Source organism: Triticum dicoccoides, chromosome 6B (genome assembly GCF_002162155.2).
Source record: "Triticum dicoccoides isolate Atlit2015 ecotype Zavitan chromosome 6B, WEW_v2.0, whole genome shotgun sequence".
Taxonomy (NCBI): Eukaryota; Viridiplantae; Streptophyta; class Magnoliopsida; order Poales; family Poaceae; genus Triticum; species Triticum dicoccoides.
Window position 1 is genome coordinate 705,534,752 of NC_041391.1, and position 72,089 is coordinate 705,606,840.

General features: G+C 42.8%; 4 protein-coding genes and 1 long non-coding RNA gene across 5 annotated transcripts in view; 3 read left to right on the forward strand and 2 right to left on the reverse strand.

The window, feature by feature from the left end:
* LOC119321571 overlaps positions 1-1,888 on the reverse strand; it is a 5,000-nt gene extending 3,112 nt beyond the window's left edge. Inside the window, exons 1-3 of the mRNA XM_037595198.1 lie at positions 1,525-1,888; positions 512-867; positions 1-119 (exon numbers count right to left, since the gene is read on the reverse strand). The exon at positions 1-119 is cut by the window's left edge and continues 173 nt beyond it. Of these exons, the coding sequence (XP_037451095.1) occupies positions 1-119; positions 512-867; positions 1,525-1,888 (839 nt within the window). The remainder of the gene's footprint in view (positions 120-511; positions 868-1,524) is intronic.
* Positions 1,889-9,772: 7,884 nt separating this feature from the next.
* On the forward strand, positions 9,773-11,454 carry LOC119322392. The gene is made up of 4 exons (XR_005155581.1): positions 9,773-9,806; positions 10,226-10,440; positions 10,527-10,670; positions 11,352-11,454. It is a non-coding gene; the product is annotated as an uncharacterized LOC119322392 (long non-coding RNA).
* A 6,710-nt stretch (positions 11,455-18,164) lies between these two features.
* LOC119324826 (deoxyhypusine hydroxylase-B) lies at positions 18,165-21,103 on the reverse strand. The gene is made up of 7 exons (XM_037598594.1): positions 20,873-21,103; positions 19,687-19,820; positions 19,373-19,599; positions 19,150-19,288; positions 18,808-18,934; positions 18,595-18,713; positions 18,165-18,508 (listed from the first exon to the last, which is right to left on the reverse strand). The coding sequence occupies exons 1-7, from the start codon at positions 21,015-21,017 to the stop codon at positions 18,467-18,469; spliced, it is 933 nt and encodes a 310-aa protein (XP_037454491.1). The 5' UTR covers positions 21,018-21,103; the 3' UTR covers positions 18,165-18,466.
* A 202-nt stretch (positions 21,104-21,305) lies between these two features.
* LOC119324827 (bet1-like SNARE 1-1) lies at positions 21,306-25,043 on the forward strand. Its single transcript, XM_037598595.1, has 6 exons — positions 21,306-21,431; positions 21,540-21,590; positions 23,408-23,552; positions 24,372-24,428; positions 24,503-24,562; positions 24,646-25,043. The coding sequence occupies exons 2-6, from the start codon at positions 21,577-21,579 to the stop codon at positions 24,733-24,735; spliced, it is 366 nt and encodes a 121-aa protein (XP_037454492.1). The 5' UTR covers positions 21,306-21,431; positions 21,540-21,576; the 3' UTR covers positions 24,736-25,043.
* A 3,937-nt stretch (positions 25,044-28,980) lies between these two features.
* Positions 28,981-30,569, forward strand: LOC119321851 (AT-hook motif nuclear-localized protein 20-like). The gene is made up of 2 exons (XM_037595370.1): positions 28,981-29,129; positions 29,360-30,569. Exon 2 carries the CDS (start codon positions 29,365-29,367, stop codon positions 30,244-30,246), a length of 882 nt encoding a protein of 293 aa, XP_037451267.1. The 5' UTR covers positions 28,981-29,129; positions 29,360-29,364; the 3' UTR covers positions 30,247-30,569.
* Positions 30,570-72,089: the final 41,520 nt, after the last annotated feature.

The window sequence follows — 72,089 nt, forward strand, 5'->3', positions numbered from 1 at the left end:
AGGCAGCCCGCGCCGACCGACGGTGAGGCGAGCTCGTTGGGCAGAAGGATTCGGCGCTGCAGGCGCACAAATGTTTTTTTTAAGGACGCAGGCGTGCAAATGCTAAATATTGTTTTTTCCTTTTAAATTTAGGGGTTTGCTATTTCACATCTAGATGTGAGATATTATCTCACATCTAACTCCCTCATCCTTGATTTTTTTTTCTTTAAAGTCTCTCATTGATTTGTTTTGTCCCAAAAAATTCACGCATATGCTAATCTCGCGGTTGTCCTCGTTCGAGCTGGAGCTCAGCTTTTTTTTTTTGAGCAACAAAGCTAGGCATTTATTCAGGAGTTGGTATTGCTACCGGTATTACAGAGGTATCATGTGATTGCCCCAACCAAATGTGGCGGCCATGATCTAACTTAACAGCATGCCTAGCTAGTTTATGAGGCTCGAAGTTCGAGGCTCTAAATTCAAACTTAAAATAGCAAGAATTAAAAGAAGATTGCCATGAAATAATCTCTTTTACAACTGCACCATAATTTCCTCCCGACTTTTCTTTGATATGCTTCACCACCTCTTGGCAATCAGACGCGATCACAATTTTCTGGAGCCCCAGGTCTTCCGCTAGCGATAGTCCTTCTCTGCATGCCATTGCTTCCAAAGTAGCCGGATCGACCAACCCTCTAGTCACAAGCACCGATGACCCCAGATACTGGCCTGCATTATTCCTGCAAACTGCAGCAGCGGCACCAACTCCACGGAAAACAGCAGCGTCAACATTGATTTTAGCATGGTCCTCAATGGCCGGAATCCATCTTCTTGGTGCAGAGGTAACTGGGATGTTCATGCAGTGGTTTATTGGCTTCTTTTCCTCCTCCAACTCTGATAAGAAATGAGTGATGAACATGTAAGTGGATAAAGGGCTTTGATGCAACCCTTCATGGATCAGCTTCAGTCTCGCCCACCAAATTGCCCATAGGGTAACTGCTACCTTAATGAACTTGTCGTGTGATATTTGTTCGATTATTGTGAATAACCACTTCTTCGCGTCATTTTCAGTGTTACTTCGCAGAACATCAATAAGCTCCTGATCCACCAATGACCATACACACCGGGCAGCAGTACACTCAATCAAGCTATGCTTCCAAGAGTCTGTAGATCCGCAGATGGCACACGAGCTACTTGTGGTCATGTTCCTATGCATTCTGACATCTTCCGTTGGGATCGATTGACGTGCAAGTCTCCACAGAAAGACCCTGATTTTAGCAGGGACCATAGTTTCCCATAAACCCTTCCAAGACGACTTCTCCTCCTGTCGGTTAGACGCACCTGGCCGTGACTCCAGCCATTCCTCACGCCTCCTCTTGGTTTCAACAATCATACGATAACAGGACCGAACACTGAAAACACCAGATTTCTCAAACATCCAAGACCAATAGTCCTCCACATTCCTCTGACAGACCGGGATTTGAAAGATTGCTTGTGCATCAAAAGGGAGGAAAACCTATTTCACTAGCTCCAAATTCCAGCGTGCATTACCTGAGTCAATAAGTTCAGCAACTAGCTGCGGCGGATCAGGCACTCTGGCAACCAGAGGCCTCATAAGTTCAGGCCGAGGGATCCAGTTGGTATTCCATATCTCCGTCGTTGTACCATCACCGATTCTCCTGATTAGACCCTGTTTCATAATATCCCTTCCTTCCACTATGGATCTCCAAATCTGAGACGGATGACTTCCAATAGTGGCTTCTAGTATTGAGCAATTTGGGAAATACACAGCTTTTAAAATACGAGCACTAAGGGACTCTGGGGTGACCAAGATCCTCCATGATTGACGAGCCAGTAGAGCCAAATTAAACAGCTCGAAGTCACGGAACCCCAGCCCTCCCATATATCTCGGCATTGTCATACTGTCCCACGACACCCAATAGGGTTTCCTCTTCCCTTGCTCACTTCCCCACCAGAACGCACGTACGGCTGAGGTTAACTTTTCGCATAACCCTCTTGGCAATTTGAAGCATGACATTGAAAAAACCGGGATGGCCTGTGCTACGGACTTGATGAGCACATCCTTTCCCGCAGCCGATAGGGTTTTCTCCATCCAACCTCTTATTTTGTTCCATAACCGATCAATCAGGTACTTGAAAGCTCCGTTTTTGGATGAGCCCACATCCGTTGGAAGACCCAAGTATTTCGCGCTGAGCTGTTCATTGGGAACTTGCAAAATTTGTTTCACCTGTTCTCGAACCTGTTCTGGACATCCCTTGCTGAAAAAGCATGAAGATTTTTCACGGTTCACTCTTTGGCCCGAAGCCCTGACATAGGTTTCCAATAAGAGAGACACTTCTTCCGCCCCTTCCGAATTTGCTCGAAAAAACAGCAGGCTGTCATCTACAAACAACAAGTGGTTTATCGGCGGTGCCGTCGAAGCCACTTTGATTCCTCCTAGATTAGATGACTGAACTCGTGATTTTAACAGGCACGAAAGGCCCTCTGCTGCCAACAAAAACAAATAGGGTGAAATAGGATCCCCTTGGCGGATACCACGCGTAGGGTTGAACTCCTCTAATTTTTCTCCATTAAACATGACTGAGAAGGAAACAGATGATACCATCCCCATAACAATATCAACCCAGTTCCGACTGAACCCAAACTTCAACATGATAGCTCTCAGGTAGTCCCACTCAACACGGTCATATGCCTTCATCATATCCAATTTTAGTGCGCACGACCTGTGGATCTGAGCTTTATTTCTCTTCATAAAATGAAGGCATTCGTAAGCTGCAATGATATTGTCAGTGATCAATCTGCCCGGAACAAAGGCAGACTGCTCCTCAGAGATGATCTCCGGCAATATTAGCTTCAAACGATTGGCTGTCACCTTTGATGCAATCTTATACAGTACATCGTGGCAGCTTGGGCTGGCCCATGTGTGTGGCAGCGTGGGCTGTCTTTGTCTGTTTTTTCTTTCGTTTTTTGTCTATTTTCTAAACTGTCTCCGTTCGCTACATCCTTTGCATTTTCTGAGGCCTTTTATCTTTTCTTTATTTTTTTTGTTTTTTCTTCCACTGCGATGCTATGAATGCATATATGTCATATGTTGCGTGCATGCATCTCCTTTGTGCGTGTATATACCGTACAATCGTTGATGCATGTTTTTTTTTGTTTGGATTTTTGTGTTCATGTAAGTAAATCATGTATCGAATTGCTAAAACTCATATAGATGAGTTTCAACGATGTTTCATCTAAGTTCCAGTCCATTTGACCCGTCGCTATTAACTTCATGCAATTTTTTGATCAGGGTTGTCTAGTCCCGCGCATCCGGTGTCACTCGCCCATTGTCCATTTTGCGGCTCGTCACACCATGCATTTTTTTGTTGGGACATTCTTTGTGGTTTGTTTTTTCTGTGTTGTAGTTGAAAAGACAAGTTGTTTGTATAAGTCGAAGAGATGAGCTGGCCGCTAGCTCATCAGTTCTTCTCATCTCTCTCTCTCATTCTTCTTTGTCTTTGGAGCAGAGGTAACCCGAGGATGGATCTGCTTTTAAACTCTACGATGACAGGCAACAACCTTTTTTTTGGCAAGTCTAACCCTAATATGTAAGAAGCCCGATTTTTTCTTGTCCTACTTTGTGAGTGCACTGTTCATACGCAACTTGGCCTGGCCCATTTTTGTCTCAGTTGTAACTCCACCCTCAACACGTAACTGGGGACCCGACCACTTTTGTCCCGGTTGCAAGTCCACCCCTGACATGCAAGTCCACCCCTACAAGCCCATTTTTGACTCGTAACTGGGCACGTGTTTCGTCTTTCATCCCAACTGAAGTTGATAATTGACTTGCAATTGGGCTTGTAGTTTCGTAGTTATCCTAGTTGCAAGTCCATCTTCCATTCGCAACTGGGTTTATATTTCTCCCATTTGCAAGCCTACCCTCAACTTGCAACTAGACATGTTTTTGTTTTTCATCCCAGTTGCAAGTCTACCCCTGACTCGCAATTGGGCTCGATGTTTCGTAGTTGTCTTAATTTCAAGTCCATCTTCAACTCGCAACTGGGATCACTGTTTTGTTGTTGTCCTACTTGCAAGTCCACCCTTAACTTGTGAATGGGCCCATATTTTTGTTGTTGTCCTAGTTGCAAGTCCACCCTCGACTCGCAACTCGGCATGTGTTATGTTTTTCATCTCAGTTGCAAGTCCACCCGTGAGTCGAAACTGAGCTCGTAGTTTTTGTTATCCTAGTTACAAGTCCTACCTCGACTCGCAACTAGGCCCATAGTTTCTTTTTTCCCAGATGCAAGCCCACCCTTGACGTGCAACTGGGCTTGTGTTTGGTGTTTCATCCCAGTTGCAAGTCCATCTTTGACTCGCAACTGGACCGTAGTTTGTTTTATCCTAGTTGCAAGTCGACCATTGACTCGCAATTGGGCTCGTAGTTTGTAGTTGTCCCAGTTTTATGTGCATCCTTGAGTCGCAACTCAACTCATAGTTCTCTTAGTTGCAAGCGCGCCCTTGATTCGCAACAAGCCATGTCTATTGTTTTCCATCCAAGTTACAAGTCCACCTTTGACTCGCAACTGGGCTCATAGTTTGTTTCATCCCACCCTCAATTTGCAATTACTGGTCTTGTCCCCCACTACATTTAACGCCTTCAATGCTAATGCAACTCGGCGTGGCTGGGTTGGGTTGTGGAATTGACGTTCTCGGGGGTGATTGACCTTTTTCATAGCTGCAAGTCCACCATTGACTCGCAACTCGGGCTCGACCTTTTACTGTCCCAGTTGCAAGTCCACCCTCGACTCGCAACTGGGGCCCAACCTTTTTTGTCCCAATTGCGAGTCCACCCTCGACTCGCCACTAGGGGTCCGATCTTTTTTTGTCCTAGTTGCAAGTCCACCCCTCGACAGCGAAAAACCGCAGATGAGCCGGCCCAAGTAGCTAGGATACTTTTTCTATTTTGTTTTGTTTTTTCTTTATGATTTTTTATTTTTATATTTTATCATTTTTTTTCTTTCATTGGTTTTCCTCTTGTTTTAATCCCAGTTGCAAGTCCACCCTTGACTCGCAACTAGGACCATAGTTTGTTTCATCTCAGTTGCAAGTCAACCCTTGACTTGTAGTTTCATATTTGTCCCAGTTGCAAGTCCATCCCTCGACTCGCAACTGGGCACGTAGTTGTCCGAGTCCCAAGCCCACCCCAACTCACTATTGGAGCCTATGTTTTGTTTTTCGGGTTTACTGTTTCACATCTAGATGTGAAATAATACCTCAAATCTAAGTGCATTATTGTAGGATAACTCTTTGCTATAAGATTTTTGTTTTGTTTTCCCTTGTTTTTTTCCTCATTTGTTTTTAAACTTTTGTTTTTCTATTTTCTCTTTTTGGTCTTTTTAAATTCATATTTTTCAATAAATAAATAAATTCACCATTTATTTTATTTCCTATAATTTCCATGCAAGCGCTCTCTCTACCTTCCGCCTCGTTTGTTGCTTTTTGTTTATTAGATATCATGTTGTTGTCTAGGCCTGTTTGGCTTCGCTTTTGTTGGTCCTCGACTCACAACTGATGCCTGGCATTGTTTTGTCCCAGTTGCAAGTACATCCTCGACTTGCAACTGGAGCCCAAATTTTTTTGTCGGAGTTCCAAGTCCGCTCTAGTCTCGCAATTGGGACCCAGTATTTTTTCCCTAGTTGCAAGTCCATCATCGACTCGCAACTGGGGTTCGACTTTTTTTTCTAATTACAAGTGCACCCTCGACTCGCAATTGGGGTTCGAACTTTTTTCTCCCAGTTGCAAAACCCCCCTCTCGACTTGTAACTAGGACATGACTTTTTTCTCAGTTGCAAGTCCACCCTCAACTCGTAATTGGGGTCCGACCTTTTTTGCCCGATTTCCAAGTCCACTCTCGAGTCGCAACTGAGGCCTGACCTTTTTTTCCCTGTCGCAATTGCACTCTCAACTCACAACCGGGTCTCGACACTTATGGTCCTAATTGTAAGTCTGCCCTTGACTCGCGACGGGGCTCTCGCCTTTTTTGTCTCAGTTGAAAGTCCACCCTCAATTCTTAACTAGGCCTCAATCATTTTTGTCCTAGTTACAGGTTCACTCTCGACACAAAATGGGGTAGACTTTTTTTCGCAAGTTGCACAGCCACCCTCGACTCGCAACTGGGACCAACCTTTTTGGTCTGAGTTACAAGTTCACTCTTTACTCGCAACTAGGGCACAACCTTTTTTGTTCGAGCTGCAAGTCCACCCTCGACTCGCAACTAAGGTCCAACCTTTTGTGTCCGAGTTGCAAGTCCACCCTTTATTCGCAACTAGGGCCCCAACCTTTTTTTGTCCGAGTTGCAAGTCCACCCTCGACTCGCAACTGGGGCCAACCTTTTTTGTCTGACTTGTAAGTCCACCCTCGGCTCGCAAGTGGGGCCCCGCCTTTTTGAGTCCCAATTGCGAATGCACCCTCGATTCGCAACTGGGACCCGATCTTTTTCCCAGTTGCAATTCCACCGTCGACTCGATCTTTTCTTTTCCCAGTTGCAACTCCACCCCTCGACTCGCAAGTATGGCCCAACCTTTTTGGTCCCAGTTGCAAGTCCAAACTCAACTCGCAACTAGGGCCCGACCTTTTTCCTTCCTAGTTGAGAGTCCACCCTCGACTTCTAGTAGGGGTCCGACCTTTTTTTGTCCTAGCTGCAAGTCCACCCTCGTCAGCGAACAAACTGCAGAAGAGGCCGCCGAAGTAGCTAGGATACATTTTTTGTTTTGTTTTCTCCATGTTTTTTTATTTATCATTTTTTCATTGGTTTTTCTCTACTTTTATTTTTTCTATTTAAAAAATTGATCTCATTTCCTATGATTCTTTTTTCTTTTTTATAAATTCACAAGTTTCAATAAATGTTTCAAATATGTAAATTTGTTCATTTTTCTAAAATTGTTCGTGTTTATCTATTTTTTAAAGCAAATCAAAATGTGTTCATTTTTTGTTCTCTTCTTATTTATCTATTTTTTCTATTTGGGTTTCTCTTTCTTTTTTGTTTTCTCTTGTTTGCTTTTAGTACAATGTATATGAAAAAAGTTCGCTTTTAGTTCATCGTATATAATAAAGTTCATCATGTATCAAAAAAGAATGTTCACTGTATATTGCAAAAAAAAATGTGTGTATTCAGAAAATGATCATCATATATTAAAGGATTGTTCATCATATATTAGAATTTTTTTGGTATTCGCTAACATTTTTTATAATTTTAAAAGAATATGTAAATTCATGAACATGTTTTTTGAAATATGTTTTGACCAAACTTTGTTCCTTATAGAAAATTAATTATAAAATAATAAGAGTGAAAAACGCAAAAACCAAAAGACAAAAAGAAAAAAACATTGGTAGCCTACAAGCTAGCAATGAGAGATGTACTTGTAAATGTATAACGATCAGACGCAAAAGCTAACAAATCGACGTTTGGACTAGCGAGCAGTTTTTTCCGGAAAAAACTAGCGATCAGTTTTTTTACCGGTAGCTAGCAACCAGATTTTTTCAGGGAGCTAGTGACCAGATCTGACGCTAACTGAGTTATTAAGTGTTTGTGTTTATCATTATGCAAGAACAGCCCTTGGTTCTAGCGGCTATAAGTGAGTGTTTAAGAGTAGGAGGTAGGAAGTTCAACAACTGGTACGTGCGCCCTTGTTTCCTTTTTTTTTCCAGAAACTGAGCCGGATAAAAAAGAGCAAACAAACAATAAAACAGCAGGTTGGCTGGACGTTCTTTGCGTTTCTTTTTCCAGAAACTGAGCCGAATAAAAAAAAGCAAAAAATAAACAGTAGCTTGGCTGGACAATTAACAAAAAAGAATGACATCATATTAGATGTGAGTCTAGATGTGATATAGACAGACCCTTAAATTTAATTAGAAAAGTGACGTGGCCACATTAGCTTCTCCAAACATTGGCTTCTACTCTCTTCATCTCATAATGTAAAACGTTTTTTAATACTAGTTTATCTTTGATGATGACCGAATTGATACGTGTGGAGAGTAATAGCTGAGGATCCCATGTACGTGTGGATTTGATCCCGACACACAGCAGCAGCAGTTCCTCGTCCACCCTGAATATTGACTACACCATTTGCATTAATCTTTAGGCAGCCGAGCGGTGGAGGGGACAAAGGCAATCATATAGTCGCGCAGACGCTTGCAGCAGAATTCGGTTTTGGTTTCGGGGGTTAGCCAAGGTTACTAATGAAACTTCGGATGAACATATGGGTAGACATGGGCGGCTGGAAATGTGTTTATGAATCATCTTTCGTCGCGTTGTCCATATTGCCCATAATCTTTCCCTACTAATAATACTATACTAATACTAATACTATACTAATACTAATACTAATACTAATACTAATACTAATACTATACTAATACTATACTTACTAATACTATACTAATACTAATACTAATACTAATACTAATAAAGCACGGAGTGCTTCTGCCCGTCCGTCGTCGCTATCGATTTTGCATAAAAGTCCTTCAGTTTATTCGAATTCAACCCGCAGTCCCTGTTTAAGTGGATACTATGATATACGTCGTTCTTACAAAAAGGACCCTGCATTTTGTTATTCGGTTGCTAGCGAGCGAGACGAGGTGGAGATCAAGGTTGGCCGCGATGCAGACGATGCCCGGCGCGGCGGCTGCGATCTCCGGCCAGATCCGGTCGAGGAGGCGAGGCCGTGGCGATCTAGGAGGCGCGGGAGGAGCTCCAGCGGCGGAGCTTCAAGTCCAAGTACATGGCGGCGGCGTTCCTCGCCAGTTCCGAGCGAGATGGGGCTCCGATGCAGACGATGCCGGGCGCGGCGGCGGCAATCTCCGGCCAGATCCGGTCGAGGAGGCGAGGTAGGGGCCGGATCCTATTCCGGGGGCAACATGGAGGCGATCTACAAGGCGCGGGAGGAGGTCCAGCGGCGGGGCTTCAACTCCAGCGGGCCCCTTTTCGATGGACGGGACCGCCCACGTCGCCAGCAACTCCCCGAAGGCCGACAGGGCCTCCTCCTCTGCGTCCTCGACCGACTCGGCCTCCCGGCGCTCCCGGCCGCGGAAGGGGATTCACCTGCGGCGGCGCCGGTGACTATTGTCCGCTCAGAGAGGAGAGGGCAGCTAAGGCGACGACAAGGGCGCCGGTGAAGACGTGCAGGACCTCACACTGCCGCCGGGGATGTCCTTCGCGGCGATTCTCTCCCAGGTGAGCGTCCCACGCACACACATCCCGTATACTTGGTGTTAATTTCTTAGTTTGTCCACTGCAAGTTAAGATGTGAACAATTGCGAGTACTGTCAGTATGGAACGGTTGAAGTGCAGAACAAGTGGAAATCTGTTCATGTGTCTACGCTGCAGGTTTGGAAGGGGATCACTGATGGGGAGCTCGATGTGCTGGACACATTTGAAGAAGAAGAGTATGTGAGGGAAGTTGTTGGCATCTCACTGACCGTAAGTCCATTCGCCGGCCTACGTCTCTGCTTCAGCTCATGGTAGCCGGATTCATGTCGAGCTGCAAAATTCAGTGGAATGTTTAGTTCAAATCAGTTATCCTGACACCCCTTTTCATGATTGAGCCTTCTGTTTTGGAGCACACAGATAAAACTGCTATCAATTGGTTTTGTTCTATCATGAAAGACCACTTTTCGTTTGGCACTTAGAGAGCAATTCTTCACTAGACTGTTCCACGAAAAGAGGATTGAGTACTTCGGATTTGCAGGATTCGCGGGATACAGTGATCGACTATGCATACATATGGGGGAATGTAGATGATCCTGGCCTCTATAGTGAATGGGATTTTGATGTGAGTATTTCCCTTCATGCTAATCGTAAGCATATTTGGTATATTGATTGAAAGGCGGACAAACACTGCCACTATCTAACTAAGCAAAGATGTTGCTATGAGAAGCAAAGCTGTTGCAATGTATCTTTATTAGATTACATGTATAATGCTACTATTTGTTAAACAGTCTCCATTTTCTCAGCTGGCCCAATACTTTTGCTGATCAGAATTTTGGTACGAAGAATAACATCACTAATTTACTAGCTCTAAGAAAATCACATGCTTGATTTCCTGAATATGTCCCTATGTGCTGCCAACCCGTATATGTTGTTTGGTAATGTCTTATTTTCTTTGGATCCCATGGGCATATTTCAGTAGTATCCATTCAAGCACTGACCTGTACTACTATGCTGCTTCTCCATCACTTCTGGTTCGTGAAGGTCGACGGCTCTGCCGACGTGAGGGATCTCAGGTCGCCGTCGCCCTTTGGGAGCTCCCTCTCCTTCCTGCCTTCTTACCGTGGTGCCAGGGATCAACGTCCAGACGCCAACACGATAGAGCTATTGTGCTGCTGCCTCAGGTTGTCCAGGCGCGTCATCGGTCCCAGCTACCCATCATCAAGATCCGACGTCCTTTGTCCTTTTTTCCGATTGATGTGAGTAAGCCTCCACTACCCGCTTCCAACTCTGTAAAATTTGTTGTTGTAGTTGGCATGAGAGGCGCCTTGATGCAAAGCTACAGGTTTACGTGGGTGTTGCTGGCTGCTTCCCTCTTGCCCCCTGGCCAGCAGGGTCCTCCATGACCAGGGCCCCCAAGCTAAGGAGTAACATGCTGCAGCTTCTGCCCACCACCATGTATGAGACATCGAAATCTAGGAAGCTGCAGGTTTGTGAGACATTCATGCTCACCATGTGTTCTCTGAAATGCTCCCATGTAGATATATATAAATTGATGTTTATATATTATAAGCATTTGTAAAATGTTCATGTACAATGTAGTATGCAACAATAAATCACATCTCCCAGCAATGGCTACTTACCATTACTCTTATCACCTTAGACTAAGTAGTAGTATGAATTAGATGACTCGGCACTTATGTTTTCGTAGTAGGTTTTGTGTCCTTCGCGTACTTACAGTTCAAAGATAAATTTGGTACATGGCTGATTGACTTTGTTCGTGTGGATTACCAGTTTAGCAGCAATGATGGACTTTGTTTATGTGGAGTACCAATTTAGCAGCAACTCTGTTGTAACTTTGGCAACACAACCAACATCAAGTGTCACACTGGTAGTCTAGGGTCCATCATGTACGTGTAGTTCATCGTCCATTTCTGAATCACCAAGGATTGATTTTATTGACACAATATTCTCTACATGTTGTTTTCTATTAGGTAAAAACAATTATTGGCTCCTCATGTAATCTACAATAAGTATCCCTTTTGACACTCATTTAAGTAGAATTTTTTATTATTATTGTGGAAGCAGAAACACACTTCAGAAGGATTTCATGTAGTATGTACTTTGAGTTTTCAGAGTCTATTATTGACATGGATTTTCCTTCTGCTAGAGAGGCTGGTGCCAAATCTACATCAGAACAACGGCAAGTTAACAAACGAGGAAGCTGGAGTTGTACTGTGACTATTGTTAGATCTGTTTTTGCACTTCTGAATTTTACTTGAAATGAATCTCGAAGGTACAACTCCTGCAGAGTGCTAGCGCCCACCTACAGATGACAAGATTTTCTTCTTCTGAATGTAATGAGGCATGATCCACAAACTCTTCATAGAACTTTGAAGCAAAATATTGATCCCCTGCATGCATATATGATTGCGAACCAATTATTTTTCAATCCGTTCCTTTTTACCATAATATTTTTCTGGGTGATGTAACATAAGTATATTATTGGTACAATTAAGTGATATCATTAGTACTTCCTCCGTCCAAGAAAGCTTGTCCCTCAAATGGATGTATCTAGCACTAACTTGGTGCTAGATACATCCATTTGAGGGACACACTTTTTCGGACGGAGGGAGTACTTGATTTATCTGGGCATAAAAATGTCTGGGATAATAGCTCTAGCACTCATGCCGACAATTTGAAAATGGTAGGACTACCTTTACCTTTACCCATATAGAAGTGATAATCCCCTCCCCCCTACATATATAGCGTTTTTTCTCCCGTTGCAACGCACGGGCATTTTTGCTAGTGTTACAAAAACAAGGATGACATGTGTATGTGATAATGATTCCAAGAGAAACAAGTCATAGCGAAACCGTATTGCCCATAATGTTAAACCAATCCATATGTGAAATGGTTTGGCTTATATAGTGAGACCGTAGCAGCTCTCACTTGGATGGGCTGATTCAACAAAGCGTGCGCCAACCGTTTTAACCAACAACAGGGATTGTTTTAAAATCCTCGCTTGATTTTAAGAAGGTCCCGTGCTATTCTTTTCTTCAGTTTTCTATGTTTTTCTTCACCGTTTTCATGTTTTAAACAAAACCATTTCCATATGTTGATTTTTGTAATATATGTTGACATTTTACGTATATAGGTTGAACATTTTGTAGATACATGTTGTACATTTTTGTTAAACACGCGATGAATGTTTATTTGGATTCATGTTGAACATTTTTGTAAAGATGTACATTATTGTTTTTTTCTAATACACAGTGAACATTTTTAAACACAAATTGAACATTTTTTCTGAAATGTGCGAACAATTTCATAAGTGTTATGAGCATTTTTAATGTCACAAACATTTTTTACATGTTATAAACATTTTCAAAAAAATGTGCGAACAATTTTACATTTCATGAGTATTTAAAAAAATCGTGAACATAAATGTGTGAATTTTCTTCAAATGTCATAAACAATTTTTATTGGTATGAAAAGTTTTTACAAATGATGCGATTTTTTTTTACATTTTCATGAACATATGTTTAAGCATGTGGACATTTTGTAAATGATACCAACAATTTTTTAATGGAATGAACAATTGCGCGAATAAATTTTTACATTTCATAAAAAAAATGCACCTTCAATTTTTTTCCCGTAAAGGTTATCTTTGAAATATATATTTATAACATTTCAAAATAGAAATAAAATTTAAAAAAAGAAGCAAACAAATCAAACGAACAGTTACTGGGCCAGCTCCCTATTAACCATCCTTGAGGCAAGGTGAACGTTCGTGCTGCAATGAGCCAGACATGGCACGCCCCTGTAGGGGGGCGCCTTTGTTCATCTCTCTCGTTCCGATCGATCGGTTGGTCGGACCGTGCCCGGCTAGCACGTGGCAAAACGATCAAAGGCGCGGTTTTTCCTTAAACCATGGCAAAATCTCCCAAATCTCTATAAACTCTCAACAAGCTACACCCGTAAAACACCTGGCACATAGATCGTGACCTCACAAAGGCACCCAACAAAAACACAACGACCAATACATAAGGCAACATTGAAATGACGTGCATCCGTCAAGCAATCACGGACGCCCTCATATGGTGCCGTTCTTCTTGCTTTTGCTCCTAGAAGACTTCTCCTTCAAGATGTCGGATTGAAGATAGAGCACCCACTTCTTGCATTTCCTCATGATTGCCTTCTCCTTTAGGGGGGAACCAATCATCTTGCTAGCGCCAAGGCAAGCGGCCTTCAAGATGGCGATAAAATTGTAAAGTTTATTTTTATGAAAAGAGCCCTAAAAACAGGTGCCAATGCATTGGACGCAACCACCTTAGTTAAGATTCTCAGGTTGCTCCTCTGTCTTTTTGGATTTCACAATTTTATTCTCAGTTAAGGAGTCCATTTCTAGTAGCTTTACCCTCAAAATGAGACAGTACCTTGTTTTCTGCATCAACGGCTTCTGCTCTCAAACATGACCTTCATTTTCATGCTGTGTTGAAGCTTCTTCTCTAAAGCTCCCTCCGTTCTCTTTTATAAGACGTTTTGGACAACTCACATTGAACTATTTTGTCTGTTGTCTGAATTGTCAAAACGTCTTATAAAAATAAACAGAGGGAGTACTTTTTTTAGCTCAATAAGCTTTGCTTTAATTTTCTTAGCGCTGCTCTTAAATCTCTTGCAATGTCCCCATGATCTGCATCGTTTTGAGTGCACGTCTTCTTGCTCCCTTTAGTTGCACCTAACATTTTTGAAAAACAGGCATGAAGGCGAGACAACACTAAGAAAATCGATGATACGAATGATTTTGAGCTATGCAAGTGTTGTTAATGTTCATGCCTTTGTTCCCAAGTAATTGACGTTGGAAAGAGCTTCACATTTTCCGGGATCTTTGAAGTCATTCTCTTGGAGGTTCCACTTTTAACACAAAGGCAATGATATCAGCAACAACATAACTTCACATAGATTAGATCTTTTGCCCAACAGTAAAACACATGACTGTCCACAAAATCAACACTTAGGAGTGTATAAATCAAGCCATAACAAGGCAAAAAAACAGTTCCGAGTTTTCCACCACAAACAACCTAGATCATCCAAAATTAAATCAATTGATTAGGGCAAAAAATAAAATTATCACAAGAAGATAAAGGGATCAACACCAAGAGGTGAGACACTGAGATTATCAACAAGAAACAAGGGTCGGGTCATGTGTTCTCACTATTGATCTTAGTATTGGCCAAGGGAAGCAGCTCAATGTGTTCTTCATGTTCTAGCACCTCACTGAAGTCACCACAACAAATCCAGGGACCAGACCTATGGGTACTTAACCGACGAAGTAGGTTCCAGAATTCATGTCTCTGACCTTTCTCCAAGGCAGAGTTCCCCTCCATCACTTCAACATTAACACAATGCATGGTAGTGCTTCGGAGAAACCAAAACAAAACTTTGCCAAAACAAAAACCAAACCAACACCAAGGACACGGCCTACACCAAAACCACCAGTAAAACCCATAGTTGGCACGAAATTCAGGGCCTCCTTCGAATCCCTCATTTTAGTTCCAGTAAGGAATAAGGTGGGATGGTATTGCCGCACAAGCCACCACAGTGATGGCGCCCGTCCATCAAGACCACAACGGTTCCAGCATATGATACTCATCACGTCTGTCGGAGATAGGAGACCGATCGACCGATGTGGTCGGTAACATCACTCTTTTGTTTTTTAATTGACGTCTCCTTTGGTTTGGAGAAATCTTGTAGGAAATTTGTAGGAAAAATTCCTTTGTAGCCCTTTGGTTTGTAGGAATGTATTCATATTCCTATGTAGGATAGGCATCAATCCTTCACATTTCAAAGGAAAAAAATATTAGCCTAAACTCAATGGAAAAATTCCTATCCTATGAATCAAGTGATATCTCTTTTCCTATAGGAATTGAGATGCATGTCACCTCACTTTCTATGATTTTCCTATTCCTATGATATTCCAATCCTATGAATCAAAGGAGGTCTGAATATATGTCACCCCCTATCCTCCTCCTCAACTGACATAGTAGCAACATCAGATCCTTTCGCCTTAAGAGAAGGGTGATAAGCTTGTCCGTGCTTGAGAAAGCACGCAAAAAGCAGTGTGCCCGAATTGCTAACATCAAGGAAGGAGATGCCAACACCAAGTTCTTTCACCGTCGATTCAACGCACGGAGGAGAAAAAACCACATCCACCGCATCATGAACGATCAAGGGTGGGTAACCGAACACAAGGCCAAGGAGAAGATAATCCATGACCACTTCTTGCATGTCATGAAAAGAGGAAGCGGAAGTACGATGGACTTCAATTGGGAGGAGCTCAATCTGGAGTCGCATGACCTGCACAAGCTTGATTCGCCCTTCACTGAGGAGGAGGTCCTTGAGGCAATAAATAGCATGCCTAGCGACAAGGCCCCGGGGCCGGATGGCTTCACTGGCTTGTTCTTCAAGAAGTGTTGGGCCATCGTCAAGCTCGACCTCATGGCGGTGATCCAGCGCTTCGACTCCCTACACACAACAAACCTCCACTGGCTCAACTCTGCGAATATTGTGTTGCTTCCCAAGAAGGATGGGGCGGAGAGCATCGTTGACTTCAGGCCTATTAGTCTCATTCATGCGGTCGCCAAGCTCATCGCCAAAGTGCTCTCTAGTAGGCTTGGACCGCACATGTCCACCCTCGTCTCCAACGCCCAAAGTGCCTTCGTCAAAACGCGGAGTATCCATGACAACTTCATGTCTGTTAGGAACCTTGCTCGTTGCCTGCACAAGAGCAAGACCCCTTCTCTCCTGTTCAAGTTGGATATTCGCAAGGCCTTTGACTCCGTCAAGTGGGAGTATTTGCTTGACCTCCTGCGGAGGCGTGGCTTCCCTAGCAAATTTTGGGAGCGGATTGCGTCTCTCCTTTGTTCCTAATCTTCGAGGGTTCTCTTGAATGGGGTAGCCGGCTCTCCCATCAATCACGGCCAAGGGCTTCGGCAGGGGGACCCCATCTCTCCTCTCCTTTTTGCCATTGCCATCGACCCTTTGAAGCAAATCCTCGACGCGGCAACTAGGAAAGGCCTTCTGCACAAGATCCGTGGGAGAGGGGTCATCGTGCGTACCTCTCTTTACGCGGACGATGCGGTTGTGTTTGTTGCGCCCATCAAAAGAGATGTGGACAACCTGGCGGCCATTCTGAGGGGATTCGGGGACGTCACCGGTCTGTGCACTAACTTCCATAAGAGCTCAATGGTGCCCATTAGACGTGGCAACCTCGACTTGGACCGCATAACCCATGGGCTGCCGGCTGTTAGGGCTGCCTTTCCACTCCGTTATTTGGGGCTACCGCTGTCGATTTGGAGGCTGAAGCTTGCTGATCTTCAATTCTTAGTGGATAAAGTGGCGAGTAGATTGACAACATATGAGGGCCAAAACATCACCACCATTGGACGCGCGGCGCTCGTCAAGTCGGTTCTCGCTTCCCAAGTCATCTACTTCATCACGCCGCTTGTCATACAAACCACCATCCTGCAAAACATTGACAGACTCGAGCGGGCATTCCTTTGGTTGGGATCGGGTAAGACAACTGGGGCAAAGTGCAAGGTCAATTGGGACACTGTCAGTAGGCCGCTTGACTATGGTGGGCTTGGGGTCCTAAACACCTTCTAGTTCGCGCGGGCCTTGCGTTTGCGGTGGCCTTGGTATGAGTGGAAGGAGCCCACAAAGCTGTGGGTTGGAGGTGGGAACCCGTGTGATGAGGATGACCTAAATTTTTTCTACGCATGTACCACCATCATGGTTGGCAATGGTGCGCGGACACCTTTTTGGGACTCTCCTTGGCTTCTGGGTCGCAAGCCCAGAGACATCACTCCGCTCATTTATGAGGCTTCCTCGCGGAAGCGCTGGAAGGTGCAGGAGGCCCTCAAGGAGAGCGTGTGGATTCTCAAAATCAGGCCACCTACACCGGCCTCCATTGAGCATGTTTCACAATCCTTCGCCCTATGGACGCTGCTCCAAGAGGTCCACCTTGATGAGCTTGCCGACGATGACATCCTTTGGAAGCACACAGCTTTCGGGAACTGCTCCGCGGCCTCCGCGTACAGGGCGCAATTTTTGGGCTTGGTCCTCTCCCCCATGGACCAAATGGTTTGGAAGGTTTGGGCCCCTCCAAAAGTCAAGTTCTTTGCTTGGCTCGCGCTTCAAGATAGGATCTGGACCGCAGACAGATTGCAGAGGCGAGGCTGACCAAACTGTGGCCCTTGTCCCTTGTGCAGAGGGGTGCAGGAATGCGGTCCCAATCTATTCTTCAGATGCCGCTTCACCCTCAGGCTCTAGAACATGGTGATTCAGAAGCTCTGCATCCACGACGTGGACACGTCCGCATGGCACTTGTACGACTCCATCAAGGAATGGTGGGCGAGTTTGAGCGCCGAGGGCACCGCCAACCAAAAAGCGAAGGCTTCGATAACCATTTGGTTTCATGGGTGATTTGGAATGAGCGTAATGCAAGGGTGTTTAGACACAATAGTGCCCCTCCGCATGTCTTGCTAAACAATGTGATCGAAGAGTCCAACCTTTAGATTAAAGCCGGGGCGAAAAATTTAGGGTCTTTCTTATTACGAGAGTAATTGTCATGCCGTTTCTTGGCACTGTGTTGTAACAAACTCTTTCTCCTCCTCATTTAATATATGAGGCAAATCTTTTGCCTCCGTTTCAAAAAAAAAACATCAGATCCTTTACAAGAAGCTCCTGACCTTAGATACAGCACCAGGGGCTTGTTTTCTTTACTTGATAAATAAACTTGCCTGCATTTTCTGCCCATGTTTATGAAAACCATGAGTTCAGCAAGTGCATAACACAAGTCACCAAGGCCCCAATGGAAATTCAGAATGGACAAAACCTGCAAAAGTTCAAACAGAAACACATATAGATGAGGAGGCAAGACCGCCTTTTTACCAGGGACAAGCACCAAACAAACAAGCCAAAAAAGAAGCAACAAAAGGGAAGCCTTTCATATCGAACCCCCTGCTCAGTGTGTTCTTTGCGCCTCATCGAATACAACTGCATGCCATGCATCATGCAAGCAGTAATATCAAACATAAGACCAAAATTCTACAGTACTCGCCAGTCGAATACAATCCGTGTGGAGGCCAACTTGAGATTACAGATGCATGCTAAGTCAATGTGTATATTTAGCCCATACGCATATTAGAATCTAATGATATTAGGCCTATATTTTCCCCGGGGCCTGGGCAATCACCCTTCTTGTCCTGGACCTGGCTGAGCTCAGGACTCCTGCTGTACCTGAGGAGTCTGTAGGAACAGGAACTGCATGGAAAAACTACAAGTTAAATATCTATTTACGCGGTGTTCGAAACGGTTCCTTTGCACAGATCCAGGCCAAGGTATGTTACCTCGAATGACTTCCCCGACCTTTCGTACTCAAGCATGCTGAGAGCTACCTCACAGCTCTGGGAGACGATGGGCTCGGGGTCCTTGGCGAATTGCTCTAGAAGTGCAATGCTTTCTTGATCTACATCAAACATACCATAATCTCAGCAACATAATGTATGAACATGGAACGGAGAAGTAAACATCATTGTGGCAAATAATGTGGTATCATTTACCTGCAATCGAACCAAGGGCCTCGGCAGCTTCATGCCTGACCATTGGGTGCTCATCAACATTCTGGAGAACACCAGAAAGTGCATCTGAAGCTGCTTTGTTCTGCAGCTGACCTAACACATAAGCGACCTGCAAGACAGCAGAAGAAGAAAAATCATAAACAATGCACACTAAAATAACAAGAACAACAATGGTTATGTTGCAGAAAAAATTTCGTGGCGATTCTAATTACTAGAAATTTGAGATGATGCAGCATAGTTTTGCTTTATTCGTCTGTGTTCTTTAGCAAGACTTATGATTGTGGTACAAGAGCAAACAGAAAATCGGTTAAAGTTCAAGCAAACCTCGTGGCGCAGAAGAGCACTTTTCACACCTAGAGATTCAAGGATAGCAGAAACAGCATAATCTCCGCCATCATTCCTAAGCGCAAAAAGAGCTGCATAACGTTCATACATCTTTTCTTGCTCATTGAGGAGAAGCTCCCTGAAAAATATCCATCATGCCAATAATATCAAGATGATGCATACTAGAGACAGAAAAAACATGTAGAACTCTTGAAAGACATACCTTAGTTGTTCTACTGAGAGTCCTTGCTTGGCAGGCAGTGCTGGATCAACTGATAGATAAGGCGAAATTGTTGTGCTTTCAGCGCCACTAGCATTCTTCTGCCCTTCTATCCGTCTAAGAGCCAACTCACACGTTTCTTGCACCTCCACGGCAGGATCAGCTACTAAACTCTCTTTTAACAGGGAAATGCTCTTTTCCAAGCCAATAGCTCCAAGGGCTTCAGCAGCCTGATCAATAAACATATCACGCTTCTCAAATGGATATTAAAGTACTAGAAAGAGCAGACAACATTAGCTGCTGTGATGGTAAACTACCTCATGGCGGACAATTGGATGCAGTGAAAGATCCTTGAGAACTCCCTCTAATGCAGGGATAGCCTCAGCGTCCTGCATTTGTCCAAGTGCAAATGCAGCCTCATGTGCAAGCAAGTTGGAAGGATCCCTTGCAGCTGAGCATTCAAGAAAATAGATCAGATTTTCTTAACCATCTCCTTCTGCTACATATTTTCAGTGATAGATTAAACAAACATCGGTAGAATTATAAAGCTAGGCAGTAGGATCTGCTACTAACAGCAGATCTGAAGTAAAATACCATATAATTTCAAAACTAAGCAAAGTGAACAAGGAAATAACTAATGGAATATCATCTACAAAGAAGAAACCCCAGAGAAAAGGTGGTAGATGCTGGAACTTTGAGCAATTCATCATGTATACATATCAACAGATGAATAATCTGGAGACAGAGAAATATACACAGATGCGGGACAGGCAACGATCCTAGGATCACAAATCCATACAAAAGGTAGGTGCTAATTCAAGCTTCCCTGCAGATATACCAGCAGGCAATGAACACACAGAACCACATCCAATTCCAGACCTACTAAGTAGGGCCAACCAAAACTAGCACCATTTAACAGTGTGAGAAGCCCTTCATAAACTAAATGGACGAAAGGTGCCAAAAGTACCCAGCTAGACAAGTGAAGTACCAGGTTTCATGGAGGGCAACCCAAGCTCAACCTATATTATTAGCACAGAATCAACTAACATACGCCCATGAAATCTATATTCAGTCAGGGTCGAAGAAGCTATTAACAGATTAAACTTCACCAAGTAGCTAGCTGCTAACGCAGATTGAAAATCAACACGAAGCTACCTATACCAACCAAACGGCCCATTCAATTGGGCAAAGAACACGGCAACCATGCTGAGCAAGCTTTCAAGCTATCAGTACTACTTTCCCGCAAAAAAAAAAAAGCTATCAGTACTACTAGCAGGAAAACCAGTGGAGCACGCGAGTATAGCTGCGATCTGGGCTCAATCAGGTCCGGGGAACACTGGAGATCCCAGTATTTCTCTGTACTGGTTGCTGAAACTACGCATCGAAGCTACTGTAGTAAAGCTTGTGCTCCCCTGCAGCGGATGCGGAACCTAAGCAAACTGTACTACCCGCGGCATCAAATTAAAGCTACTGTGGTCGACGGGGAGGGGGAGGGGACGGCACCTTGGAGGAGGGCGCGGCGGGGGCCGTCGCCGCGGAGGTTGCGGAGGGAGAAGAGCGCGCGGAAGCGCTCCGCGATGGGCTGCGCCGCGTCCAGCAGCCGCTCGCACAGGAACCGCTCCGTCTCCGCCGACGACTCGAACCCCATCTCCGGCCCCTCCGTCCCCGCCGACGACTCACGCTGCTGCTCACTCCTCCGGCGGCGGCGGCGGTAAGAGAAGAGAAGAGGAACTGGGAAGAAAGAAAGAAAGGAAGAAGAATGTGCGCGTTGGCTCTACGCAGCCCCGCGCGATCCTGGCCGTCCGATCGGGGCGGGACACGTCACCGCCCCCATCCGGAGGCCGCCACGTGCGCCGAGCAGCCTGCCGTCGCTGCCAGCGGGCCCCGCCTCGCCCGGGCCCGCGTGGCAGTTACGAGCTACCACTATACCGCCTCCCTCTTCCTCCTCCCCCTCCCCTGCCTGCCATTCCCCCGTCCTCCTCCTCCCCCGACGCCGACGCCGACGCCAGCCAGCCGCCGATCCGGCGCGAAATTGAGAGGCAGAGCCACCGGAGATCCACGGGTACCCCGAATCCACCCACCTCCGTGTTTATTCCCGGAATTTTTCCTTTGTTTTCGGCGCCCCTGTGGCCGGGTCTCTGATCGCGGGCGGTGCTGGGTTCTTCTGCAGGGGCCGTGGAGGGAGCCGAACACCGACGTCCGGCGCCATGAACGCGAGGGGGTAAGCTTCGATGCGCTCCATCATCCATTCTGCCTTTTCGAATTTCTGGGCCGCTGATTAGGGCGGGGGTTAGGGTTCACGAGGGCGGGCGAGATTCGTTCCTGCCTGCAGGCCTAGCCTCGTTCGCGCTCAATGGGATGCCGTGACACATAGGATTGCCGTCCGATTCGTGGAGTTGGTAGTGCGATGCGTGCTGTCCATTTGTGAGCCTAGAGGATCGAGGTGATCTGTTTGTTACTCTGGTCCTCTTTGTTGCTGGTCCAAGTGTCATGGTTCGACGGTTTGGAATTCCAGTGAATTGGTTAGGTTGCTGCTGCCTTGCTGGGAACGGTCATCGGCGGTATTGCGGTGCTGAACTCGATGGGGCCATGGTGATGCTCTTGCCAGATGACTAGTTAGTCACCGCTGTCCGCTCGGTGTTCTAGTTATGCCTGCATTTGTTTGACTATCACAGGCGTACGCAGCCGACAGCTTATGTTGAATATTTGGAACAAAGATCGATGGTTTTTATTATTTTTTTGCTCATCAGCTTATGTTCATATACAGTTCTGATTTTTCAGTTTCACCAAATTGGCAATCAATGCCCCACTCCTGGCATTGCCAGCATCTCACTGTCTATTTGTCTACTCTAGTTGAAGGGAGATGCATTTAAACTTAGCAGGCATGGTGACGTACTGACATGGCATTGGTCTTACACCCCCGTCAGATCAGTGAACCAAGAACCTGGACTCTTGGGACCTACTGTTCTTACATTATAGGCTATTGCAAAATGAAATATTGGTGGAACTGATGTATTGTGTATTCCTGCATTTCATTCTTATTACAAACTGTTATGAATATAACATCCTGTTAGCCACTCTTATTAGAAAAGAAGGAAATTCAAATGCTATCTCGTTGTAGGAAATGAATACAAGGCATGGTAGCCTCTCATTCGTATCCCTTTTTCATGACAGGATTATTCAATCTTGCACAGGCAGTTCCTATTATTCAGTTCCACCAGATTTACTATAATGACCACTCCTGGCATTGCCATCATCTCACTGTTTGTTTGTCCACTCTAGTTGAATTGACAACGTCTACTCTTAGCAGTCATTGTGACATACTGACATGACATTGATCTTACCCTCCCATCAGATCAATGAGCTAAGAACCTGGACTCTCCGGAGCTACTATTCTAACATTGTAGGCTATAGCAGAATGAATTGCAGTATTGTGTATTCTTGCATTTCATACTTGTTACAAACTGTTATCATCGGGCATGGAGATAACATGTTGTTAGCCACTCTAATTAAAAATGGGAATTCCACTGCTATACAAGGAAAGCAAAAGACATGATAAACTCTCAGTCTAATACATGAATCTGTTTCTCTTGTTTTCTTCTACCTTGTTTAAGGCATCCCAATGTCGATCCAACATGGTTTTAAGGTAGCCTGAATCTTCAATGGCATTATGGAGCAAAATACTGAATGAAACATAGGATGATGGGAGAGAAATTAAGGCGAGTTGATATTCTATTTATCGGCGAAGACTGAACTTGGTGCCAAACATGCGGTGCGAAGTAAACACAACACCCTGCCTGATGTGGCACTATATATAGCAAATACCCTAACAAGAAATCTGCTAACACGAAAAACTTATGGCAATGCCAAGTGTTTATAGCACATCTCATGTCTTGCACTCTGTTGCTGCGTCCTAGTTGTACTGTAACATCTATACCCTGTGACAGCTCTAGGAGTATATATATGAATAGAAGTTAGGGCAATTGTGTTATACAGGCAGGGTGTTTGCTATATAACTATTCTCTGCACTTTTGATAGCTACCGAAGCACCAGAACTGCTCTCTTTGATGGCATTGAAGAAGGTGGAATCCGAGCATCAGCTTATTCTTCACATGAGATAGATGAACATGAGAATGAGCGAGCTATGGATGGATTGCAAGATCGAGTCAGCATTCTCAAGAGGGTGAGTGCCACATAATGATTGAATATCTGAATGCTCTATCTTCGTTTTATGTAAAGAGTTGGTGTATCACATATTGATTGTGCTTGTTTATCTTCCAATTGTATCGCTTAGCTAAGATGGTAAGAAGATATTTTTAGTTGTACGCTTTCTAAAAAGGAACATCCTTTCCTCTCAAAACTAAGAGACGAACAACTTTAGAAATTGCAACTTTATAGATAGTACTAATCTGGACTGGTATCCATGGTAACCATGTGCGTTCCTGGACCATTTAGTTTGAATAGCCAGTGAGGAATTAAGCATAGGTTTTCGGCATGAGTTTCCCCCCTTCAAATTGCTAGATGAGAAGGAATCTTAACTTAATGGATCTTGTGAATTGTAATATACTAGTTGGTTTAACTGATGCAATTTGACCAGCCTCCTCATATAATATGTATTGGATCAACTCCTTTTGAGTGTGGGGATACATTTGGCTCTACGCTTTGTAACCTAGTGAATAAATGAGCTGTTGACGGAATCTTGTGTTGGTCGATGAGCTATTGGGGGTAGCCTGCAAAGTAAAAAGCGTGAGGAACATTTGGACCCAGAACATGCGATGATTCTTGTCTAACTGTTGGCGTTCTCAGTCTGAATTTTGCTTGCGAATCTCTCTTTGAACAATTAGGCATGACCAGGTTTAAGTAGTAGAGTTGTTGAAGGTTCAGTTCTCAAATGACAAATGAAATGAGTAGCAGTCGCTTCCGTAGTTCATGATGTTCTGCTCAATTGTATGTATCTGCCTTTCCAGCTTGAAGATTACTGAAGCTGTTTACCATTCTGTAGATATCAGGTGATATAAATGAAGAGGTGGAGGCTCATAACCGGATGCTGGACAGAATGGTATGTTGTATCTACTCTCTTCAAAGATCTGAATCTACTGCTTCTGCTATCTTACCATCACATGCCTTATTCAGGGTAATGACATGGATTCATCAAGGGGGTTTCTCTCTGGAACAGTGGACAAATTCAAGACGGTAAGCGAGCGGATTAATTAACGATTCGTCGTGCATCTTCCCCTTGTATTCTCCTGAGACGATCTATATCTTCATGAACGTAGGTGTTCGAGACCAAGTCGAGCAGGAGGATGGGGACACTCGTGGCGTCATTCGTCGCGCTCTTCATGCTAGTGTACTACCTGACCAGGTAGAAGGGTCCTTGGGTTGCATCCTCTTCCTACCTCAGGCTATGTGTGGAGTGGGGGTGCCCGAGAACATGCTGAAAATGGTTGCGCCGGTCGATCTACATGTCGTATGTACTTAATCTGTCAAAAGTATGTCGATCCGAGTGTCGCTAGTTTGCACCGTGTGTGGATTACAGCCCTTTCCTTCTTTTTTTGCTCTGGTGATGTGTAAGTAATTACAGAATATGGAGTCAACTCTTTGCCTGTTTGCACTGTCATGCTACATGTATGATAACTACTACTAGTAGTATACTTTGGAATGCTTGCTACTACAAGTTCATTATTTTTCTCCTGGGGTTTTGGTTACCGGTAGACAGGAGTTTACTTGAGCGCTTATCTGGGGTAGCCGCGAGCGCGACACGCGTCCCGCCCGCGGCCAAAGGGACGGGTCCAAAACCGAAATAACAATGCAGCTGCTGCATTGTGTAAGCATAGTTTTCAGGCCAAGACTTGAGGTCAGCGGGTGGTTTAGTCGCGCGATTAACAACTGGCGCGGCGCAATTATTGAGGCCAAGATGCCCTAATCGTGTGGGAACAGGCGCGGGACACCTGTCATTAGCATAGATAATTGCACGCAGCAGCCAATCTTAATCAGAGGCACGACCCTCATTTCTTTACCAGCAGCACCAGATACATGCATATGAACAACCCTTAATCTACTACTGCTGCCTGCTGTGGATGCAGCTGATTAGTGCCTGATTTGCATTCTGTAGTTGTTAGGGGTGTGTTAGATGTGTCATGCACACCACCCCATTCAAAGTTTGACAAAGCTTAGGTTATCCATCCCTGGGGGGTGTGCCACCATGCTGATTGATTAGTGGGCAGTGCTTTGTGGAAAGAAGGAAAAAAAAGAAAGAGATATTAGGGGTTTGCATACTTAATTAACTGCTTGCATTTGGCTTTTGCCCTGTCCTTTTCCTTTTGAGATTGGAGTGGGGTGGAGGCATATGATATGAGCATGGCAGGATCTTCACTGTACTTTGCATATCTTGTATATCTATCTATATATGTATTTGATGCATCTCAGGCATGGACCACATGAGTTAGGCGTGCATCTGTATGATTTTGTTCTTCTCCCCAAATCAACTGTTGCTTGGACATGCTACGCTGTGTAATTAATCAAATGTGATTTCAGTGGAATAGCGATGTTATTGTCAATTTCTGCAACAATTATATCTATCTATTGAATAAGTTTTTTTGCATGGTAATACGTGTCTCATTTATATAGAATAAAGATCAAGTTACAAGGCACGTAAGCACCGACCATACAAGACTGAAACGATAGGAAAATCCTATGCAAAATTCCAACGTCTGTCCCTCTCCTTCGACACCACCGAAGCGGACACCAAAGGGTAAAAAGACAGATCACCTCTTCACCCAAGCTCGACGCGGCTCCATCGCTGATCAGCAACTTTGCGGATCTCCAAAGTGGTTTTCCAGAAGCAAAACCATAGCCGTTGAAAGAATCAGACCGGGGCAACATATCCCCGGACACGCCATCGAACTTCAGAACTGACACCCCCGCATGACGACGACGTCGGAGGAGGAAAGCAGAACTGTCAGCCTTCAACCACAGACCCAACACAAGATTCTCCATCTTCCAGCTGTCACTTGCGTAGACAACCGCCTGCGCGTACTCCTGAACGACAAAACCTCCCTGCTCCACCATGACGTCGGAGACAACGCCATAGCAACGGGGACAGGGCAGAAGGAGAGACACACCTGATGGAGTCGTCGCCGCCGCCTCGCCAACACCATCCATGAACCCTAACGCTGCCGATCTGAAGGATCGGCAGAGACACGATGCCATCAACTCCGAGACGCCGCCGTGAAGGGCACCGCCGGTATGGGAGTGAAGCTGAGGCAGATTTATTCGTCTGTGCGTCGCTCCCACCACCCCAACGACGCACCACGACCTACAAATCCAAAACCTAACTACAGAGCGGAGGAACGGGGTCCCCCCTCCCTCCTGCCACCGGAGCAGCGGCTGGAGGGAGAGGGGGTCAGCGCACCGGCCGGTGGAGATCGGTGGAAGGAGATCGCCTCCCTAGTCGCCTGGCTGTTGGCGGCGGCTAGGGTAGGGAAAGCGCTGTACGTATTTGTTCGTGCATCTATTGAATAAGTTTCCTACTCCCTCCATTCCAAATTACTTGTCTTAGATCTGTCTAGATACCGTATCTAGACAGATCTAAGACAAGTAATTTGGAACGGATGTAAATTTTTATTTATTTAGATGAAACAAGAAGATTTGATTATGTTGTGAAAGTATTTTGCTGGAATGACTTGGGCTTACACTGAGAATTTCTAGAGCATGTTGTTTACACCGGGTACATCTTATCCAACCAAGATCACAATGATTAATTTCATGAAATATGTTATGATTAACGGGAATCTTATGTCATGAAGTTCGCCGATTTGTTAAAGCACGTATATATTTCAGCATCACCGAACATCATCATCTGTTTGTTGGCATACAGAGAGATCTAACATAAAAAGCATACATGATTTTTTATACGCTGCCATGATTAGTTAAAGCATGCCTACCTGCAGGTAGCTTCAAAAATCTCATTACTCTGCCAGCCTGAAGTACCCTTTGTATATCTTGCCTACCTGAGTACTGAAACGTTGAATAGGCGCTTAATTATCTCTAGGCCTCAACAACATATTTGGCAATAAATTCCATGACATTATATATATAGATGTACTAATATAAACTCATGTTGGAATAAGTGACCAGTAGTTGAAGTCCTTGACTGCTCTATGCATATATGTAGGACATGTTTAATTAAGAGTTCCAAGTACTGGTTGAAGATGTTCTTCATGAACATGTCATCTGATTGATTGATTACTTTGTCTCCAACTAACGGGAAACATCAAACGGAATAAAACTTGTACGCATTATTGTAGAATGCATAATGATATTCTTGTCATTAGTTGACAACGACAATAAAGGGTATCAACAATTGCAACTAATCTACTTTGTGAAGCTTCTCTTAACAAAATGAGAAGTCATAACTGACGCCTAAATAAATATGTGTACCATTGGCAAAGTGCACACAGATATCCCGCAATAATTTCTAAACTCAGAACCTAAGACTTGTACCTAGTTAATTAACAGGTCAGAAGCATGTAAGGGTATAATCATTGCATCAGAACAAATTCATGGAAACAAACTCCCGAGGTCAAATTTATTTATTTTCTTCGGAAACAAATTTTAGGTTGAAGATTATACGATTTCATCTTGACACTGCAAACGGCAATTGTCAGTTAATTAATTCATGTGAAGAAATATATCACTTAATATGGACCCAGGGAAGAAATATGTTAATTAAATCAGTTTGGCTGCAAGCGAGGCTGGTTTTGTTTAGTTGGGATGTCGGGAGCTTTGTGAAAAGGACATGCACCGTACATGCACCCCACCAGCCACCCCCACGCACACAAAAACCCTAATACCCAACTAGACACATATTTCCATCTAGCACAGTCCTAATTACCATCCATAATACCAACAAAAAAAACACTATGCCCACCCTACCCTTATCATGTACCATCCCATTTCAGGACAAAAGAAACCTACGAGTTAAAGTAGTGTGGTGGGAGGAAGCCAAAAATGTCACACCCGATTAAAATTTGTTGGGGACGACGGGTAAATTGGTCATTTCACGTGAGAGCGTTAGTTGTTGCGGATCGACCTGTTAGATTCTTACTCGTCACAACTTACACATATTAACAATCAGCGGACATGCCCAGTTCTCTCAGCCACGAATAAAGGGGAGAGAAACTTTAGGGATTATTTTGCACGCCTACCGAACGGCGCACCGCCACCTCAGTAGGGGACCAGTCCAAGTGTGCGATATAGAAGAGTTTATGTGGAGTAAAGAAACGAATAGGGACCGGTTCGCTTATACGAATAAAAAAAGCCCTACTCCAGAGTGAAATTTTAACGTGTACCGGGGGATTTGAATATAGCCCGCGATTTGAATTCACATGGGCAATAGGGGACCAATGGCCAGCCAGATCAAAGCGAAATCCGAAAAACCCCTTAGTAGGAGCATGCTTGGGGGGTGGTGGGGGTGAGCTTAGAAGGGTGCACCTTGGATAAAAGGCTCCCTGCTTAATTAATTATTGTTGATTAGTTTATAGTGGCACCCAAAGTCTCTCCCCAGCCTCCATCAACCCTCTTTATCCTCCTCCTCCTTTCTTATACCCACTTGCATGCCTCCTCCTCCCTCTACACACTTCAGAGAAAGCCACAGCTCCCCAATGCTCCTCTAGCTACCTCATTATCTCTCTCTCTCTCTCTAGCTAGCTAGCTAGACTAGATCACAGGTGCAACTTGGTCTCCTAGATTCATCTTCAAGGTATGCAAATTGAATATGTGCTTGTGTTTGTGCATTAGATCTCCCCAAATATTTGTATCCTTACAAAAATCTCTTCCTCCTTTCTGCCCTTTTCTTATTGTGAGAGGAGAGGGTAGATAAATTCATTCATCTTGCTGTTTTTCTTGTGTGTTCTGCTTGTGTGGATATGGTGGAAGGAAGCTTACATGATCTGTGTGTGTTTGTGTTGTGCTTGCATGTGGTGACCGAAGACTTCATGGCGAACCGGTGGTGGGACGGCCATTTGGGGCTGCCGGGCGTCGCGCCGGAGCAGCCGTCCGGCTCGTCGGGCCCCAAGGTCGAGTCGCTCGCGCTCGTTGTCAAAGATTCTGAGACCAGCCCGACGTCCGGTGGCGGCGAGCACGCGGACGAGAACAAGGACGCTGTCGGTGGCGGCGAGCCGCGCGATCTGGGCGCGGTGGTGCCCGCCCCGAACCGGCGGCCCCGGGGCCGGCCGCCGGGGTCCAAGAACAAGCCGAAGCCGCCCATCTTCGTGACGCGCGACAGCCCCAACGCGCTGCGCAGCCACGTGATGGAGGTGGCCGGCGGCGCCGACGTGTGCGACGCCATCGCGCAGTTCTCGCGCCGCCGGCAGCGGGGCGTGTGCGTGCTCAGCGGCGCCGGGACCGTGGCCAACGTGGCGCTGCGCCAGCCGTCGGCCCCCGGCGGCGCCGTGGTGGCCCTCCACGGCCGCTTCGAGATCCTCTCGCTCACGGGGACCTTCCTCCCGGGGCCCGCGCCGCCGGGGTCCACGGGGCTCACCGTGTACCTGGCCGGCGGGCAGGGGCAGGTGGTCGGCGGCAGCGTGGTGGGCTCGCTCGTCGCCGCGGGCCCCGTCATGGTGATCGCGTCCACGTTCGCCAACGCCACCTACGAGCGCCTGCCGCTGGAGGACGAGGACGAGGGCTCGGGCCCGCCGATGGCGCACGACCCGCTCATGGCCGGCGGCGTCCACGTCCACGGGCACGGGCACGGGATGCCCGACCCGTCGGCGGCGATGCCGATGTTCAACATGCCACCGAACAACGGGCATCTCGGCGGCGGCGGCAGCGGCGGCGACGGGTTCCCATGGGCGCCGCACTCCCGCGCTCCCTACTGATGGCGCGCACGGCAATGGCGAAATGGCGTGGTGCACTGCATGCTGCATGGTTACTGTTCCATTGGAGTCACTTGGCGCCATTAGCTAGGTTAGTACATATGACGATCCAAGCTATCTAGTGGTGATTAATTAGAGCGAATTCGTACTGCTACTTAGTTTCTTATATGTTGTTATGGTCAAATAATTTTCTAATTTGCTGGTGTGTTTATTGTTGTCTACTACTGAATTATCAACTGAGCTAGAGATATAGCTAGCTCTGGTCAATTCATGCAATGTTTGGTTAATTCATCATGGAATTAATGTTCAGTTCCTCATCCATCCGTGATCCGTCGATCGATATATATATATATATGCTTAATTTCTCTAAATGGTTAGGGGTGATGAACTTCAAAATTCAGAGCAAACTTTTGTTTGTTCTCTTGTTTGGATTTGTTTACTGCCACTTGTTCTTCTAGTCCCTACTCCCTAGCATGTGATTGTTGCTAAGTTATTCCCAAGGAACACACGCATTCATACATGCATGATAGTAAGTTAGTAACCAGTATATAGCACAACACTTTTAGTACTGTGGCTAGTTTGTTGATCAAGTATAGTTAGTAAGTAGCTTGGTGTCAGTTGGTCCCAGATCTCTCATGCTGTTTCGATCCAGTGCAAGCTCTTTACAATGGTCCCCCATATTTTTTTAGTTTGAACTTAATTTGATTGGGTACCGCGACGAATGCGAAGGTGCATCTGTAGCTCGTTGGCGATGGCAATGGAGATCTATAGCACAAGTGGCAATGTCATGTGCATGCATCGTTACTGTTCCATTGGATCAGAGAAGCAGATAGCTCGATGTGCGGATTTTCACACGCAATTAGCTAGGTTGGCGCCTATGGTTGATGATCAGATGATGATTAATTAGGCTCATGCGTAGTCGTGCCCCGTTGTTATGGTGAAACAGAAAATTAGTGGAATGTTTGTGTGTTCGTTAATCGTCTACTTAGTTAGCTGAGCTAGCCAACTATAGATCGATCATATTGGATAATAACTGGAGATATAACTATCTCAGTTGGATCAATTTCATGCACTTTATGTTTGGTTCCTCGTTTGTCGATCCACATATATGCTTAATTTCTCTAAATGGTTAGGGGTGATGAACTGCAAAATTCAGAGCAAACTTTTGTTTGTTCTCTTATTTGGATGTGTTTCTCGTTACTTGTGCTGTTCTCTAGCATATGGTTGTTGCTGAATTATCCAAAACACCATCATTTATACGTGCATGATGTTACTACATAACACAACACTTTTAGTGCAGTGAGTTTGTTGATAAGTCTAGTTAGTAAGTAGCTTGGTGTCAATTGGTCCCAGATCTCCCACACTATCATCTCTGAATGCTAGCTCTTTTTATTGGTCCCCCATGTTTCCGAATTTGAACTTAATTTTCTTGGATACCGCAATGAAGGTCAAGGTCAACTAGCCAAGAAAATCTCTAGCAGCTGTGCATCTCCGCGATGTGGCTATGGCATGTGTGTGCGTGGTTACTTTTCCGTTGCATTGGAGGAGATAACCTGATCGCGCCATATGCTAGGTTAGTACATATATATGATCCATGATCAAGTGTGAATTAAGTAGCGCTCTTGTGTACTCGCGCTACTTTGTTATGGTGAAATGATAAGTGAAAATGTTTGTGTGTTAGTAATTGTATGCTTAATTGATTTAGCTGGCTAGATAGAGATCGGTCATATTGCTAGGTCAGATCAGTTCATGCGTGCAATGTTTGGTTCGTGAACTACCATGATTCATGTTGAGCTGATTTCTAGGTGGTCAATTTTTTTTCTCTACCATGGGGCAAGTGCGGTTCAGACTTAACTGTGTTAAGTCTCTTAACTGTGTTAAGTCCCTCCTCCCTCGTCCCTTTCTTTGAATCTACTCCATCCGTTCCTAAATATAAGTCTTTTCAGAGATTTGAATATGGACTACATACAGATGAATATAGACATACCCGTTTTGCTCCGTATGTAGTCCATATTAGAATATCTAGAAAGACTTATATTTAGGAACTGATGGAGTATTTCCTACAAACATGTGTTTGTGATTATATATAACTAAGTTATTGCTTGGGACTCGCGTCCATACATGCATGCTAATTAACAAAACAGATGATTTTAGTGAAGAACACTTCTCTGACCCTTCGATAGTAAAGATTAAGTAGCTTGGCTCCGTTGGCCCCAGATCTGAGACTGTCTCGAGTGATCTGTTTATTGGTCCCCCATTTTCTCCAAACTTGAACTTTGTTAATTTGGATGTCGCAGATCAAGAGGCGAATTAAGAAAATCCCCACCACAGGTGCATCTACGCAATATTTTAGATCTAATAGTGTAAATTAAGTTAGGAGAGCACTAAGTATTATCAGTAAACTGAATTATATGTGCGCTCTAGCAAAGCAACCATTAGTTCTTAATATCACTGCTGAACTTGCATGCAATATGCATGCCCAGTTAGCTCTACACAGTCCTGGACTAGTTGGCTTATATGCTTTTATTGTAGTAATAGCTTGTGTCATTCCAATGAATTTGATAGCTAAACCTTTTGGCGTTTTTTCTTGTAGATACCATTTGCTTATTTTGTGTTAATTGAATCAATTTTAATTTGTCCATCTTTGCAAGATCTAGCTACCAATTTAGCAATGTTATTACCATGATGTTTATCATCACGTTGGACTAGGTTAGTCTTCAAACAAAATATGCTCAACACTAATGTGAGAGATTTCATGTTTTTCAAACAAGATCTTTCGGATCCCATACTATAAGGACCGACTAATTACGAAGCTATCATATACCAAATACATTGCAATATTAATTGGGGAGGGGAGATTAGTGTTTTGAACATAGTTGATGCATGTATGGATCAAATAAAACAGGATTAACCAACTAAGCTAAATTACAGTAACAATTGGTGTGTTGTGGTTATTATGCATGGTGATATGAAAGATGTCTAATATGGATTTTTTATATATGAGAGTACACTATTGGGGAAACCATAGTAGCAATGCAGGGTAATGGCCTACCAGTAGCGCGAGGGCCCGCGCTCCTGCTAGCGCGCTACGGCTAACTTTTAGCAGTAGCGAGCGAGGGGTTGAACCCTGCGTTGCTGCTACTTCTGGTAGCAGTAGCGTGGGGTAGGACCCACGCTACTGCTAGTTACCTGTAGTGCGGGCCAGGACCCAGTGATGGTACTAATTTTATGTAGCAGCAGCGCGGGCCGCACGTTGTTGCTACGTTCTTACCCTGCGCTACTACTAGTTTTTCTCTAAAAAAATTCTTCTGGCTACACATACATGGTATTTGGAGCACGGGTGCATTGGAGTACCTTATTTTAAATAGTTTAAAAATAATATTTAAATTTTCAAAGAATTCTACATGATCATATGCATGTATATTACACACATGTAAAGTTTGGTGATGGAATAAGTAAACATGTGAGATATACTAAAATGACAAAGTGTGATATCTAAGTAGTGAATAATACATGCACTGTTCATCTTTCCAAAATCATGATTTTTATCATTTTTGTGCAACTCACATGGTTACTTATTTCATCATCAGAATTTGCACATGTGTAATATATGTTCATATGAGCATGTTACATTTTTTTCAGAATTTTTGAAAACTTCAAAATACAGGTCCGACACTATTTAAATATAGGGCTCACTGGAGCTCATGCACCAAAATGACTTTATGTTTATTTACTAGCATGCATGGCTCTTTCTTGCCAAGGTGCAACGGTGCAAAGCTAGTATCTTTTGACAATGAAACAAGAATATTAAAAATATATGTTTCAGCAATAATTTAAGAACCTAATTATTTTTTTATAAAACCATATATCTAATGGTCTAACTAACTCAAGAAGCTAAATCTACATACAATGGAATCATCATGTTCGTCCATACAAGACCACTGTCTGCGGATATTCTTCAAACTTGATTTTTTTTTCATGTTTATCATGTAGGAGTTATCATATTATCCAACCGGCGAGATGTTTTGCTCAACAGTTTATATTTTATGCATATATTTATCTCTAAAATGATAGTATTTATTCAATAATTAACAGAGCGCTTAAATGTGCGGTTATTTTTCATTTGCCTTACAAATAACAAAATCATTGATATAAGTTGCATGTTTTCAAGTGTTGATCCTTTTTTTAAACTCTGAGATTCAGCTGATTTGTTGAGTGTATCCTATTTGTACTTGCCTATGGAAAACATGTATTTTTTTCTTCTGCTAGAAAAATGAACAATGCTCCTATAGACTATAGTGCATCTGAAATACTGTGCTTGCCTTCGTCCAAAAACCTCTCGGTGAAGATTGGTTGTGATATATAGAATGTGATCGGGAAGGATGATGGTGGAGTACAAATTGCATGATTTTCACCAGACATGGAGTTTTAAACTCGAGCTCACATGAGCTCGATTGAACGGTAAATCCAAAAAAAAACTATTTTTTAAACTGATTTTTTTAGAGAAACAGCTCGAGCTCACAATTGCACTTTCGGGCTTTCACCTTGATACTAATAGTCTAGTTGTTGGAGTAACTATATAAGACTATGGCCAGTTATAATCTTAGCACACATGCATGGATCGATAGATGTAGTCGACTGATTGGACATGGTAACTTAAGAAAACCAAAACAAACTACGCGGATAGGTTATCGAAAAACCGCCACCTTTATTTTCTACACATAACCACGACTATCAGTATCAAGGTGACCTAGAGGGCAAGGTCGTGACATAAAGCACTGATCCATGGCTAAGTATGTTTTGATAGCGACTATGACTTATGGGTATCGGGGCACACGGTGGCTACTATAGTGCATAACAAAAAATTCGACCACGCAACCAAGAACATACTGTTGGGTGTAGATCACGGGATCAGATTTTACCACTGGATACACAATCAAGGCACCGGAAGGAAAGTAGCGATGTGCGTCCCTATCTCCTGCTTGTGGATCCCTCGTACAGTTCTTCATGGTTCCTCAAATGGTTCGTCAGAGTGTCGTAGGTGCAACGTCTCCAAGGTATCCGCACGTGCAGGGAGGAACGTTGGACGTCATACTGCTAGATCCGATCACATGATGTGAGAGCATGGAAGTGGTGGTGGCTAGGTCATGAGAGTGGTCAAGCCCTTTCGAGGATATCACCCCTCCACCGGGCCAGCACTTGTGGCCCATTAGGATTCCACACCCAATTTTGAATCAGATCAAAACTGAATGGTCTCCCGTTGCTTAAGCGCACGACCCCATAGGTTCACGTACAAATGAATATGACCCGAGTCGATAGCTGGCGATGGCTCCTGGGAGAACATGCCAACTCTCATGTGTGCGCAAAGTCATATTGATGAACCTTGATAATGTGTCATATGCAACATTTTTTTTGCCTCACGATATATGTTGTCAAACTCAAGGCGAGTACTTGTCACCTTTGTAGGTAGATCGACCTCTCTTCTCGTCAAAATCGTGATACAGATTCCTGAACCAGGTTAACACTTAACCCAAGTCGCATGGTTATGCTTTTCTGAATCTGATCACTCGAGAGGGCTGAGTGAATATATCTCCTAATTGAAGGGGCAAATCTCATCTTGGTCAACCATGCTTTGATGCATGTCTCACAACTCACCCAAAAGCTATCTTTAAACTACCCAATTATGGAGTAGCGTTTAATAGACCCTAAGTGATTCGGTCCTCATCCCGCGAACATGCGAGTACCTCAAGTCCAGGACATGGCTATACATTCTACATGAAAATAACATATGATAGTATCTCACTGTGTCATGGGCTATCCGACTTGATTATCCCTATCCCCGAGTCCATACTATCGGGTTAACATATCTATGCCCATGACTTGTAAAGCATAGTCATCATCTCAATAGTCAAAAGGCATGTGTTTGTATAACCTTATCAACTAGGGACCGTTCTAAGAATCATCATACAACATATAGTTTCACAAATAGGTCACATACTTATTGATACATATCAGTGATGATGTTCAAAGACAATACAAATAACTCGTGAATACATAAGAAAATAATATCGTCACATGATTGGCTCTAGGGCATAATTTTCAATAGTGGAACCCGACTGTCAGGGCTGAGTTGAGAACTTATGTGTACAATATATAAGCCGAGGTGGACATAGGGCCTAATTGTCCGCTTTGCCTTCGTCTCATATCTCTTATGTTTCTCCCTCCTTGTCAGATATCTTCCGCCGATGTTGTGCCATACCGAGTCCAGACCAGTGAGCCTGTTTGTATCCCTTGGAAAATGCGATGTAAATAAAAGCAAGCTAGCTCCTTTTTCTATTTCCTTGTATTACTCCCTCAGTAAAGAAATATAAGAGCGTTTAGATTGGCTATATGCTGGTTATTGCGGCCAATAACCGGTAGCCCGCGTGCCTGCAAGGGCAACTCGGTGTGGTCCCCTCACTTCTTTCTCTTTTTGTTCTTCCCTTTTTATTTTTCCTATTCATTTTTGGAGGTTTATTTTCTTTTCTTCCCTTTTTTGATTTACATTTTTTTAAATATGATATTTTGGCCAAGACACGTGAACATTTAAGAAAAATATCTGAACATTTTAACATAGGTGAACTCCTTTTAAAATTACATAAACATTCTTTAAAAAAATCCATGAACACTTTCTAAAATTACATGAACGTTTTCTAAAGTATAAACAATTTTTTTAGTGATAAACATTTAGTAACATGCATATGTTTTCAAAAATAAAAAAGCAATACATGTTTTTTAGTTACATAATATTTTTATATGCATGGATATTTCTACAACACACAAACATTCTAATTTTTTTATTTGTTTGATTCTAATTTGTAATTTATTAAAATTTTCCATTAAAAATGAGCCTGGCTATCAGTGTGAAATGGGTCACATTGATTCCGACCATTTTTAAGGTCGTGTGTGATCATGTGAAAATGCGGTCAGGCTTTTGCTGGGCCGTCACATCTTTTAAAAACCACGAACACTTTCTAAAATTTGATAACATGAGTTAGTTATAAGCAGTGCATAGTGTTGGAAAATATTAGCACTTTTTCGATTAGACTAATCCACGAGTAAACAGTAAGCATGGCAAATACGGTATGCATCTCATACCGATTCCTAGGCATACTAGCACGTATAGAACATAGAAACAAACCATCTATGAGCAGCACATACACTAGTAGAAAAAGGGTCAAACGTGAAGCACATTAGTGCCGGTTTGTATTAGAGCCGGCACAAATGTATACATTAGTGCCGGTTCCAACGGCTAGCCGGGCCGCTCTCATTAGTACCGGTTCGTGGCTAACCTTTAGCACCGGTTCGTGCCACGAACCGGTACTAATGAGGGTGGTGGCAGGATGTTGTCAGTCTGGGCTCCCTCCAGCACCTTTAGTACCGGTTCGTGCCACGAACCGGTACTATAGGTCCTCCTGCATATAAACCCTTCGTCCAGCTCGCTTTGTTCTTCCCCCTTTCCCCTCTCCTCTTCTCTCTGTTCTTCCTCTTCTCCCCTCGAGCTCATCACACATTTTGCCCAAAATTTGTCAAGATATGAAGGCCCCCATCCATTCAAGTGATCACAAAGGTTAGCAACTTTGTCCTTTCATCTCTCATTGCTAGATTAGCTCTTGCAATGCTTTATATAGTTATTAATTTGTGAGTTTAGTAATTTGGGAGGAAATATATATATATGTGCTAGTATTTGATTTATATGCAATTTGAGGTCAAAATAACACTTAGTTTGCATATGTAGGTGTGGTTTACTTAGTGCCTTCTAAATCTCCGTCGTAACCACCGTCGATCGCCCGCACCGTCCCGTCGCCGGCACCACCTTGTGGTGAGCCTCTTGCTCATGAAATTTTATATAAAAAATTGATGTTTGTGTGATTTGGATATATAGTTACTCGTATAATAATTATCTTACCCGTACGTTGTTTGTTATACATAGTGCCATGGTTTTGATATCCGTCCCCGTCGGCCCTCGTCCTTGTTATGATCCGGATGTGGTATATTCTCTTTTAGAACTATTTGTTGCATTTCGTGTTTATGACAAATTATGACCATCAAGTTGACATAGATATTTTTATCTAGGAGGTATGTGAACCGGAAATTCCAACCGACCCTATTGTCGAGAGGTTAATTTTAGTTGAAAGAGAAAACGAGTACTTGAAAGAAAAATTGAAAAGAATTGAGGGGGAGAAGATGGAATTGGAGTTGCATGTTGCCGATGTCGTCGATGATCACAAGATCAAGATGGAGAAAATGCGCTTGAAGATTAGAAAGATTAGAAAATATGCCATCGATAGTGAGGCTTGGTATCATTATATTGTTGGATCAATTGTTACCTTAGTTGCGATCTTGATCGCATTTGTTGTTGCATTTAAATGCTTTAGCTAGAGAGTTATTTGTTTGTTGCATTTAAGTGTTGTATGAACTTTATGTATGAAATTGTATTAATTTGGTCTATTCGGTGTTGTGTAATGAAGATGAGCCGGCAATGGATGTACGATGACCGATGCTCTCCCCAGTTCGTTGAGTGCGTGCATACTTTTCTGCTTGCGGCTGAGGCAAACAAGCGGGCGGATGGTTTTATGCCTTGTCCATGTGCTGGCTGTAAGAATGGTCGCAATTACTCTACGTCAAGAACCATTCACGTCCACCTGTTTGAGTCCGGTTTCATGCCCCACTATAATGTTTGGACCAAGCACGGAGAAAGAGGGGTTATGATGGAAGACAATGAAGAAGAAGAGGACGACGACAGCTATCCTGGCCATGGGTTCCCTGAATACGATGATACAACAATGGGGGAAGAAGCTGAGCCGGTAATGCGGGAAGAATCTGAAGAAGAGGCATCAGATGAGCCCGTTGATGATCTAGGTCGGGCCATTGCCGATGCAAAGAGAAACTGCGCAAGTGATTTGGAGAAGAAGAAGTTGCAGCGCATGTTAGAGGATCACAAAAAATTGTTGTACCCGAATTGCGTAGGTGACAAGAAAAGAAAAGAAAAACTATAGCTGAAAAAAAACTATATAAAAAAACTACTCAAAAATAAATAGAAGAAAATAAATATAGCAGAAAAGAAAAAACTACTCAGAAATAAATAGAAGAAAAAATAAAGCAGAAAAGAAAAAAAAATTATATTTCCTATTTTTCAATCGTTTACAAAATGACCTTGAAATTGAAAATCACTACAAAATGAACTCTGAAAATGTTGAATTTTGGCAAACTAGATGAAAAACTACTCACAAATAAATAGAAGAAAATAAATATAACAGAAAAGAAAAAACTATACAAAAAACTACGCAAAAATAAATAGTAGAAAATAAAGCAGAAAAGAAAAAAACTATAAAAAAACTGGGGTGCTGCCCTGTGGGCCTGATAGGCCACGGGTGTGTAATTACAGGCCTTAATGGCCCAGCAGACTCACAGGGTAGCGCGCAGAGTTTAGGCCCACCAACCTGCTATATAGAGGAGTTCAAAGTGGTAGTCGGGGCTGGGTTTATAAACCAGTGCGGCTGCCCTTCGCCCGGCGAGGTGGGAGTAAACTTTGGGATGGCAGCGCATGGCCTTTAGTACCGGGTCGTGGAACAAACCGGCACTAAAAGGGGGGCCTTTAGTACCGGTTTGTGCCACCATCCGGTACTAAAGGGGGTCGCCTCCCGCCGCTTGGCCTGGCCAAAACAGGCCTTTAGTACCGGTTGGTGGCTCCAACCGGTACTAAAGGGGGGGTCTATATATACAACACGTCCGAAAATTTCGTTTTCCCTCTCTGTTTGTTCCTCTGTTTCCGTCTCCGTCGCCGTCGCCACCGCCCTCGATCGTCTCCGTCGCCGCCCCCGTCCCCGTCGCCGCCCCCATCCCTGTCGCCGCCGTCGTCTCCGTCGCCGCCCCGGGCCCGCCCCCGTCCCCGTCGCCGCCCCCGTCCCCGTCGCCGCCCTCGTCTCCGTCGCCGCCCTCGTCCCCGTCGTCGCCGTCGCCTTGATGATGGTAGGCGATTCAGCATCAAGCTGGATGAGACTTTCGAATTCGATACAGTAAGTCACAACGACAAGTCTGTTTTCGTAATTAAGCATGACTTATATATGTTTCATTTGCCTGACTTATAATTTTTAATTTTCACTATTCTACTAGCGCATCCTCTGCCATGCAAGAATTTTTGTCTTGGATAAGATAGGTTTCAAAGATATGGAAACTATGGAGGTAAAGAGAGCTTACCTGAAAACTGAGCATGATGGTTATACTTTCAACGTCAAAGTATACAATGCACACACGTACACCTATTTTGAATGCAAAACTTGGCAAGCACTATGCAAGGCTTATGCATTTGAGCCTGGTATAGTTATCACCTTTGATATTCGTCCGAAAGATGATATTGAAGGTAATAGAGACATATGGGTCGATGTGCAGACGCCTCCAGTTCTACCATTATGTGAGTTCTTCTCAAATATATTTTTGTCTTTGATATTGCTTATTTCAAAAATAACTGACAACTAATATCTATTGACAGCTTATCTCCATTCAACCAAACATGTCCGGCGCTTGGTAGACAGGACCTTCTACTGTCTCGGAGCTGAACTAAACTGCGAGGAGATAAGTCATTATGTTTCATGGCTTGAGGATCTTCATACTGTCAAGACAAAAAAAATTCCTGCACTTAGAAATGTTAGTACTCAAAATGTGCGACCAATAGTGATGGTATTGAACTACGGTCACATCTATTTAGGAATGATGGTAAGATATTTACTATTTGTCCTCATTGCATATTTTGCATACATATTTTTTTGCTAAACTTTCATTGCTAAGTATATTAATTAAGTACTATATGATGTTCTTCAACAGGGACTCCCGATGACAGTTATGCCTCAAGGGATCGAGACTAAAGGTCAGATGTCAATTGTTAGCTTACGGCCAAGATATCCTGCATTGCACATGAATGCATTCAGGATTTCTAGAAGCGATGAATGCTTAATAGTGAAAGATTGGAGGAAAATTGTTAATGATCGCAGAGAAGTACTAGGGGGCAGCAATGAGAAGCGCAGCCCATGATTAGGAGACAGGTTCATCGGCATGCTCCAGTATGATCAATCAGGAGAGCTATACATGTTCTATGCTATTTTACCAGAGAGAGAGTAGCTAGCAAGAGTGATTTAGCTAGTTCTTCATGCTGCTCTTAATTAGTACTTGTCCTTTCATGTCCGTGTTCTTCGTTCTGAACTTAAGTGATTTGCTTTTGTGGTGTTATATATGAACGCTTATAATATCATGAAAATCATGTTGAACTCGATGATTGGTTGTACTAGAAATTCTATTTATATATATATATGCATAACGTTTACAATGTGTAGTATCGTAAAATACCAGCAAACGAAAAAGAATTAAAATGGAAACACAAAATTAAATGAAAAAGAAATCATAAAACTAAAAAAACCCAAACCTTATAGTACCGGTTGGTCTTACCAACCGGTACTAAAGGGCTCCAGGCCCCCGGAGCTGGCTTGTGCCACGTGGTTGCCCTTTAGCACCGGTTCATGCTGAACCGGTACTAAAGGGGGGGCTTTAGTGACCACACTTTAGTGCCGGTTATGGAACCGGCACTAAAGGGCCTTAAGAACCGGTGCTATTGCCCGGTTCTGCACTAGTGATATATGGCTAGCACAAGCACGAGTAAATGAGGGATGAACAGATCATACCCTCCGGTTGGCCAGGCCAACGTGGCGGCGGCAGCAACAGCCTCGGCTTTGTTCGTGGCCTTCTTCTTGGTGGCGGCATCGTCGGACATGGTGTTGATGTAGGGGAAGTAGTGGAAGCAGAGGCGGACGGAGCTGGGGACAGATCGGGAGCAGTTGCATCGAGACGCTCCCCAAAAACCTTATTGCCGATCTCCCGGGCAGGATCTCGAACGACAGGGTTCCAGAGGCACCTGCTCTCCCGACCAACCTTGCACACGATCGTCGGGATGGGGTCGCCGGAGACAACACGGAGCAGGGAACAGTAGATGACGTCTAGGTTACGCGAGAGGGAGTGAGTTAACCGAGTTAGGTCACTCCAGTGGCCAGAGCCTTCTTATATAGTCCGTCGTGGGCTTGGGCGGAGGCCCACGACCGAGACGACACACTCCCGGGAAGGGAACTTCATCTTCAACCCTTACACAAATGAATTCGTCCTGGTGTATCTCGATGATATCTTGGTGTTCTCCAAGAATAAGAAGGACCATGCCAAACATTTGAGGTTGGTGCTCGACAAGCTTAGAGAGTATCAATTCTATGCGAAGTTTTCCAAATGTGAGTTTTGGCTTGATGAAGTTCTTTATCTTGGCCACATCATCTCCGCCAAGGGCATTGCTGTTAATCCGGAGAAGGTTTCTGCAATTGTGAACTGGGAACCTCCTCAGAATGTCAAGCAGCTCCGCAGTTTCCTTGGACTTGCAAGCTATTGCCGAAGATTCGTTGAGAATTTCTCTAAGATTGCAAAGCCTCTTTCCAACCTCCTCTAAAAGCATGTCAAGTATGTCTGGACTCCTGAGTGTGACGTTGCTTTCAACACTCTCAAAGAGAAGCTAGTCTCAGCTCCTATCTTGCCTCCTCCTGATGAATCCAAGCCATTCAAAGTTTTCTGTGATGCCTCTTTGCAAGGTCTCGGTGCCGTGTTAATGCAAGAGAAGAAAGTTGTGGCCTATACCTCTCGTCAGTTGAAGCCCAATGAAAGGAACTACCCCACTCATGATCTTGAGTTGGCGGCAGTTGTCCATGCATTGATGACATGGAGACATCTCTTGTTGGGAAGGCAAGTGGACATTTTCACCGATCACAAGAGCCTCAAATATATCTTCACTCAACCCAACCTCAACCTCAGGCAAACTCGTTGGGTCGAAATGATTCAAGAGTACAATCCGAGTATTGAATATACTCCAGGCAAGGCTAATGTGATTGCAGATGCTTTGAGCAGGAAGGCCTATTGCAACAGCTTAATTATCAAGCCATTCCATCCTGATCTTTGTGAAGCTTTCCGCAAACTCAACCTCCAAGTTGTTCCTCAAGGTTTTCTTGCCAACCTTCAAGTCGCTCCTACCTTGGAAGATCAAATCCGTGAGGCACAACTCCTTGATGCCATGGTGAAGAAGGTGAAACACGGTATTGCCAAGGGCTTATCCAAATACAAGTGCTATCGCATTGATGACAAGGACACCTTATTCTTCGAGGATCGGTTAGTGGTTCCTAAAGGTGATCTAAGGAAGGTCATAATGAACAAAGCGCACAACTCTCTCCTTTCCATCCGTCCAGGCAGCTCGAAGATGTATCACGACCTTAAGCAATCATTCTGGTGGACACGAAGGAAGCGAGAGATTGCTCAATTCATGAATGAATGTGATATCTGCTGAAGGGTCAAAGCTGAACATCAATGACCAGCTGGTCTCCTCCAACCTCTTGCTATTCTAGAATGGAAGTTTGATCACATTGAATGGACTTTGTCACTGGATTCCCTAAGTCCAAGCATGGGAATGATGCCATCTTCATTGTCATCGACAAGCTTACAAAAGCGGCTCATTTCCTTCCAATCAAAGAATTTATCACGGAAGCTAAGTTGGCAGAGCTCTACACCTCCAGTATTGTCTCCTTGAACGGTATTCCGCAATTGATCTCTTTAGACCGCGAAAGCATTTTCACTTCTAAGTTCTGGGACTCCTTCCAGAAGGCCATGGGCACCAACATTCGCTTCAGCACGGCTTTCCATCCTCAAACAAGTGGCCAAGTTGAGCGAGTCAATCAAATCCTCGAAGACGTGCTCAGAGCTTGCGTAATCTCTTTCGTTGTGAAGTGGGAAGATTGTCTTCCATATGCCGAGTTCTCCTACAACAACAGCTTCCAAGCAAGTTCGGGCGAGGTGCTACCTCTTGAGCACTGCGTTGGATTTCCCCGAAGAGGAGAGGATGATGCAGTAAAGTAGCGTAAGTATTTCCCTCAGTTTTTGAGAACCAAGGTATCAATCCAGTAGGAGACCACACACAAGTCCCTTGTACCTACACAAAACGATAGCTACTCGCAACCAACGCGATTAGGGGTTGTCAATCCCTTCACGGTCACTTACGAGGGTGAGATCTGATAGAGATGATAAATAATATTTTTGGTATTTTTGATAGATAGATGCAAAGTGAAAAGAAAAAGGCAAAGTAAAAACAAAGCAAGTAAATAAAGCGGTAGAGATTGATATGATGAGATAGACCCGGGGGCCATAGGTTTAACTAGTGGCTTCTCTCAAGAGCATAAATATTCTACGGTGGGTGAATAAATTACTGTTGAGCAATTGACATAATTGAGCATAGTTATGAACATATCTAGGCAATGATCATGTATATAGGCATCACGTCCAAGACAAGTAGATTGAAACGATTCTGCATCTACTACTATTCTCCACTCATCGACCGCTATCCAACATGCATCTAGAGTATTAAGTTAAAAACAGAGTAACACCTTAAGCAAGATGACATGATGTAGAGGGATAAATTCATGCAATATGATAAAAAAACCATCTTGTTATCCTCGATGGCAACAATACAATACGTGCCTTGCAACCCTTTCTGTCACTGGGTAAGGACACCGCAAGATCAAACCCAAAGCTAAGCACTTCTCCCATTGCAAGAACTACCAATCTAGTTGGCCAAACCAAACGGATAATTCGAAGAGACTTGCAAAGATAACTCAATCATACATAAAATAATTCAGGGAAGATTCAAATATTTTCCATAGATAATCTGGATCATAAACCCACAATTCATCGGTCTCAACAAACACACCGCAAAAAGAAGATTACATCGAATAGTTCTCCACAAGAGAGGGGGAGAACATTGTATTGAGATCCAAAAAGAGATAAGAAGCCATCTAGCTACTAGCTATGGACCCGAAGGTTTGAATTAAACTACTCACACTTCATCGGAGGGGCTATGGTGTTGATGTAGAAGCCCTTCGTGGTAGATGCCCCCTCCGGCGGAGCTCCGGAACAGGCCCCAAGATGGGATCTCGTGGATACAGAAGGTTACGGCGGTGGAATTAGGTTTTTGGCTCCTCTTCTGATCTGTCGGGGGTACGTAGGAATATATAGGAGGAAGGAGTATGTCGGTGGAGCAGCAGGGGGCCCACGCACTACAATAGGAACCCCCCTTCAGCAACGCATTGATGCGTTGTGCTATGTCCATATATGCGTTGCTAAGGTCTACACCAACGAATTAGTATGCGTTGTCGTTGGTGGCGTTGCTAGGGTCTACAACAACATATATACATACATTGGTAAACAACATATAGAAGCGTTGTAAGGTAGCAACAGAAAGAGTTAAAGCTTAACAACATTTCATATGCGTTGGTGGCTACCCTGCACAATTATATAACATAACATTGCAAGGACTAGAGGCTTCGCTACAAAGCATGAATATTGGATGATATTTTACACATTGCCATCTAGAAATATTAGGTCAATATAGAGAGTATAGGAGTCACAATACAATAAACGGGAAGGACTCGTATTAAATCAACTATGTTGCATTACAAAGAACACAATTCAAAGAATACAAGATGTGAAACTATCTAGTAGTCGCCAAATTCTCGACCTTGCAATCAACTATAATGTTCGAAACATTGCCCTAGAAATGACATTCTCGGGATCTAGTACTAGTAGTAGTCCCATTCCCGTCCTTGAAATCAACATTCGAGCCATGCATCATTCATTTATCTTGGAAATCTACAAAAAAAATGAGGTTAGTAGGGCAGCAAAATGTAAAGGAGGAGCAACATACAAAGGTTGAAGGTCATGACATTAGTAGCTTTGTACTGAAAGTAGAGTAATAGCCTACATCTCACAAACACTTTTGATCCTTGTTTTCTTATGAAGAAATCTACTATATGTCAACTGAATTAACGTAAACCATAAAGCAAGCATACTAATGTAGGAAATTAGGTACTTCCTTTAAATAAACATGTACTGACATACAACACATCCTCTGGTTTTAACGAAAGATATGTAGTTCTCCAGAAAATACAAATAGATAAAGTTTCAACAATTCAAATATACTTTATGCAGAAAGAAAATAATTCACACTAGGCCAAACTTGGATGTGCCTTAATTAGGTACAGTGATACATGCTAACAATTTAGACATCTATTTATATACTAGGAAATTCTTTAGTACAAAATTAATAGAGGAAACTTTAGTACAAGAAGTCTAAATCTTGACAAAATGGGATATTAGCCTCTCCGAGCTACAGGACCCTTAGCAACTCCGTATTCAATTGTACACATCAGTTTAGTAAAATATTTAGATCAACATAAAATCTACAGGGAATGCTAGAAGATATTAGACATAGCGCGCGTGTACGAAGAAGTTAATATTTGAGAGCAAGACGAGTACTTACACAAACTTCTCAGTATCTCAGCTGCAGACATCACATGACTGTCCGACTTGGCATCCATCTTCTCTTTTCTAGACTGGGCAATCTCTCTGTAATCTATAAACCAAAATAGGTTCGTGACAACATCTTCAGTTTATCAAAGATGTTTTTCATTCAAAATAGGTTAATATGGTTTACTATGCAAAGTAGGGTCATATGGATGTTTATCTGAACTCGTAACATGAAAAATTGGCCGATGAAGAACATGTGAGACATAAATATTTAATGATCTTTGTGAAGAATCAGATGCTGATTAAAGAAAGTTAGGAGCCAACACCATGTAGAATACTAAGAGTTCTGATTGAGTAATTGGAGCAAGGTGAAATCGTACAGGGTTCTGATTCAAGCACTGAAATTATTATGGAAACAAGTCAAGAAACAACAAAACGTGTTACAGTCATAGTATAGCGTAGTTCCTACATCCAATAACTTCACCATCTTAGATCCTAGGGGAACACAGAACCTTACAACCAAAGAAATCAGTACCATAGTTTCCCCCCGCGGAGTTGGCACTGATCGAGGGCAGCTCAAGTAGGCCGGCGTCTCCACAACATGTGAGCACGAGGAGAAGTGCTGCGACATTGCTCGTCGTCGCTGGCTAATTTTGTAGTGCTTGCCGGCACACCATTCTGCAATCATCGCAATGAAAAGGTCAAACCAAAACTTACACTGAACACAGCAGGCGGATCAATAATTCAAGTTGACTTAGCGATTAGTTAATTAAGGGAGACAATTTTTTGGTAAATCAGAACCATCCTGCGGCCCTGCATGGATGACTGGATGTTCATCGCACAACAGATCGATCTACTACTACGATGCGAATGCAATCCAACAAATACACACATGTTATCTGAAGCAAGGCCGGTTTCAGAACCTGTAAATGAATTGAAATTAAGGATTATGTACACAATAAAGAGGAATATTAGGAAATCGGTAAGGATTCAGCCACCCACATAGCAGCAACAACGGACTATTGAGATTAAAAAAAAGGACACAAGCATTCTTCCAGAATTACACATATGCACTCAACCATACATCCAAATAGATCAGCCAAAGTATAAACAACTGGCTTGCATTTACAGAATTAGATAGCACTGCACATTGAAAGATGTAAGCACGGAACAAAAATACCTAAGAATAGCACGATGGGGTGGCTAACACTAGGCAGAATAGATCACAATCGCGATTTCCGTCAAAGGTCGACCAGCAGACGATGGCCATGTCACCACAAACAGAGGAGAGAAGTGCCTTACTGAACCATCTATGTCGATGTCGGCGGGGTGAGGTAGCCGAGGCGGATTAGCACCGTCGAGCCCGAGCTGCCAGCGGCGCATAGGGAGACGCAAGGTAGATGGCCTACCTGGGAGTCGCATCGGTGGCCCATGGCGGCTAGGGTTGCTACAGGGGCATGTGCAGCGGCGTAGAGGAAGTCGCGGTTGCAGAGGATCGGGGGAGAGGATTGAGGGGCAGCCGGTCTGGTGAGCGACGTCCTGGAGAGCACCGGAGCTAGTACAAATCGGCGGTGGCGGGCAGCATCGCGTTCATGGAGTTCAGGGGAGACAATGATCGAGGAGGAGGGGAGATGGCGGATAGGAAAAATTGGGGGAGATGGGTACTGCCGTACGAGGAGGTTAGATTTTTTTTTTCATAGGAGAGGAGGTTAGCGCTTAGTAGGGGAGGGTGGGATAAGTCGGGGAGGTGGGAGGTTAACAAACAACACATATTATCGTTTCATTGGTAGATATGTGTTGGTATAGGTGGGTTCTTGTTGTAGTGCACGAGGTAGGGGGCGCGCCCAGGGGAGGCGCGCCCTCCACCCTCGTGACCGCCTCTTTTGTTCCTTGGAGCAGGGTCCAAGTCTCCTGGATCACGTTCGGTGAGAAAATCACGTTCCCGAAGGTTTCATTCCGTTTGGACTCCGTTTGATATTTTGTTTCTTCAAAATACTGAAATAGGCAAAAAAACAGCAATTCTGGGCTGGGCCTCCGGTTAATAGGTTAGTCCCAAAAATAATATAAAAGTGGAAAATAAAGCCCAATATAGTCCAAAATAGTAGATAAAGTAGCATGGAGCAATAAAAAATTATAGATACGTTGAAGACGTATCACAAGGCCCCATTTGAAATTCTATATGGCAGAAAGCGTCGTACTCCTCTCAATTGGTCCGAGACTAGTGAACGCCAACTTCTTGGCAACGACTGGATCATAGAAGCAGAATAAATCTGTAAAGTCATCCGTGAAAATCTCAAAGCCGAGCAATCGCGCTAGAAGAGTTACTATGACAGCAAGCACCGTGACTTGGCTTTCGAGATCGGAGATCATGTCTACCTCCGCGTCTCTCCAATGAAAGGCACTCGTCGCTTCAGTATCAAAGGGAAGCTTGCCCCTAGATACGTGGGTCCTTTCAAGATCATTGACAAAAGAGGCGACCTCGCCTGTCAACTCGAGCTTCTGACCAACTTTGAAAATGTGCACGATGTGTTTCACATGTCACACCTTCGCAAGTGCTTCAAGACGCATGAGCGCACTATCAACTTCGAATAGATTGACCTCCAAGAAGATATGTCTTATCTCGAGCATCCTGTTGCTATTCTCGAAGAAATCGAGCGCAAGACTCACAACAAGTCAATCAAATTTCTGAAAGTTAAGTGGTCGCACCATTCCGACCGAGAAGCCACCTGGGATAGGATCACCTCCGTTCCAAATATCCGGAGTTCTTTCAGTCCAAGATCTCGGGACGAGATCCTCTTGTAGTGGTGGAGTGTTGTAACACCCTGGATGTAACTTTCCATATTTGTAACTCCAACTCTTGCCATTTCCGGCTATGTGATATATTATTTTCTCCGTGGTTGGGTTTTTGTCTTTCGTTTTGCATTTTGTTCATGTCATGCATTTCATCTCATGTCATCATGTGCATCTCATTTGTATTCGAGTTCGTCTCATTCTTTATTTATATTGGTGTTAAACCTACTGTATTCCAAGTTCTCTATGGTTCATACCACTTAATACTAGCCATAGATGCATCAAAATAAGCAAACAACACATGAAAAGCAGAATCTGTCAAAAAAACAGTCTGTAGCAATCTGTAACTAACGCAAACTTCTGGAACTCTAAAAATCCTACCAAATAGGAAGTCCTGGACAATTCGTCTATTGATCAGCGGGAAAAAGAATCAACGCAAAAGCTCGTTTCTATGATTTAACAAAACTAATTTCGTGTGCGCAAAGTTTCTGTTTTTCAGCAGAATCAAATTAACTATCACCATAGGTTATCCTATAGGTTCTACTTGGCACAAACACTAACTCAAACATAAAAACACATCTAAACAGAAGGTAGATGCAAAATTTATTACTAAACAGAAACAAAAACAAAAAACACAAATAAAATTGGGTTGCCTCCCAACTAGCGCTATCGTTTAACGCCCCTAGCTAGGCATAAAAGCGAAGATAGATCTAAGTAGTGCCATTTTTGGCATTCGATTCATAAGTAGCTCGCATGATAGATTCATAAGGTAATTTAATTTTTTTTCTTGGAAAGTGCTTCATGCCCTTCCTTAACGGAAATTGGAATCTAATATTCCCTTCCTTCATATCAATAATCGCGCCAATCGTTCTAAGGAAAGGTCTACCAAGTATAATAGGGCAAGAAAGATTGCAATCAATATCAAGAACGATAAAATCTACCGGCACCAAATTTCTATTTGCAACAATGAGAACATCATTGATCCTTCCCATTGGCTTTCTAATGGTGGAATCCGCAAGGTGCAAATTTAATGAGCAATCATCAAGATCATGAAAACCTAGAATATCACATAAAGTTTTCGGAATCGTGGAGACACTAGCACACAAATCACACAAAGCAAAATACTCATGGTCTTTAATTTTAATCTTTATAGTAGGTTCCCACTCATCACTAAGTTTTCTAGGTATAGAAACTTCCAAATTAAGTTTTTCATCATAAGATTGCATCAATGCATCAACGATATGTTTGGTAAAAGCTTTATTTTGACTATAAGCATGAGGAGAATTAACAACGGATTGCAACAAGGAAATACAACCTTCTAAAGAACAATTATCATTATCAAATTCCTTGAAATCCGAGATAGTGGGTTCAATGCTATTTAAAGTCATGACATCTCCAATCCCACTTTTACCAAATTTAGCATCAAGATCTAAAAACTCCGAATTATTGGGATGCCTTCTAACTAAAGTTGACTCATCTCCGGTCCCATTATTATTAAGATTCATATTGCAAAACAAAGATCTAATAGGAGACACATCAATAAATTTAAGATCTTCATCATTATTTTTACCTAATTTTTCTGGTTTGGCAGCCATCTTATTGACTAAGGTAGCTTGCTTATCAGAAATTTGTGCGATAGAATTTTCAAGCCGGGTAATTTGAGAGTTCAAACCATAAAATTCTTTAGACATATCATCAAGCTCCTTGTTCATAAACCCCCAAAAACCTTTTCGTTCTTTAAGCTCTTTTCTGTAGAAATTATTGTGCTCAAATTGTAAAGTCATAAAACTTCTAATGTTCAATTCAATCTCTTCCATCCTTCTAAGAAGGAGGTCGGTGTTCTTAGGCAAAGCCATAAGGGAAAACAAGCACACAAAAAGACAAGCGGGAAAGAGAGGGCGAATAAAACGGCAAGGGTGAAGTGAGGGAGAGGAAAACGAGAGGCAAATGGCAAATAATGTAAATGCGAGGGAGATGAGTTTGTGATGGGTACTTGGTATGTCTTGACTTGAGCGAAGACCTCCCCGGCAACGGCGCCAGAAATCCTTCTTGCTACGTCTTGAGCTTACGTTGGTTTTCCTTGAAGAGGAAAGGGTGATGCGGCAATAGTAGCGTAAGTATTTCCCTCAGTTTTTGAGAACCAAGGTATCAATCTAGTAGGAGGCCCCTCAAAAGTTCCACGCACCTACACAAACAAACAAAGAACTCGCAACCAACGCAATAAAGGGGTTGTCAATCCCTTCACGGCCACTTGCGAAAGTGAGATCTGATAGAGATAGTATGATAAGATAAATATATTTTTGGTATTTTATGATATAGATTGGAAAAGTAAAGATGCAAATAAAAGTAGATTGAAAACTTATATGATAAAAGATAGACCCGGGGGCCATAGGTTTCACTAGTGGCTTATCTCAAGATAGCATAAGTATTACGGTGGGTGAACAAATTACTGTCGAGCAATTGATAAAAAAGCGAATAATTATGAGATTATCTAGGCATGATCATGTATATAGGCATCACGTCCGTGACAAGTAGACTGACTCCTGCCTGCATCTACTACTATTACTCCACACATCGACCGCTATCCAGCATGTATCTAGAGTATTAAGTTCATAAGAACAGAGTAACACATTAAGAAAGATGACATGATGTAGAGGGATAAACTCATGCAATATGATATAAACCCCATCTTTTTATCCTCGATGGCAACAATACAATACATGCCTTGCTGCTCGTGCTGTCACTGGGAAAGGACACCGCAAGATTGAACCCAAAGCTAAGCACTTCTCCCATTGCAAGAAAGATCAATCTAGTAGGCCAAACCAAACTGATAATTCGAAGAGACTTGCAAAGATAACTCAATCATACATAAAAGAATTCAGAAGAGATTCAAATATTTCTCATAGATAAACTTGATCATAAACCCACAATTCATCGGATCTCGACAAACACACCGCAAAAAGAGTCACATCGAATAGATCTCCACAAGGGAGGGGGAGAACATGGTATTGAGATCCAGAAAAAGAGAAGAAGCCATCTAGCTAATAACTATGGACCCGAAGGTCTGTGGTAAACTACTCACAACTCATCGGAGGGGCTATGGTGTTGATGTAGAAGCCCTCCATGGTCGATCCCCCCTCCGGCGGAGCGCCGGCGAAGGCTCCAAGATGGGATCTCGCGGATACAGAAGGTTACGACGGTGGAAATTGTTTTTCGTTGGCTCCCTGGATGTTTTCAGGGTACATGGGTATATATAGGAGGAAGAAGTACGTTGGTGGCCGCCCGAGGGGCCCATGAGACAGGGGGCGCGCCCTGTAGGGGTGGGCGCGCCCTCCACCCTCGTGGCCGCCTCGATCGCTTCTTGACTTGCACTCCAAGTCCTATGGATCACGTTCGTTCCAAAAATCACGCTCCCGAAGGTTTCATTCCGTTTGGACTCTGTTTGATATTCCTTTTCCTCGAAATACTGAAATAGGCAAAAAAAATACGGGATGGGCCTCCGGTTAGTAGGTTAGTCCCAAAAATGATATAAATGTGTAAAATAAAGCCCATAAACATCCAAAAGGGGTAATATAATAGCATGGAACAATAAAAAATTATAGATACATTGGAGACGTATCAAGCATCCCCAAGCTTAATTCCTGCTCGTCCTCGAGTAGGTAAATGATAAAAACAGAATTTTTGATGTGGAATGCTACCTAGCATAATTCTCAATGTAATTTCCTTTATTGTGGCATGAATGTTCAGATCCAAATGATTCAAAATAAAAGTTCATATTGACATAAGAAATAGTAATACTTCAAGCATATTAATAAAAGCAATCATGTCTTCTCAAAATAACATGGCTAAAGAAAGTTCATCCCTACAAAATCATATAGTTAGGCTATGCTTTATTTTCGTCACACAAAAATGTTCACAAATTCTACACCCCCGATGACAAGCCAAGCAATTGTTTCGTACTTAAATAATCTCAAACTTTTTCAACTTTCACGCAATACATGAGCGTGAGCCATGGATATAGCACTATGGGTGGAATAGAATATATGATGGGGATTGTGTGGAGAAGACAAAAAAGGACAAAAGTCTCAAATTGACGAGGATAATCAATGGGCTATGGAGATGCCCCTCAATTGATGTCAACATGAGGAGTAGGGATTGCCATGCAACGGATGCACTAGAGCTATAAATGAATGAAAGCTCAACAAAAGAAAACTAGTGGGTGTGCATCCAACTTGCTTGCTCACGAACACCTAGGGCATTTGAGGAAGCCCAACGTAGGAATATACAAGCCAAGTTCTATAATGAAAAATTCCCACTAGTATATGAAAGTGACAACATATGAGACTCTCTATATGAAGAACATGGTGCTACTTTGAAGCACAAAATATGAGACTCGCTATATGAAGAACATGGTGCTACTTTAAAGCACAAGTGTGGAAAAAGAGATAGTAACATTGCCCCTTTTTATTTATTTTCTTTTTTTATTTTTCTTTATTTCTTTCTTTCTTTCTTTTTTTTTGGGCCTTTCTTTTTTTCCTTTTGGCCTTTCTTTTTTTCTTTTTTTCTTTTTGGGGACAATGCTCTAATAATGATGATCATCACACTTTTTTATTGGTTACAACACATGAATTACAACTCGAAACTAGAACAAGATATGACTCTATATGAATGCCTCCGGCGGTGTACCGGGATGGTGCAATGAATCAAGAGTGACATGTATGAAAAATTATGCATGGTGGCTTTGCCACAAATACGATGTCAACTACATGATCATGCAATGGCAATATGACAAACGTAATGCGTGTCATGATGATAAATGGAACGGTGGAAAGTTGCATGGCAATATATCTCGGAATGGCTATGGAAATGCCATAATAGGTAGTTATGGTGGCTGTTTTGAGGAAGGTATATGGTGGGTGTATGGTACCGGAGAAAGTTGCGCGGCACAAGAGAAGCTAGCAATAATGGATAGGTGAGGTGCGCATAATCCATGGACTCAACATTAGTCAAAAGAACTCATGTACTTGTTGCAAAAATTTAGAAGTCATCAAAAACCAAAGCACTACGCGCATGCTCCTAGGGGGATAGATTGGTAGGAAAAGACCATCGCTCGTCCCCGACCGCCACTCATAAGGAAGACAATCAATAAATAAAATTGTGCTCCAACTTCATCACAAAGCAGTTCACCATACGTGCATGCTACGGGAATCACAAACTTCAACACAAGCATTCTTTAAATTCATAATCACCCAACTAGCATGACTTTAATATCACTACCTTCATATCTCAAAACAATTATCAAGCATCATATTGATCATAGCATCCAATTCTTTTTCTATGATAGTTTTTATTATACCCAACTTGGATGTTCATCATTCTAAGACCAACTTTGTAACCATAGCAAATACCATGCTGTTCTAAAAGACTATAAAAACAATATAAGTGAAGCATGAGAGACTAGAAATTTCTTCAAAATTAAGACACCACCGTGCTCTAAAAGATATAAGTGAAGCACTAGAGCAAAAACTATCAAGCTCAAAAGATATAAGTGAAGCACATAGAGTATTCTAGCAAATTCTAATCAAATAGGCTTCTCCCAAAAGGTGTGTACAGCAAGGATGATTGTGGTAAACTAAAAAGCAAAAACTAATATAATACACTACGCTCCAAGCAAAACACATATCATGTGACGAATAAAAATATAGCTCCAAGTAAAGTTACCAATGAACGAAGATGAAAGAGGGGATGCCTTCCCGGGGCATCCCCAAGCTTAGGCTTTTGGCTATACTTGGATATCTTGGGGTGCCTTGGGCATCCCCAAGATTAGGCTCTTGCCACTCCTTATTCTATAGTCCATAAAAGCTTTACCCAAAACTTGAAAACTTCACAACACAAAACTCAACAGGAAATCTTATAAGCTCCGTTAGTGAAAGAAAACAAAACCACCACATAAGGTACCGCAATGAACTCATTATTTATTTATTTTGGTGTTAAACCTACTGTATTCCAACTTCTCTATGGTTTATAAACTATTTTACTAGCCATAGATGCATCAAAATAAGCAAACAACACACGAAAAGCAGAATCTGTCAAAAACAGAACAATATGTAGTAATCTGTAACTAACGCAAACTTCTGGAACTCTAAAACTCCTACCAAAATAGGAAGTCCTGGAAACTTTGTTTATTGATCAGCAGAAAAAAGAATCAACGCAAAAGCACGTTCCTGTGATTTAACAAAATTATATTGGTGCGCACAAAGTTTCTGTTTTTCAGCAGAATCAAATCAACTATCATCATAGGTTATCCTATAGGTTCTACTTGGCACAAACACTAATTAAAAGATAAAAACACATCTAAACAGAGAGTAGATGCAAGATTTATTACTAAACAGGAGCAAAAACAAAAAACATAAAGAAAAATTGGGTTGCCTCCCAACTAGCGCTATCGTTTAACGCCCCTAGCTAGGCATAAAAGCGAAGATAGATCTAACGAGTGCCTTCTTTGGCACTAAATTCTTCAATAGAGCGCTTATAATCTTAAGGGGTTTCTCCCTTTTTAGCAATGATTAAACCTTTGGGAAAAAATTCAAGAAATTCGTTTGTAGCGAAAGGTTCCTTAACGATAGAAAGACAATTGGGATGAACACTTATGGATTTGAGATCCGCGTCTCCCTTACTAGAAGTTTCACCCTTATTTTTAGGAACATAAATGAACTTGGCGGTTTTTGTAGGGGGTTTTGGAGTGTTTTTCATGAGATAAAACGCCGAACCTAAGTTGGTAATTATATCCTCAAGTTTACCAATTCTAGCAGAATCAAGATCTATTTTTTCATTAACTATAGGTTCTTTCTCTTTAAGATTTTTCAAAGTAACTCCAACCCTAGATTCATATTGGGTGATAAGATTACGAATCTTTTTATCCAAATTTTCAATCAACTCAACAGTGACAATTTTATTTTCAATAATATCAAGCCGTTGCATAACATGTTCTAAGGTTAAAACAGTTCCATTAACCAAAAGAGGTGGTGGGCCAAACAAATCTAACATAGCATTATAAGCATCAAACGTATGGCTACTCAAGAAATCACCTCCGGCGACAGTATCAAGAACACATCTATTCCAAGTAGTGGTGCCTACATAAAAATTGCGGAGAAGAACGGAAGTAGAAAGCTTCCTAGTAGATCTATTTTGAGCATTGCAAATTCTATGCCAAGCATCTTTTAAATTTTCTCCCTCCCTTTGTTTAAAATTGAGGATTTCATGTTCGGGAGTAATAATGAGGATAGGAAGACTAGCCATAATGATGAGGTAACGAACCGACAACGAGCAAATAGAAAAGGCAAGCGAAAGAGAAGAGGAGATTGGTAAAGAGAGGGCGAATAAAACGGCAAGGGTGAAGTGGGGGAGAGGAAAACGAGAGGCAAATGGCAAATAATGTAAATGCGAGGGATATGGGTTTGTGATGGGTACTTGGTATGTCTTGACTTGAGCGAAGACCTCCCCGGCAACGCGCCAGAAATCCTTTTTGATACGTCTTGAGCTTGCGTTGGTTTTCCTCGAAGAGGAGAGGGTGATGCAGCAAGTGTAGCGTAAATATTTCCCTCGGTTTTTGAGAACTAATGTATCAGTCCAGTAGGAGGCTCCTCAAAAGTCCCACGCACCTACACAAACAAACTGAGAACTCGCAACCAACGCAATAAAGGGGTTGTCAATCCCTTCACGGCCACTTGCGAAAGTGAGATCTGATAGAGATAGTATGATAAGATAAATATATTTTTGGTATTTTATAGCATAGATAAAAAAGTAAAGATGCAAATAAAGGTAGATTGGAAGCAAATATGATAAGAGATAGACCCGGGGGCCATAGGTTTCACTAGAGGCTTCTCTCGAGATAGCATAAGTATTACGATGGGTGAACAAATTACTGTCGAGCAATTGATAGAAAAGCAAATAATTATGAGATTATCTAGGCATGATCATGTATATAGGCATCACGTCCATAACAAGTAGACCGACTCCTGCCTGCATCTAGAGTATTAAGTTCATAAGAACAGAGTAACGCTTTAAGCAAGATGACATGATATAGAGGGATAAACTCATGCAATATGATATAAACCCCATCTTGTTATCCTCGATGGCAACAATACAATACGTGCCTTGCAACCCTTTCTGTCACTGGGTAAGGACACCGCAAGATTGAACCCAAAGCTAAACACTTCTCCCATGGCAAGAAAGATCAATCTAGTAGGCCAAACCAAACTGATAATTCGAAGAGACTTGTAAAGATAACTCAATCATACATAAAAGAATTCAGAGAAGATTCAAATATTATTCATAGATAAACTTGATCATAAACCCACAATTCATCGGATCTTGACGAACACACCGCAAAAAGATATTACATCGAATAGATCTCCACAAGAGAGGGGAATAACATTGTATTGAGATCCAAAAAGAGAGAAGAAGCCATCTAGCTAATAACTATGGACCCATAGGTATGTGGTAAACTACTCACAATTCATCGGAGGGGCAAGGATGTTGATGTAGAGGCCCTCCGTGGTCGATTCCCCCTCCGGCAGAACGCCGGCGAAGGCTTCAAGATGGGATCTAGCGGATACGGAAGGTTACGGTGGTGTAAATTGTGTTTCGTCTGCTCCTTGGATGTTTTCGGGATACGTAGGTATATATAGGAGGAAGAAGTATGTCGGTGGCCGCCCGAGGGGCCCACGAGACAGGGGGCGCGCCCTGTAGGGGTGGGCGCGCCCTCCACCCTCGTGGCCGCCTCGATCGCTTCTTGACTTGCACTCCAAGTCCTCCGGATCACGTTCGTTCCAAAAATCACGCTCCCGAAGGTTTCATTCCGTTTGGACTCCGTTTGATATTCCTTTTCTTCGAAATACTGAAATAGGCAAAAAAACAGCAATATGGGTTGGGCCTCCGGTTAGTAGGTTAGTCCCAAAAATGATATAAATGTGTAAAATAAAGCCCATAAACATCCAAAAGAGGTAATATAATAGCATGGAACAATCAAAAATTATAGATACGTTGGAGATGTATCAGAAAGGACACTGCAAGATTGAACCCAAAGCTAAGCACTTCTCCCATTGCAAGAAAGATCAATCTAGTAGACCAAACCAAACTGATAATTCAAAGAGACTTGCAAAGATAACTCAATCATACATAAAAGAATTCAGAAGGGATTCAAATATTTCTCATAGATAAACTTGATCATAAACCCACAATTCATCAGATCTTGACAAACACACCGCAAAAAGAGTTACATCGAATAGATCTCCACAAGAGAGGGGGAGAACATGGTATTGAGATCCAAAAAGAGAGAAGAAGTCATCTAGCTAATAACTATGGACCCGAAGGTCTATGGTAAACTACTCACAACTCATCGGAGGGGCTATGGTGTTGATGTAGAAGCCCTCCGTGGTCGATTCCCCCTCCGGCAGAGCGCCGGCGAAGGCTCCAAGATGGGATCTCGCGGATACAGAAGGTTACGGTGGTGGAAATTGTTTTTCGTTGGCTCCCTGGATGTTTTCGGGGTACGTGGGTATATATAGGAGGAAGAAGTACGTCGGTGGCCGCCCGAGGGGCCCACGAGACAAGGGGCACGTCCTATAGGGGTGGGCGCGCCCTCCACCCTCGTGGCTGCCTCGATCGCTTCTTGACTTGCACTCCAAGTCCTCTGGATCACGTTCGTTCCAAAAATCACACTCCCGGAGGTTTCATTCTGTTTGGACTCCGTTTGATATTCCTTTTCTTTGAAATACTAAAATAGGCAAGAAAAACAGCAATACGGGCTGGGCCTCCGGTTAGTAGGTTAGTCCCAAAAATGATATAAATGTGTAAAATAAAGCCCATAAACATCCAAAAGGGGTAATATAATAACATGGAACAATCAAAAATTATAGATACGTTGGAGACGTATCACCCTTCTCCTCCACTTCCTCCTGAAGTTGCTCAACTACTGACTGGATCTCAGTTACCTTGACATCAAGATCATAGAATTTCTACTCAATGATCCTCTCCAAGCTCTCCTGGTTTTGAGTCAGGGTGGCCAAGCCCTTCTCAATCCTCAAGGTGGAGGCAATCAGATATCCAAGCTAATCTTGCTTGCTTTTCAAGAATACTTGAGATGCCTCTTCAGCTGTTGGCATCTTTGTAGCTTTCTCTGCCCTTGCCTTCTCTCTCTTCTCATGTGCTTGCACTGATGATGGATCTTCATCATTCATGACAACAATGTTGTCCTCAAAGTCTGGCTTGAGGGGTAAGTCCTCCTTGTTCAACAAATATGTGCATGTGCCCATCTTGGAGTTGATGAGCACCTGAATTTGTGGAGCATACCCACAAGATCTCTTCTGATCTGCAGCTATCCTCTTGATTGTTTCCACAATCAGACTCATCACTTTGAACTTTTGAGGGACATCAAATATATGCAGCAAGTTGATGGAGTGTCCTCTGATCATTCTGTGATCTCCTGATTTTGGCAACAGAGTGTGCCTCAGAATGGTATTGATTGTAGGCAGTCCTGACAGCAAGTGCTTTACTGAGCCAAACTTGTGAGTCTCCAGGTCTGCATCAGGTATCTCTTTGTACATGCTGGCCATTGAGTTGTGATCCTTCTTCTTCTTGGCATAGACATCCAAGTCATCTTCATGAGCTTCTGCAGCATTTATCAATCTAGCCCACTCATCAACTGTAGATTGGTACCTTGTACCCTCTAACATCCACACAATTTTGCCTTCTGGATAGAAATGAGCAGTTGAATAGAATTGCATAATCAGCTCATCATTCCACTTAGTGAGCTTTTGGCCAACAAACTTGTCAATCTCACATGCCTTGAAGCTGTCATAGACACCCGGGAAGTGCTCTCATTCTCTCTTATGTAGGTCTAGTCCACGCATCTCATGTCACACACTATGGGCTTCTTTTCAAGCAGGATTGTCTCATAGAAATCTTGTTGTTCCTTTGTGTGGAATCTGTAATCCACAGCAGTTCTCCTCCTGATAGCATATGGGTCATTCTTTCTCCACTGTCTCAGATCTGCATCCTTCCTGATCCTCATATCCTCTGCAACAGGATGTGCATCATTATGATGTGGGATCTTGGGCTTTAGCTTTCATAGCACTTGAGCTTCAGCTTCCTCTTCTTCAGCTTCAGGCACTGGGGCCTTGTTCTTTTCCTCAGCAGGTATGTTCCTGGTACTCCTCTTGGGTGTAGTCTTGGGAACTGTAGCAGCAGCTTTGGGAGCAGATTTGGGCTTAGGAGCAGCCCCTGACTTAATAGCATCTCCCATGAGCTTCTGTGCCTTAGGTGCTGGAGCGGCATCCTCTTCCTCTTCATTTTCAGATTCTCTCATCATGGAGGGTTTTCCAATAATCCTAGCAATGGTCTTCTTGACCCTCTCTTTCCTCTTCTTCTCATCCACAACTGGTTCTTTGGGTTCAGATCCCAAAGTTTCTTAAGTGGATGCTCTGGCCTTGGACATAGGAACTCTTCTTGCTGGTGCCTTCTTGTTCATGCCTGGCTTAGTTGATGCAACTGCGCCAAATTCTTTCTTCACTACCTTCTTCTTGGAAGTGACCTCATCCTTAGCTGCAATATAGTCCTCATCCTCTGAATCAGAATTTCTCTTCTTCCTTGTTCTAGTAGCTGCCTTGGGCAAGTTACTAGGTGTGCTCCTGCTGCCCTCATCATAGCTGCTGGAGGAACTAGTGCCCTCACTCAATTTTCCTTGCTGTTCAGACCTGTTCTAGCTGTCACTCTAGTCAGACATCTTTCAGGCAAACTGTCAGCAGACCCTGTGAATATGTTGTAGATGAGGTAGAGTAGATGAGCATCACGAAGTACAGAGGTTTTGCAAAACAAATTGAGTCAAAAAGATTAGTTTTAGTTCTCTACAGAAGTGATCTCAGAGCTACCGAATTGACAAACTCGGTGATACTGAAGCAACACTTGGAACCTAAACTAGTGAACTCGGTTGGGCCGAGTCACAGTTCGGTGGCACCGAGATTGCTAGGGTTTCATAGAATTCTGAACTCGGTCACACTGATGTGCACGTCTCGGTCAGACCGAAAAGCGCAAGTGCAATGGCCGAAGTCGAATCGGTGAGACCGATTTCTACATTTCGGTCGGTTCGAGATGAGTTCTGCGGAGGGCTAACCCTAAAACTTTCGAACCAATCTAGACCTAAGGAAGATCTGGCTGGATAGATTAATCTCATCCGTGGCAAGAAGTACGGCATTGTCCTTGTGCTAGGAATCGGAGTGATAAATATAGCACAGGGGTTCGAACACATACCCTACAATGGCGAGTGTTCGCTATGGAGGCGACGACGGAGCATAATCCATCGACGGCGGCAGAGTCCAACGGTGGCAGGTCGTTGGCGGCGAAGAGATGATCCGGAGACCCGAGGGGGCAGGGCAGGACACGCGTGGGCTGAGAAGTTTTTGAAGTAATTTCCAAAATCTCACCCGTGGGTATATATATCCCGACCCTGTCGGTGTGACCAAGTGGAACAACTGGGTGGCACCAAGATTGCAGAACTTCAAGCAGTTGCTGCAACTCGGTGTGACCGAAGTGTTCAAATCGGTTGCACCGAGATGAAAACCTAGATCAACTTAGTGAACTCGGTTTGACCGAAATGGATTTCTCGGTCAGACCAAAATGCAGAAAGAGGTTTTGGAAGTTTAAGTCTATGACGAATCGGGGACTCCGAGTGCTCCTCACACAGAGTGGTTCGAATCTTACTTGATCAAACTTTGTGATGTAGCATGAATAGAGTTTGAGACGAGAAAAGCATAGATAGCTAGAGAAGGTTCTTAGGCATTCTTGTCCATCCACTTGGCAAAAGAAAAAGAAACCAAACAATCAAAACTACAAGTGGATGTCCTTGAATGAGCGAAATATACAAACGACGTGCTCACATAATAAAATGGCAAATGAAATATGTGACAAAGCATGCACAACCAATTCTAGCATCTATCAAACAATTGGCGATGACTAGGTCATCTATATATGAGTATATTGACTTAGGAGTCAAATGAGAACATTTGATCATAGGTCATACTCATTGTTTAAGCACAAGTGGGGTTACCACTTTTACATAAAGCATTGTTGTGTTCACACCATTAGAGTTGCTTTAGCTCAATTCTTTAGAGTAAAGCTCCCCCTAGATGTGAGATTCCCCCTAAGAGGGATGAACTAACCTTGGGTTTTGTCGATGATGACTTCATGTAGGTGTTAAAGATGTGGATGCTCACTGTTGTTGATCGTTTGGAGCAATCCATTGGAGTGGTTTGCACTTTCAATACCTACACGGGTTAGTCCCACAAGGAACAAGCAAGAATATCCATAGACATAGAGTGATGCACACACAAGATGATGTCCATGAAAGCATCTGGTTACCTTGTCCCTTGTCTTACCAACAAGAGGGTTTGTGACTCCTTGAACTAGTGCAAGATGTGGAAGTTGATTGCACTTGTCCTTGCCAAAATGATATGAGTGAAGATATATTGGCAGAGTCACCCTCAAGAACTCTCTAGTTCTTCTTCTTTGGGATCCACATCATCTTGATGGGAATCCTTGGGGTGGTAGTGGAACTTGATGAAGTAGAGCTTGATGTAGTCTTGGGAACCCACCTGACCAAGTCCTTGTGAGCTTCTTCAAATGCATCAATCTCCTCTTGAAGCTTGTCCTTGCCTTTTTGCTTGCGGTCTTGTGGTGGAAGATCATCTTGAGCTTGTGTCCCTTGGAAAGAAGTAGGATCATACTTCTCTTGTTGGGGAACAAACTTTGTCTTGGGGTATTGATCTTCTTCCCACTCAACTCCATTGGCATTGAACTTTCATTCAAAACCAACACCTTGATTCTTCCGGTGCCTTCCTTGCTTGCGTACAATTTCTTCAAATTGCTTACTCCCGGCAAGGCTCTTGTAGACACCCTTCTCTATAATTCCCTTCAATAAGCTATTTTCTTGCTCAAGTGTAACTTGGCTAAGAGAATCATTAGTGGAATCAAGAGAACTACTAGAAGCAACAACATTTGATTTAGCATGATTATTGTTACTACTAGAAGAATCTTTCTTGCTCTTGTTACTAGACTTGACTTGTCGCATGTAAGTAGATAAGAGTAAATGCTTGGCAATGTAAGAAGAACTTTTCTTGCGAAGATTATCATTGATTGCCTTTAAAAACTCATGCTCTTGCTCATAGTTGAGCTTTTCAAAGCGTAACTTCTCATGAGTCTTTAAAAGTTCTCGATGATCTTCCAAGATAGTTTCATGAGCTAACTTAAGAGTGTTTAGTTCTTTAGTTAGGCTCTCAATCTTCTCCTTATCATTGTCATTCGTTTTACCTTGATTAGCATGATTAATTGACGTTTCATCATAGTATTCATCACTAGAGTTGTCAACAAGTAAATCATCATCACCTAACAAGTTATCTTCATCACTATTGAAATCAACATACTCGGGGTGTGATACCTTTGGGCCTTTAGCCATGAAGCATCTTCCAATTCCTTTATTTGGTGAGTCAAATATGTCGTCGGAGTTGGTTGACACGAGTGCTAGACCGGCAACACCTTCATCTTGAGTATGTTCAGAGTCGGAGTGATAGCTTCTCTCGGAGTGATTGTCGGAGTCGGAGCCGGATACCCATTCACCAACATGAGCTTGATGTCTTTGTTTTGTGTAGCTCTTTGATGATTTGTCCCTCCTTTCCGAATCCCTGCTTCTTCGGGATGTTCTTCGTTCATAGTGATCATCTCTACTCCTCCTCTCTCTTGGTGGTGATTCATCTCTTCTACTTCTCCTGTTGGGTGAATCTTCTCTCCTTTTGTAAGGAGCCGTACACTCATTGGAATAGCGTCCGGGTCTTCCACAATGGTAACAATTACGTTCACGACTCGAAGATCTGTTGTCATTGTAAGACCTTGACTTGAAGCTTCTTTCCTTGGTTCTACTCTTGTAGAACTTGTTGAAGTTTTTCACCATTAGGCTCAATTCCTCATTGAAGGTTTGTTTCTCACGTGATGATGTAGGAGCATCACATGAGGCTTTATAAGCACCAATTGACTTGTTGTGTAGCTCTTCCTTATCCTTGAGTGACGTCTCATGAGCAACAATTCTTCCAATGACTTTCGTTGGCTTGAGATCTTTATAGTTGGGCATCATTTGGATCAACGTGCACACGGTATCATATTTTCCATCCAAGGCTCTTAGGATCTTCTTGATGATGAATTTGTCGGTCATCTCTTCACTTCCTAAGCCGGCAATCCATTTGTGATGAGAGCAAGCCTAGAGTACATTTCAGCGACACCTTCACCATCCTTCATTTTGAACTTGTCAAGTTGACTTTGAAGCACATCCAATTTGGATTCCTTGACGGAGTCGTTACCTTCGTGCATGTCAATCAAAGTATCCCAAATTTCCTTTGCATTCTCAAGGTGGCTGATTTTGTTGAATTCTTCGGGGCACAATCCGTTGAAGAGAATATCACAAGCTTGTGCGTTGTATTGCAGCATCTTCAACTCTTCCGCGGTAGCTTCACGGTTCGGTTCTTTCCCATCGAAGAATTCACCTTGCAAGCCAATACAAACAATAGCCCAAACGGCGGGGTTATGTCCAAGAATATGCATTTTCCTCTTATGCTTCCAACTAGCAAAATTTGCACCATCAAAGTAAGGACCTCTATGGTGGTAATTTCCCTCGCTAGACACCATACTATCCTAGGTTGTGAAACCAAGGCTATGATCACCAAAAGCTATGGAAATCAAGGCAAATGGAGACCAAAGCACTGATACCAATTGTAGGATCGAAAGTATGTCTAAAGGGGGTGTGATTAGACTACTTGACCAAATAAAAACTTAACCTTTTCCCAATTTTAGTTCTTGGCAGATTTTAACAACTTAGCACAAGTCAAGCAATCTTAACACAATTCAAGCAATCATGCAATGAGTATATAAGCAGCGGAAAGTAAAGCATGCAACTTGCAAGAATGTAAAGGGAAGGGTTTGGAGAGAGCAAACGCAATTGGAGACACATATGTTTTTGGCGTGGTTCTAATAACCCGCATGTATACAAGATCAATGTAGCCTCTTTCGATAAGTAAGAGTGTCGAACCCAACGAGGAGCTAAAGGTAGAACAAATATTCTCTCAAGTCCTATCTGCCACTGATACGACTCTACGCATGCTTAGTGTTCGCTTTACCTAGAACAAGTATGAAACTAGAAGTACTTTGTATGTGTTGTTGGATAGGTTTGCAAGATAATAAAGAGCACGTAAATATAAACTAGGGGCTGTTTAGATAAAGATGCAAATAAAGTAAATATAGCGAGTGTGGAAAAGTCATGGTAGGAGTTGTGAAATTGTCCCTAAGCAACTGACTACTTTACTAGACCGATAGCAAGTTTTATGTGGGAGAGGCATAAGCTAACATACTTTCTCTTCTTGGGTCATATGCACTTATGATTGGAACTCTAGCAAGCATCCGCAACTACTAAAGATCATTAAGGTAAAACCCAACCATAGCACTAAAGTATCAAGTCCCCTTTATCCCATATACAACAATCCCCTTACTTGGGTTTAAGCTTCTGTCACTCTAGCAACCCACTATAAGCAAATCATGAACGTATTGCAACACCCTACAGCGGGAATCCCTCACGCTTGCGCGACACGGAGGGCACAATAGGACAACAACATAACCACAAGCAAATTAAACCAATCATAGCAATTCATCAATCACCGGTAGGACAACGAAAATCTACTCAGACATCATAGGATGGCAACACATCATTGGATGATAATATGAAGCATAAAGCACCATGTTCAAGTAGAGGGTACAACGGGTTGCGGGAGAGTGGACTGCTGAATATAGATGGGGGAAGGTGATGGAGATGTTGGTGAAGATGGTGAAGGTGTTGGTGAAGATCGTGGTGATGATGATGGCCCCCGGCGTTCCGGCGCCACCGGAAGCAAGGGGGAGAGAGCCCCCCTTCTTTTTCTTCTTCTTCCTTGACCTCCTCCCTAGATGGGAGAAGGGTTTCCCCTTTGGTCCTTGGCTCCCATGGCGTGGGAGGGGCGAGAGCCCCTTCAAGATTGGATCTGTCTCTCTGTCTCTCTCTGTTTCTGCGTTCTCAGATTATGCCCCTTCACAGTTTCTTTTATATCCGGAGATCCGTAACTCCGATTGGGGTGAATCTTTCGCCCAGATTTTTCTCATAAAATTAGCTTTCTTGCGGCAAAACAAGAGTGTCAACCGCCTTACGGGGTGCCTAGGAGAGTCCAGGGCGCGCCTGCCTCCCTGGGGCGCGCCCCCTGTCTCCTGGCCCCCTCGGGCACCATCTCGCGTTGATTTTACTTCCCAAAAATCACAAACATTCTAAAATAATTCTCTGTCTGTTTGATCCCGTTTGGACTCCGTTTGATATGGGGTTTCTCCGAAACATAAAACATGCAACAGACAGGAACTGGCACTGGGCACTGGATCAATATGTTACTCCCAAAAATAATATTAAAAGTTGTCAAAAGTATATGAAAGTTGAAGAATGTTGGCATGGAACAATCAAAAATTATAGATACGACGGAGACGTATCAGCATCCCCAAGCTTAATTCCTGCTCGTCCTCGAGTAGGTAAATGATAAAAAAATAATTTTTGATGTGGAATGCTACCTAGCATAATCTTGATCATATGTCTAATCATGGCATGGATATTAAGACACGAGTGATTCAAGGCAATAGTCTATTATTTGACATAAAAACAATAATACTTCAGGCATACCAACCAAGCAATTATGTCTTATCGAAATAACATACCCAAAGAAAGCTCATCCCTACAAAATCATATAGTCTGGCTATGCTCCATGTTCATTACACAAAATACCCCCTCATGCACAACCCTGGTTTCAGCCAAGCAATTGGTTCATACTTTTTAACGCACTTCAACTTTTTCAACTCTTACGCAATACATGAGCGTAAGCCATGGACATAGCATTATGGTGGTATATGGTGGTGGTTGTGAGGACAAAAGGGAGAAGATAGTCTCACATCAACTAGGCGTATCAACGGGCTATGGATATGCCCATCAATAGATATCAATGTGAGTGAGTAGGGATTGCCATGCAACGGATGCACTAGAGCTATAAATATATGAAAGCTCAACAAAAGAAACTAAGTGGGTGTGCATCCAACTTGCTTGCTCAGGAAGACCTAGGGCATTTTGAGGAAGCCCATCATTGGAATATACAAGCCAAGTTCTATAATGAAAAATTCCCACTAGTATATGAAAGTGAAAACATAGGAGACTCTCTCTATGAAGAACATGGTGCTACTCTGAAACACAAGTGTGGTAAAAGGATAGTAACATTGCCCCTTCTCTCTTTTTCTCTCATTTTTTTTATTTTGTCTCTTTTTTTTTCTTTTTTTTGATTGGGCTTCTTTGGGCCCCCTTTTTTTGGCTTCTTTGGCCTTTTTTTTCCATTAAGTCCGGAGTCTCATCCCGACTTGTGGGGGAATCATAGTCTCCATCATCCTTTCCTCACTGGGGCAGTGCTCTAATAATGATGATCATCACACTTTTATTTACTTACAACTCAATATCACAACTCGATATCTAGAACAAAGATATGACTCTATATGAATGCCTCCGGCGGTGTACCGGGATATGCAATGAATCAAGAGTGACATGTACGAAAATTATGAGGGTGGCCTTGCCACAAATACAATGTCAACTACATGATCATGCAAAGAGCAATATGACAATGATGGAGCGTGTCATAATAACGGAACGGTGGAAAGTTGCATGGCAATATATCTCGGAATGGCTATGGAAATACCATAATAGGTAGGTATGGTGGCTGTTTTGAGGAAGGTAAATAATGGGTTCATGATACCAGCGAAAGTTGCGCGGCACAATAGAGGCTAGCAAAGTGGAAGGGTGAGTGTGCGTATATCCATGGACTCACATTAGTCATAAAGAACTCATATACTTATTGCAAAAGTCTACTTGCCCTCGAAGCAAAGTACTACTACGCATGCTCCTAGGGGAAGGGTTGGTAGGAGTTAACCATCGCGCGATCCCGACCTCCACTCATAAGGAAAGCAATCAAAGAACACCTCATGCTCCAACTTTGTTACATAACGGTTCACCATACGTGCATGCTACGGGACTTGCAAACCTCAACACAAGTATTTCTCAATTTCACAATTACTCAACTAGCACGACTCTAATATCACCACCTTTATATCACAAAACTATTGCAAGGAATCAAACATATCATATTCAGTGATCTACAAGTTTTATGTAGGATTTTATGACTAATCATGCGAATGACCAATTCCTGTCATCTCTCTAAATAGATATAAGTGAAGCAAGAGAGTTTAATTCTTTCTTCAAAAGATATGCCCATGCTCTAACAAATATAAGTGAAGCAAAAGAGCATTCTACAAATGGCGGTTTTCTATGTGAAGAGACACATGCAATCCAAACTTCAAATGATATAAGTGAAGCACATGAAGCATTCTATAAAGCCATACTCAAAAGATTTAAGTGAAGTGAAATGAGCATTCTATAAATAAACCAAGGACTATCTCATACCAGCATGGTGCATAAAATAGAAGTGAAAACTAAATGCAAAAGACGCTCCAAGAGTTGCACATATTGCATGAATGAAACGAATACGAAAACATACCGATACTTGTTGAAGAAAGAGGGGATGCCTTCTGGGGCATCCCCAAGCTTAGACGTTTGAGTCTCCTTGAATATTTACTTGGGGTGCCTTGGGCATCCCCAAGCTTGAGCTCTTGCCTCTCTTCTTTTTCCTCATATCGAGACCTCCTCGATTAGACACTTCATCCACACAAAACTTCAACAGAAAACTCGGTAAGATCCGTTAGTATAATAAAGCAAATCACTACTCTAAGTACTGTAGAAAACCAATTCAGATATTATTTTTGCATTGTGTCTACTGTAATATAGCTTTTTCATGGCTTAATCCACTGATAGAAATTGATAGTTTCATCAAAACAAGTAAACTATGCATCAAAAACAGAATCTGTCAAAAACAGAACAGTATGTAGCACTCTGAACATTCACCATACTTCTGGTACCCCAAAAATTCTACCAAAATTAGGAAACGTAAACAAGTTGTACAGCAAGACAGTGCAAAAAGAATCAGAACCATTTGGTGTTCCAGTAAAAAATGTAAAATCGCGCACTACAGTCAAAGTTTCTGTCCTGCACCGCACAAACCAACAAGCATTGTAAACATCCTAAAGGCAAACCTTGGCACATTATTTTTATAATACAATGTAATTGTACAAGGGGATAATTATTTTTGTTGAAAAGTTTTCTGTAATCAAGATTCACAAAGTTTCCGTGAGCATGAAAAAAGTTCAGGGCTAGCTCCCACTTCAACAATGCTTGTCTTTCTCATTTTCACTTTCCTTTTTGAAAAGTTTTTAGGTTCCCCTCTTTATTTTTTTGTTTTTAAACTATATGAAAGCACTCAACAGAAATAAATGACTCTCTAAAACTTTCGGGTTGTCTCCCTGGCAGCGCTTTCTTTAAAGGCATTAAGCTAGGCATTTAGTGCTCAAGTAATGGATCCACCAGGATTCCAAGGTATATCAAAGCCAATTTTAATTAACAATGATTTGTAATTTAGTAGTGAGCATAAAGTAACATATATCAAGCAATGACAAAGTCTAACTCTCTTTCTATGCATCGGCATGTCATAAAAGAACAATTCATGCACACATAGTAAATGCCAATGCATAGTATAAGCAGTTTCTTGCAATTCTATCATGTTAGAAACATAAAGAGGCGGAGATGTAGTTCCTCTCTCATAATAATTGCAAGTAGGAGCAGCAAGCACATGCATATCACATTCATCAAAATTATCATGTGCAATGGTAAAAGGCAACCCATCAATATAATCCTTAATAAGTACAAACTTCTCCGATATAGTGTAGTCGGGAGAATTCAAAAAGATAATAGGACTATCATGCGTGGGTGCAATAGCAACAATTTCATGTTTAACATAAGGAACTATAGCAAGTTCATCTCCATAAGCATAAATCATATTGGCATCTTGGCCACAAGCATAGCAAGTATCATCAAAAAGGGATATTTCAAGAGAATCAACGTGATCATAACAATCATCATAACAATCATCCTTCGGTAAGTACGAAGGGAAATTAAACAATGTATGAGTTGAAGAGTTACTCTCATTAGAAGGTGGGCACGGGTAGCTAATCCACTCTTCCTCCTTTTGTTCTTCGCTCTCCTCATCAACTTTTTCATCCAATGAGCTCACAATTTCATCAATTTTTTAGTCTCTTCTTGGATAGCGGAGAAGTCCTCAATATATAGTTTAACATAGGCATTAGAAGCATAATTATCATAACAGTATTTAAATATGGCAAAATTTTCAGATTTGTAAAGACTAGCATTATACTTTTCAATCAAAGAAGCAATTTCATAAGCACCCTTAAAAGCAACAAATTCTTCAATTTGTTGAACATCATAGTAATTATAAACACCCTTAGCATATGAAGATATGATTCCATTATCAATAAACTCACATTGGTAGGGAAGGTGTTTCTTAGGGTTTTCAGAACAACAAGTAACATTATATATTTCACATAAATTCCAAGCATAGCATTGCAAATGATGAATTTGATCCAGTAAAAGTTTCCCTTTTTCAGATATACGGTGTCGCACATAACAAGCATGCTCATCTAAAGATTTTCCCTCAACTAAGCTAGTGGGGGTTTCAGCACGAGCACAAAGGGATCAAAGATGATCCAAGTCAAAAGCTTCAGGAGTGTGATAGATTTTGAGTGGTTCTTCAACCATTGGTGTAGTAGGTACAACTAATTTTTTGGTTGCGTTTCCTACCCATAACTAAAGATAGAAAACAACTAAGAAAAGCAAATAAAATTTACTTCGTGATAAAGCAAACAAGCACACACGAGAATATTCACCACACGCTATGACTCCCCGGCAACGGCGCCAGAAAAAGGTCTTGATAACCCGCAAGTATACGGGATCAATGTAGCTTCTTTCGATAAGTAAGAGTGTCAAACCCAACGAGGAGCTAAAGGTAGAACAAATATTCTCTCAAGTCCTATCTGCCACTGATACGACTCTACGCACGCTTAGTGTTCGCTTTACCTAGAACAAGTATGAAACTAGAAGTACTTTGTAGGTGTTGTTGGATATGTTTGCAAGATAATAAAGAGCACGCAAATATAAAATAGGGCTGTTTAGATAAAGATGCAAATAAATAAATATAGCGAGTGTGGAAAAGTGGTGGTAGGAGTTGTGAAATTGTCCTTAAGCAATTGACTACTTTACTAGACCGATAGCAAGTTTTATGTGGGAGAGGCATAAGCTAACATACTTTCTCTTCTTGGGTCATATGCACTTATGATTGGAACTCTAGCAAGCATCCGCAACTACTAAAGATCATTAAGGTAAAATCCAACCATAGCATTAAAGTATCAAGTCCCCTTTATCCCATACGCAATAATCCCCTTACTCGGGTTTAAGCTTCTGACACTCTAGCAACCCACTATAAGCGAGTCATGAACGTATTGCAACACCCTACAGCGGGAATCCCTCACGCTTGGGCGAC

What these genes read in the sequence shown, in the direction of transcription:
- LOC119324826 (XM_037598594.1), bottom strand. Translation starts at nt 21,017, where the DNA reads ATGGGGTTCGAGTCGTCGGCGGAGACGGAGCGGTTCCTGTGCGAGCGG. An exon ending in GTGCTCTTCTGCGCCACGAG is followed by an intron (nt 18,935 to 19,149) that starts GTTTGCTTGAAC and finishes GCTGTCTTGCAG; the next exon opens with GTCGCTTATGTGTTAGGTCA. An exon ending in GGCCCTTGGTTCGATTGCAG is followed by an intron (nt 18,714 to 18,807) that starts GTAAATGATACC and finishes TGTTTGATGTAG; the next exon opens with ATCAAGAAAGCATTGCACTT.
- LOC119324827 (XM_037598595.1), top strand. An exon ending in GAGTCAGCATTCTCAAGAGG is followed by an intron (nt 23,553 to 24,371) that starts GTGAGTGCCACA and finishes ACCATTCTGTAG; the next exon opens with ATATCAGGTGATATAAATGA. An exon ending in ACCGGATGCTGGACAGAATG is followed by an intron (nt 24,429 to 24,502) that starts GTATGTTGTATC and finishes TGCCTTATTCAG; the next exon opens with GGTAATGACATGGATTCATC.
- LOC119321851 (XM_037595370.1), top strand. Translation starts at nt 29,365, where the DNA reads ATGGCGAACCGGTGGTGGGACGGCCATTTGGGGCTGCCGGGCGTCGCG.